The 72089-nt window shown below is 31.5% G+C and overlaps 1 protein-coding gene and 1 long non-coding RNA gene across 3 annotated transcripts; one reads left to right on the top strand and one right to left on the bottom strand.

Moving 5' to 3' along the window:
- Positions 1-3288: 3288 nt before the first annotated feature.
- LOC134715408 (uncharacterized) lies at positions 3289-35453 on the bottom strand. 2 transcript variants are annotated; one of them, XR_010106701.1, is made up of 3 exons: positions 35191-35453; positions 5081-5159; positions 3289-4515 (listed from the first exon to the last, which is right to left on the bottom strand). It is a non-coding gene; the product is annotated as an uncharacterized LOC134715408 (long non-coding RNA). The 2 variants fall into 2 exon arrangements; XR_010106702.1 differs by lacking the exon at positions 35191-35453 and adding an exon at positions 5511-6622.
- Positions 35454-35568: 115 nt separating this feature from the next.
- LOC134715409 (uncharacterized) lies at positions 35569-53013 on the top strand. The gene is made up of 14 exons (XM_063577569.1): positions 35569-35613; positions 39680-39811; positions 40187-40261; positions 41176-41234; positions 42049-42200; positions 45706-45780; positions 47143-47217; positions 48213-48290; positions 49271-49363; positions 50039-50213; positions 50695-50825; positions 51201-51475; positions 52198-52309; positions 52886-53013. Exons 6-13 carry the CDS (start codon positions 45738-45740, stop codon positions 52297-52299), a joined length of 972 nt encoding a protein of 323 aa, XP_063433639.1. The 5' UTR covers positions 35569-35613; positions 39680-39811; positions 40187-40261; positions 41176-41234; positions 42049-42200; positions 45706-45737; the 3' UTR covers positions 52300-52309; positions 52886-53013.
- The last annotated feature ends 19076 nt before the right edge of the window (positions 53014-72089 follow it).

Raw genomic sequence — 72089 nt, forward strand, 5'->3', positions numbered from 1 at the left:
GTTTAAATGAGGTAAATATTTACATTGGCAACAATGATAGCCTTTTTGGGTTCTGCGTTTTTACTATAAAAGATTTCTTGAAATATCTGTCAAATTCTGAATTTTTAACACTTTTGAGTGTAAATAATACTGCAAAACACATATGGAACACAGAATAATTTTGCTCATCATCGAGAGTCTCCTCCAGTGTTCTGGCTATTTTTAGTTTACAGGGCACAAAAAAAATAACTTCTACCTATTATCTTGGATGTAAAAATATGTGGCACCAGTCATTTTAATTACTTGCTTTTAACATATAAGGATGACATGTTGTCAGGTTTACTATTGAAAACTGATAAATTTATTCACATGGCATAATTATGCTTTTAAAAGATCAAACTTTTTGTGGATATTTTTTTAATGGAGTTTATGTTTAGGCATCTTCAAGATCCAGAAGTATTTTCACTTAATATATTATATAAAAAGACTATGTGGTTTGATTTTGAGACATCTCTCCACAAGAAACCAAATAACACAGAAATTAACAACTTTAGGTCAATGTTTAGCCTTTAACAATGAGCAAAGCCTATACTATAGTCTGCTATAAAATGCCTAAGTGTACATGGTGTAAAACAATTCGCTTTTAATTTGTGAAAATTGTTCTCAATTAAAAAGTTTCCAGTATATCTAAAGCTGCATACTATAATTCTAGTACAAACATGTAAACAAGATGCAAAAAAATCATAAATTTGTGTTTGCATTTGTTAAAAGTAGTTTACGTGAATTCAAGTCACTGGGGAATTGTCAATAAAAGAACAAATTTACGCCATCTTTAATTAAAAAGCATTGTATTTTTGTAAGGATAATAAAAAGATAGTTCTGATGGTCAACAATATAGCAATTAAATACTCTGTTTAGTTTTGGCTTCAAAAAAGTGAGGAGAGAATATGACAATAATGTGTTGTAAAAGTGAAATATATAATGTTGTAGGGAATCTGGAAAACAGCAACTAAAGTAATTATAAAATTTGGGGTGGGGGTTGCTTATAACAAATTGTGATTTTTTTTCAACAGAATAAAAATTTGTGAAGCCATTTTGCTATAAATAATTCTTTCTTGTATTTCAATGTGCTTTAACTGGAATGAAAAGTTAAAAATAGAACATCACACAGTAATAACATGGTCCTAGGCCATGCAAGACTAAAAATAATTTGGGGTAAATTTAGGCTGTAACACATATTTACATATAAAATTGCTTATAGAAGCTATGGGAAAGAGAAATTTCTATGCTAAATTGACATGATACAAAAAGCCTGAGCGCAACAAGACCCTTACATTGGACCTTTTTGGACAACAGTATCATCATTTTTAATTAGAAAACTTGCATGTAATATTATTCTCAACAGGCATATATTTGAACCAAAAAACTATCCTACAGAAGAAGAAAAAAAGGTTTCATATGAAAGGAAACAGATACATCAATTTTTGTAAAGTGATTTTTTTACTGACTAAGTGAACTCTTTAAAATGGAATTCAACTAATTCAACTTTTATGTACAATTAGCTCCTTATCAGGGAAATTGCAGAATCTACATTTACTGATCAGGGAATTTGCAGAATCTACATTTACTGAACTCTTAGACCCCAAAACAGTTATTTCAAAGTGCATTTCTTTTAGACAATAAACACAAATACAAAAAAAATATTCTTGTTTTGACAGTTTTTTAAGGTGTAGTGCACTACTTATGGGACAAATTATATCAAAATTATAGAAAAGTCTATCGACTGTAACTCAAAATATGGACAATTATAAGTTAAGGTGGTCTATAATTCAATAATTATTATACAACATTTAACATTACATTAAGTACACATATATATATATATATATATATATATGTGTACTTAATGTAATGTATGACACAAATTATTGTTTTACAGAAACTATATTATTTTACATTCCCTGAAAGTCAGGACATTGTTTCATCAATATTCTCCTATTTTTTGGACTTGTCAAAAATTCAGCCAAAGATGCTTAGCATAACTCAATGCATGAAAAGTTTAATGGATGCTTTGTTCAACAGTTCCAATGTTCTAGTATGGCTCAAATTACAGAAGAGAATGTCTAAGTTATATTGGTAAACTGAGCACTTAAGAAACTTCTAGTATGAGGCATTAAACAGGTGCATTACCTCCCCTTGACCCTGTCAGACTTATGATCCATTACAACTGAGTCAAGTATACCTGTAGCAATAGGTTTGATATTTAGTCAAGAAATGGCTGTGACTGGTAGTAAATAAGGATTACTTTAAAAATATTGATACCTGTAATCTCTTGAATGTATCATTATACCAATTTTGACAATAATATTTTTGATTTCCAAATAAAACCATTGCAATACTAAAAATATTTACAATATTTTTGTTATTTTAAGATTCTCCATTCTTAACAAATGTAAATGTTAACTTAATAAGAACCATTTTATCTGTTGAGCCACAAGTTAAAAAAAAATCCATAGCATTTAATGGTAGAGAGGAAAAGAAAGTTAAGTGAAAATTCAAAACACATTATACACTAACCTTAATTAAAACTTCCACTTTTGTTGAAAATGGAGAATCTTTACATTTATTATTTTTGAATTTATCAACTACATTCTTTCTCTTGTTTATGCAAGATTTGTATGAACCGTTCAAATTGGAAACTGTTCCATAGAGTTAGAAAGACCCCAAAGGGAAATATGGTCACTCCTGGTCTTCTACAGACTGGCAGTAAAACCCTTGCAAATGCACAAGGCCTCTGTTTGGTAGTGCAGGATGTAGAAATTGGCAGCCATGTCCAGTGTCAGAATGAGGATGTTAAATCTGATGTCTTGTGAAGAGAGCTGTCAACATGTTAAGAACATTCACATAATCTCTAAGGAATAATTGATCACATAATTATATCCTTCAGCCACAGTAATTGTTATCTGAAAAAGAAATACACTTTTCAATTTTCTGTCATATTTGAAGAAACTGAAATAGGTAAAAAAATCAAACTGTGAATAACAATTAAAGCAGAGAAACTTTTGAAAACAGTATTTTTTTCCCTTGACAGGTCAATCCAGAAAATATTAAATTGTAAAAAGATTATTATAAAAATCACATGAATTGAAAAATTAAAATTTTATAACTCTATAAAACAGTTCTTTTTTACCTTTAAAAGTCAACTCTAATAGACATTTCCAACATCAATCTGTAAGGACAAGCTGTAATGCTAACCTGAAAAATAAAATGCTGTGTCATTCAAAATAGTAAAAAAGAAAACACTGATGGTATACATTTGTACATAATATATAGAAATGGATATAAACATTTTAAGGTAAAAGAAGATGCAGAGAAAACATCAGTGTGACAACATCCCAACAACACTAAAAAATACAACATACTTTCCAACATCATAAACCCCCAAAGAGTGAGAATCCCTCTTAGCCTTGACAGCTTAGGGGGAGATTTTAATTTTCGACTCCTAGGAGTCGAGATTAAGAATTGAATGATGGACAGTTAATGCAAGAATTTTTCTTGCTACCTGATTGGAAGATATTACGAGACCTGAATATTCAAAGTTTATTGATTGGTTAGGACAATCCAAACCTAGTAAATGTCCTTCAATCCCGTAGAGTATCTGATTTGTCCTCTTTATTTTAGGTGTAATAACACCATTGATTTTTCCCTACTAGTCCATGTTAAATTGACACTTTTAAAAAAATTGTACAGTATTTACCTTTATTTCAACCAAAAATTTGCATGTGTAAAGTTTAATCCTTTCCAGTGATACAGTGAAAAATTCACACTACATTTCATTGCATATAAGAAAATAATCATCACCGGAAGTAAACAACCCAATTTTTACACTTGTATTTACTGGTTACTTGCTTTGGTAACTATGTAACCTTAACATTCCAGAATATTTTATAAGACGACCAAATAAAAAAAGAATGATGCATTCAGACATCCAACATACATATTTACGACTCAGAAAAATTTAAGTGCATTGAAATGCAGGGTTAATTTTCTACAACTGTCAAATTCAAGGGAATATTTTTTTAGGCCTACTTTTGTATGCAACCGGATGTGGCGTACCATGATTTGGTGGTATTACACCTAAAGAACACCTAAATATCAAATAAACTTAATGTAATTTTTTTCCCTCCAATTGCAAGTTATTTCAAGCATATATAACTGTCAAGTTTTGTCTCAGTCAGAGCTATAGTTTCAGAGAAAATCACTATAATGTAAGGCCATATCCTACGGCAATTTCAGTCTAATTTCTTTGAAAAATCCTCATTTCAGTGTATCATTATAAAATGCAGTGTTGACTACTATCTGATCATAAACTCATGATCTATGAATTCAAACAATTAAATAGAATACAAAAGACAACTTTAAGATGATAAACAATTTTATTGCACCTTTTAGAGTTCATTTGAAGGTCTGTTTTGGTCTGTTTTGGTCCATTTTTCCTCCTTCCTTCCTTTTTCATCAAAACTTGATATCTTTTGTCTAAAAAATAAAACAAATGTGATTATTTACCCACAAAAATTAAATAAATATAATGTTAAATCAATAATTAAAGTGTTTTAGCTGAAAGAACTGTCTCTATAAATGTTAACAGCCTACACGGAAGTTTCTATAAGCCCTTATGTGTAACTCGAGTTTTTGGTCTGTTAGCCTAGTGTGACAAATAACGGTTCCCTTTCAGTCAATCATTTATTGTTACTGGTATCAAGGTCTTTTTATTAACTCGTAACAGTATATTTCTAATAGATTTATACAAAGAGTCAACTTTCTTGTATTTTACATTAAAAAATGGGGAAAAAGAGTAATAAAAAAATACCTCAAAATGTTTTAAAAAGGGTTATGTCCCTTGGAATGCTGGTACAAAAAATAATTGGTAAGAATTATAAAGTTTAAGTATGTGAGACTGGTATCTGATGTGTATAAATCCAGGGCAAATAACTGTTTAGATGATTTATTGTCTGTGCAAAATGTAGACGGCACAATGGCAAATTGTAAACTTTTGCGGCCAAAAAAAACAACAAAAAACATGATGATAGTTGATACTTACTTTAGTGCTGAAGTGTCATCTGCAGAACAATTCACATATAAGATTTTTCAACAGAATGCTCTCCAGAACATGGTTAACACTGAAATAAAAAATTCACATGTTGTATAAACAAAACTGTAAGGGTAATTTAAAATTTAACACAGTAAACTAAATACAGCTTTGTCTGTCCAAACATTTGACTTAGAAAACATCGGTAAACCCCCATTTCAAGGCAATTTTACCTCAAACCTGCTTTCTGTGTCTAAATCCATTCCGAATTGTCCATGTTTACAATGTATGAACTGGTTTATTTATAACTTTTAAAAATGAAAGTACAAAAAGGTCACGAGTGCACATATGGTTTCCCTAAATAGGTGTAATACCACCATTGATTTTTCCCTATTAGTCTTTGTTAAATTGACACTTTTAAAAAAAATTGTACAGTATTTACCTTTATTTCAACCAAAGAAATACTTTGCATGTGTAAAGTTTAATCCTTTCCAGTGATACAGTGAAAAATTCACACTACATTTCTTTGCATATAAGAAAATAATCATCACCAGAAGTAAACAACCCAATTTTTACACTTGTATTTACTGGTTACTTGCTTTGGTAACTATGTAACCTTAACGTTCCAGAATATTTTATAAGACGACCAAATAAAAAAAGAATGATGCATTCAGACATCCAACATACCTATTTACGATACAGAAAAATTTAAGTGCATTGAAATGCAGGGTTAATTTTCTAAAACTGTCAAATTCAAGGGAATATTTTTTAAGGCCTACTTTCGTATGCAACCGGATGTGGCGTACAATACATATGACCTACTATCAATATTATAGACATCTTCATAAAACAATTACACATGACCTACCATCAATACTATAGACGTCTTTATAAAACACAATACATATGACCTACTATCAATACTATAGACATCTTCATAAAACACAATACATATGACCTACCATCAATACTATAGATGTCTTTATAAAACACAATACATATGTCCTACCATCAATACTATAGACATCTTCATAAAACACAATACATATGACCTACCATCAATACTATAGACGTCTTTATAAAACATAATACATATGTCCTACCATCAATACTATAGAAATCTTCATAAAACACAATACATATGACCTATCATCAATACAATAGATGTCTTTATAAAACACAATACATATGTCCTACCATCAATACTATAGACATCTTCATAAAACACAATACATATGTCCTACCATCAATACTTTAGACATCTTCATAAATCACAATACTTATGAACTACTATCAATACTGTAGACATCTCCTTAAAACACAATACATATGACCTTCAATCAATTCTATGGACATCACCATAAAACACAATACATATGTCCTACCATCAATACTATAGACATCTTCATTAAACAAAATATATATGATCTTCTTTCAAAAAGGACGCCCCACTTCGGCAAGCGTTTTACTGCCGGTCGTGAGAAGACCAAGTGACCATATTTCTATACCCCAGCCACCCTTGGGGACTCAAAACTATAGACATCTTCATAAAACACGATAAATGTGTCCTACCATCAATACTATAGACATCTTTATAGAACACAATACATATGTCCTACTATCAATACTATAGACATCATCATAAAACACAATACATATGACCTACCATCAATACTATAAACATCTTCATTAAACACGATACATATGACCTACCATCAATACTATAGAGGTCTTTATAAAACACAATACATATGTTCTACCATCAATACTATAGACATCTTCATAAAACACAATACATATGTCTTACCATCAATACTATAGACATCTTCATAAAACACAATACATATGTCCTACCATGAATACTTTAGAAATCTTCATAAAACACAATACATTTGACCTACAATCAATACTATAGACATCTTCATAAAACACTATACATATGACCTACTATCAATACTATAGACATCTTTTCCTACCATCAATACTTTAGAAATCTTCATCAAACACAATACATTTGACCTACTATTAATACTATAGACATCTTCATAAAACACTATACATATGACCTACTATCAATACTATAGACATCTTTATAAAACACAATACATATGTCCTACCATCAATACTATAGACATCTTCATAAAACACAATACATATGTCCTACAATCAATACCTTAGACATCTTCATAAAACACAATACATATGTCCTACCATCAATACTATAGACATCTTCATTAAACACAATATATATGATCTTCTTTCAAAAAGGACGCCCCACTTCGGCAAGCGTTTTACTGCGGGTCGTGAGAAGACCAAGTGACCTTATTTCTATACCCCAGCCACCTTTGGGGACTCAAAACTATAGACATCTTCATAAAACACAATACATATGACCTACCATCAATACTATAGACATCTTCATAAAACACAATACATATGTCCTACTATCAATACTATAGACATCTTCATAAAACACAATACATATGTCCTACCATCAATACTATAGAAATCTTCATAAAACACAATACATATGACCTACCATCAATACTATAGACATCTTCATAAAACACAATACATATGACTTACCATCAATACTATAGACGTCTTTATAAAACACAATACATATGACCTACCATCAATACTATAGACGTCTTTATAAAACACAATACATATGAAACTACTATCAATACTATAGACATCTCCATAAAACACAATACATATGACCTACAATCAATTCTATAGACATCTTCATAAAACACAATACATATGCCCTACAATCAATACTATGGACATCTCCATAAAACACAATACATATGACCTACAATCAATTCTATAGACATCTTCATAAAACACAATAAATATGTCCTACAATCAATACTATAGACGTCTTTATAAAAAACAATACATATGTCCTACCATCAATACTATAGACATCTTCATTAAACACAATACATATGACCTACTATCAATACTTTAGACATCATCATAAAACACAATACATATGACCTACCATCAATACTATAGACGTCTTTATAAAACACAATACATATGACCTACTATCAATACTATAGACATCTTCATAAAACACAATACATATGTCCTACCATCAATACTTTAGACATCTCCATAAAACACAATACATATGACCTACAATCAATTCTATAGACATCTCCATAAAACACAATACATATGTCCTACCATCAATACTATAGACAATTTCATTAAACAGAATACATATGACCTACTTTCAAAACGACGCCCCATTTCGGCAAGCGTTTTACTGCCGGTCGGGAGAAGACCAAGTGACCATATTTCTATACCCCAGCCACCCTTGGGGACTCAAAACTATAGACATCTTCATTAAACACAATACATATGACCTTCTATCAATACTATAGACATCTTCATTAAACACAATACATATGACCTACCATCAATACTATAAACATCTTCATTAAACACGATACATATGTCCTACCATCAATACTATAGACATCTTCATAAAACACAATACATATGTAGCTACCATTTATACTATAGACATCTTCATAGAACACAATACATATGACCTACCATCAATACTATAGAGGTCTTTATAAAACACAATACATATGTCCTACCATCAATACTATAGAAATCTTCATAAAACACAATACATTTGACCTACTATCAATACTATAGACATCTTCATAAAACACTATACATATGACCTACTATCAATACTATAGACATCTTTTCCTACCATCAATACTTTAGAAATCTTCATAAAACACAATACATTTGACCTACTATCAATACTATAGACATCTTCATAAAACACTATACATATGACCTACTATCAATACTATAGACATCTTTATAAAACACAATACCTATGACCTACTATCAATACTATAGACGTCTTTATAAAACACAATACATATGTCCTACCATCAATACTATAGACATCTTCATAATACACAATACATATGTCCTACAATCAATACCTTAGACATCTTCATAAAACACAATACTTATGAAACTACTATCAATACTATAGACATCTCCATAAAACACAATACATATGACCTACAATCAATTCTATAGACATCTCCATAAAACACAATACATATGTCCTACCATCAATACTATAGACATCTTCATTAAACACAATATATATGATCTTCTTTCAAAAAGGACTCCCCACTTCGGCAAGCGTTTTACTGCCGGTCGTGAGAAGACCAAGTGACCATATTTCTATACCCCAGCCACCCTTGGGGACTCAAAACTATAGACACCTTCATAAAACACAATACATATGTCCTACCATCAATACTATAGACATCTTCATAAAACACAATACATATGTCCTACTATCAATACTATAGACATCTTCATAAAACACAATACATATGACCTACTATCAATACTATAGACATCTTCATAATACATAATACATATGACCTACCATCAATACTATAGACATCTTCATAAAACACAATACATATGACCTACCATCAATACTATAGATGTCTTTATAAAACACAATACATATGAAACTACTATCAATACTATAGACATCTCCATAAAACACAATACATATGACCTACAATCAATTCTATAGACATCTTCATTAAACACAATATATATGATCTTCTTTCAAAAAGGACGCCCCACTTCGGCAAGCGTTTTACTGCCCGTCGTAAGAAGACCAAGTGACCATATTTCTATACCCCAGCCACCCTTGGGGACTCAAAACTATAGACATCTTCATAAAACACAATACATATGTCCTACCATCAATACTATAGACATCTTCATAAAACACAATACATATGTCCTACAATCAACACCTTAGACATCTTCATAAAACACAATACTTATGAAACTACTATCAATACTATAGACATCTCCATAAAACACAATACATATGACCTACAATCAATTCTATAGACATCTCCATAAAACACAATACATATGTCCTACCATCAATACTATAGACATCTTCATTAAACACAATATATATGATCTTCTTTCAAAAAGGACGCCCCACTTCGGCAAGCGTTTTACTGCCGGTCGTGAGAAGACCAAGTGACCATATTTCTATACCCCAGCCACCCTTGGGGACTCAAAACTATAGACATCTTCATAAAACACAATACATATGTCGTACCATCAATACTATAGACATCTTCATAAAACACAATACATATGACCTACTATCAATACTATAGACATCTTCATAATACATAATACATATGACCTACCATCAATACTATAGACATCTTCATAAAACAAAATACATATGACCTATCATCAATACTATAGAAGTCTTTATAAAACACAATACATATGAAACTACTATCAATACTATAGACATCTCCATAAAACACAATACATATGACCTACAATCAATTCTATAGACATCTCCATAAAACACAATACATATGTCCTACTATCAATACTATAGATATCTTCATAAAACACAATACATTTGACCTACTATCAATACTATAGACATCTTCATAAAACACAATACATATGACCTACTACCAATACTATAGACATCTTCATAATACATAATACATATGACCTACCATCAATACTATAGACATCTTCATAAAATAAAATACATATGACCTACCATCAATACTATAGACATCTTTATAAAACACAATACATATGAAACTACTATCAATACTATAGACATCTCCATAAAACACAATACATATGACCTACAATCAATTCTATAGACATCTCCATAAAACACAATACATATGTCCTACTTTCAAAACGACGCCCCATTTCGGCAAGCATTTTACTGCCAGTCGGGAGAAGACCAAGTGACCATATTTCTATACCCCAGCAACCCTTGGGGACTCAAAACTATAGACATCTTCATAAAACACAATACATATGTCCTACCATCAATACTATAGACATCTTCATAAAACACAATACATATGTCCTACTATTAATACTATAGACATCATCATAAAACACAATACATATGACCTACCATCAATACTATAGACGTCTTTATAAAACACAATACATATGACCTACTATCAATACTATAGACATCTTCATAAAACACAATACATATGACCTACCATCAATACTATAGACATCTTCATAAAACACAATACATATGTCCTACTATCAATACTATAGACATCTTCATAAAACACAATACATATGTCCTACCATCAATACTATAGAAATCTTCATAAAACACAATACATATGACCTACCATCAATACTATAGACATCTTCATAAAACACAATACATATGACTTACCATCAATACTATAGACGTCTTTATAAAACACAATACATATGACCTACCATCAATACTATAGACGTCTTTATAAAACACAATACATATGAAACTACTATCAATACTATAGACATCTCCATAAAACACAATACATATGACCTACAATCAATTCTATAGACATCTTCATAAAACACAATACATATGACCTACAATCAATACTATGGACATCTCCATAAAACACAATACATATGACCTACAATCAATTCTATAGACATCTTCATAAAACACAATAAATATGTCCTACAATCAATACTATAGACGTCTTTATAAAAAACAATACATATGTCCTACCATCAATACTATAGACATCTTCATTAAACACAATACATATGACCTACTATCAATACTTTAGACATCATCATAAAACACAATACATATGACCTACCATCAATACTATAGACGTCTTTATAAAACACAATACATATGACCTACTATCAATACTATAGACATCTTCATAAAACACAATACATATGTCCTACCATCAATACTTTAGACATCTCCATAAAACACAATACATATGACCTACAATCAATTCTATAGACATCTCCATAAAACACAATACATATGTCCTACCATCAATACTATAGACAATTTCATTAAACAGAATACATATGACCTACTTTCAAAACGACGCCCCATTTCGGCAAGCGTTTTACTGCCGGTCGGGAGAAGACCAAGTGACCATATTTCTATACCCCAGCCACCCTTGGGGACTCAAAACTATAGACATCTTCATTAAACACAATACATATGACCTTCTATCAATACTATAGACATCTTCATTAAACACAATACATATGACCTACCATCAATACTATAAACATCTTCATTAAACACGATACATATGTCCTACCATCAATACTATAGACATCTTCATAAAACACAATACATATGTAGCTACCATTTATACTATAGACATCTTCATAGAACACAATACATATGACCTACCATCAATACTATAGAGGTCTTTATAAAACACAATACATATGTCCTACCATCAATACTATAGAAATCTTCATAAAACACAATACATTTGACCTACTATCAATACTATAGACATCTTCATAAAACACTATACATATGACCTACTATCAATACTATAGACATCTTTTCCTACCATCAATACTTTAGAAATCTTCATAAAACACAATACATTTGACCTACTATCAATACTATAGACATCTTCATAAAACACTATACATATGACCTACTATCAATACTATAGACATCTTTATAAAACACAATACCTATGACCTACTATCAATACTATAGACGTCTTTATAAAACACAATACATATGTCCTACCATCAATACTATAGACATCTTCATAATACACAATACATATGTCCTACAATCAATACCTTAGACATCTTCATAAAACACAATACTTATGAAACTACTATCAATACTATAGACATCTCCATAAAACACAATACATATGACCTACAATCAATTCTATAGACATCTCCATAAAACACAATACATATGTCCTACCATCAATACTATAGACATCTTCATTAAACACAATATATATGATCTTCTTTCAAAAAGGACTCCCCACTTCGGCAAGCGTTTTACTGCCGGTCGTGAGAAGACCAAGTGACCATATTTCTATACCCCAGCCACCCTTGGGGACTCAAAACTATAGACACCTTCATAAAACACAATACATATGTCCTACCATCAATACTATAGACATCTTCATAAAACACAATACATATGTCCTACTATCAATACTATAGACATCTTCATAAAACACAATACATATGACCTACTATCAATACTATAGACATCTTCATAATACATAATACATATGACCTACCATCAATACTATAGACATCTTCATAAAACACAATACATATGACCTACCATCAATACTATAGATGTCTTTATAAAACACAATACATATGAAACTACTATCAATACTATAGACATCTCCATAAAACACAATACATATGACCTACAATCAATTCTATAGACATCTTCATTAAACACAATATATATGATCTTCTTTCAAAAAGGACGCCCCACTTCGGCAAGCGTTTTACTGCCCGTCGTGAGAAGACCAAGTGACCATATTTCTATACCCCAGCCACCCTTGGGGACTCAAAACTATAGACATCTTCATAAAACACAATACATATGTCCTACCATCAATACTATAGACATCTTCATAAAACACAATACATATGTCCTACAATCAACACCTTAGACATCTTCATAAAACACAATACTTATGAAACTACTATCAATACTATAGACATCTCCATAAAACACAATACATATGACCTACAATCAATTCTATAGACATCTCCATAAAACACAATACATATGTCCTACCATCAATACTATAGACATCTTCATTAAACACAATATATATGATCTTCTTTCAAAAAGGACGCCCCACTTCGGCAAGCGTTTTACTGCCGGTCGTGAGAAGACCAAGTGACCATATTTCTATACCCCAGCCACCCTTGGGGACTCAAAACTATAGACATCTTCATAAAACACAATACATATGTCGTACCATCAATACTATAGACATCTTCATAAAACACAATACATATGACCTACTATCAATACTATAGACATCTTCATAATACATAATACATATGACCTACCATCAATACTATAGACATCTTCATAAAACAAAATACATATGACCTATCATCAATACTATAGAAGTCTTTATAAAACACAATACATATGAAACTACTATCAATACTATAGACATCTCCATAAAACACAATACATATGACCTACAATCAATTCTATAGACATCTCCATAAAACACAATACATATGTCCTACTATCAATACTATAGATATCTTCATAAAACACAATACATTTGACCTACTATCAATACTATAGACATCTTCATAAAACACAATACATATGACCTACTATCAATACTATAGACATCTTCATAATACATAATACATATGACCTACCATCAATACTATAGACATCTTCATAAAATAAAATACATATGACCTACCATCAATACTATAGACATCTTTATAAAACACAATACATATGAAACTACTATCAATACTATAGACATCTCCATAAAACACAATACATATGACCTACAATCAATTCTATAGACATCTCCATAAAACACAATACATATGTCCTACTTTCAAAACGACACCCCATTTCGGCAAGCATTTTACTGCCAGTCGGGAGAAGACCAAGTGACCATATTTCTATACCCCAGCAACCCTTGGGGACTCAAAACTATAGACATCTTCATAAAACACAATACATATGTCCTACCATCAATACTATAGACATCTTCATAAAACACAATACATATGTCCTACTATCAATACTATAGACATCATCATAAAACACAATACATATGACCTACCATCAATACTATAGACGTCTTTATAAAACACAATACATATGACCTACTATCAATACTATAGACATCTTCATAAAACACAATACATATGACCTACCATCAATACTATAGACTTCTTTATAAAACACAAGACATATGTCCTACAATCAATACTATAGACATCTTCATAAAACACAATACATATGTCCTACTATCAATACTATAGACGTCTTCATAAAACACAATACATATGTCCTACCATCAATACTTTAGACATCTCCATAAAACACAATACATATGACCTACAATCAATTCTATAGACATCTCCATAAAACACAATACATATGTCCTACCATCAATACTATAGACAATTTCATTAAACAGAATACATATGACCTACTTTCAAAACGACGCCCCATTTCGGCAAGCGTTTTACTGCCGGTCGGGAGAAGACCAAGTGACCATATTTCTATACCCCAGCCACCCTTGGGGACTCAAAACTATAGACATCTTCATTAAACACAATACATATGACCTACTATCAATACTATAGACATCTTCATTAAACACAATACATATGACCTACGATCAATACTATAGACATCTTCATTAAACACAATATATATGATCTTCTTTCAAAAAGGTCGCCCCACTTCGGCAAGCGTTTTACTGCCGTTCGTGAGAAGACCAAGTGACCATATTTCTATACCCCAGCCACCCTTGGGGACTCAAAACTATAGACATCTTCATAAAACACAATACATATGTCCTACCATCAATACTATAGACATCTTCATAAAACACAATACATATGTCCTACAATCAATACCTCAGACATCTTCATAAAACACAATACTTATGAAACTACTATCAATACTATAGACATCTCCATAAAACACAATACATATGACCTACAATCAATTCTATAGACATCTCCATAAAACACAATACATATGTCCTACCATCAATACTATAGACATCTTCATTAAACACAATATATATGATCTTCTTTCAAAAAGAAGGCCCCACTTCGGCAAGCGTTTTACTGCCGGTCGTGAGAAGACCAAGTGACCATATTTCTATACCCCAGCCACCCTTGGGGACTCAAAACTATAGACATCTTCATAAAACACAATACATATGTCCTACTATCAATACTATAGATATCTTCATAAAACACAATACATTTGACCTACTTTCAATACTATAGACATCTTCATAAAACACAAAACATATGACCTACTATCAATACTATAGACATCTTCATAATACATAATACATATGACCTACCATCAATACTATATACATCTTCATAAAACACAATACATATGACCTACCATCAATACTATAGACGTCTTTATAAAACACAATACATATGAAACTACTATCAATACTATAGACATCTCCATAAAACACAATACATATGACCTACAATCAATTCTATAGACATCTCCATAAAACACAATACATATGTCCTACCATCAATACTATAGACATCTTCATTAAACACAATATATATGATCTTCTTTCAAAAAGGACGCCCCACTTCGGCAAGCGTTTTACTGCCGGTCGTGAGAAGACCAAGTGACCATATTTCTATACCCCAGCCACCCTTGGGGACTCAAAACTATAGACATCTTCATAAAACACAATACATATGTCCTACCATCAATACTATAGACATCTTCATAAAACACAATACATATGTCCTACTATCAATACTATAGACATCATCATAAAACACAATACATATGACCTACCATCAATACTATAGACGTGTTTATAAAACACAATACATATGTCCTACTATCAATACTATAGACATCATCATAAAACACAATACATATGACCTACCATCAATACTATAGAAGTCTTTATAAAACACAATACATATGACCTACTATCAATACTATAGACATCTTCATAAAACACAATACATATGACCTACCATCAATACTATAGACTTCTTTATAAAACACAATACATATGTCCTACAATCAATACTATAGACATCTTCATAAAACACAATACATATGTTCTTCTATCAATACTATAGACGTCTTCATAAAACACAATACATATGTCCTACTATCAATACTATAGACATCTTCATAAAACACAATACATATGACCTACCATCAATACTATAGACATCTCCATAAAACACAATACATATGTCTTACCATCAATACTATATACATCTTCATAAAACAAAATACATATGACCTACCATCAATACTATAGACGTCTTTATAAAACACAATACATATGAAACTACTATCAATACTATAGACATCTCCATAAAACACAATACATATGACCTACAATCAATTCTATAGACATCTCCATAAAACACAATACATATGTCCTACCATCAATACTATAGACATCTTCATTAAACACAATATATATGATCTTCTTTCAAAAAGGACGCCCCACTTCGGCAAGCGTTTTACTGCCGGTCGTGAGAAGACCAAGTGACCATATTTCTATACCCCAGCCACCCTTGGGGACTCAAAACTATAGACATCTTCATAAAACACAATACATATGTCCTACCATCAATACTATAGACATCTTCATAAAACACAATACATATGTCCTACTATCAATACTATAGACATCATCATAAAACACAATACATATGACCTACCATCAATACTATAGACGTCTTTATAAAACACAATACATATGACCTACTATCAATACTATAGACATCTTCATAAAACACAATACATATGTCCTACCATCAATACTTTAGACATCTCCATAAAACACAATACATATGACCTACAATCAATTCTATAGACATCTCCATAAAACACAATACATATGTCCTACCATCAATACTATAGACAATTTCATTAAACAGAATACATATGACCTACTTTCAAAACGACGCCCCATTTCGGCAAGCGTTTTACTGCCGGTCGGGAGAAGACCAAGTGACCATATTTCTATACCCCAGCCACCCTTGGGGACTGTAAACTATAGACATCTTCATTAAACACAATACATATGACCTACTATCAATACTATAGACATCTTCATAAAACACAATACATATGTCCTACCATCAATACTATAGACATCTTCATAAAACACAATACATATGTCCTACTATCAATACTATAGATATCTTCATAAAACACAATACATATGTCCTACTATCAATACTATAGATATCTTCATAAAACACAATACATTTGACCTACTATCAATACTATAGACATCTTCATAAAACACAATACATATGACCTACTATCAATACTTTAGACATCTTCATAATACATAATACATATGACCTACCATCAATACTATAGACATCTTCATAAAACACAATACATATGACCTACCATCAATACTATAGACGTCTTTATAAAACACAATACAAATGAAACTACTATCAATACTATAGACATCTCCATAAAACACAATACATATGACCTACAATCAATTCTATAGACATCTCCATAAAACACAATACATATGTCCTACCATCAATACTATAGACATCTTCATTAAACACAATATATATGATCTTCTTTCAAAAAGGACGCCCCACTTCGGCAAGCGTTTTACTGCCGGTCGTGAGAAGACCAAGTGACCATATTTCTATACCCCAGCCACCCTTGGGGACTCAAAACTATAGACATCTTCATAAAACACAATACATATGTCCTACCATCAATACTATAGACATCTTCATAAAACACAATACATATGTCCTACTATCAATACTATAGACATCATCATAAAACACAATACATATGACCTACCATCAATACTATAGACGTCTTTATAAAACACAATACATATGACCTACTATCAATACTATAGACATCTTCATAAAACACAATACATATGACCTACCATCAATACTATAGACTTCTTTATAAAACACAATACATATGTCCTACAATCAACACTATAGACATCTTCATAAAACACAATACATATGTCCTACTATCAATACTATAGACGTCTTCATAAAACACAATACATATGTCCTACCATCAATACTTTAGACATCTCCATAAAACACAATACATATGACCTATAATCAATTCTATAGACATCTCCATAAAACACAATACATATGTCCTACCATCAATACTATAGACAATTTCATTAAACAGAATACATATGACCTACTTTCAAAATGACGCCCCATTTCGGCAAGCGTTTTACTGCCGGTCGGGAGAAGACCAAGTGACCATATTTCTATACCCCAGCCACCCTTGGGGACTGTAAACTATAGACATCTTCATTAAACACAATACATATGACCTACTATCAATACTATAGACATCTTCATTAAACACAATACATATGACCTACGATCAATACTATAGACATCTTCATTAAACACAATATATATGATCTTCTTTCAAAAAGGTCGCCCCACTTCAGCAAGCGTTTTACTGCCGGTCGTGAGAAGACCAAGTGACCATATTTCTATACCCCAGCCACCCTTGGGGACTCAAAACTATAGACATCTTCATAAAACACAATACATATGTCCTACCATCAATACTATAGACATCTTCATAAAACACAATACATATGTCCTACTATCAATACTATAGACATCATCATAAAACACAATACATATGACCTACCATCAATACTATGGACTTCTTTATAAAACACAATATATATGATCTTCTTTCAAAAAGGACGCCCCACTTCGGCAAGCGTTTTACTGCCGGTTGTGAGAAGACCAAGTGACCATATTTCTATACCCCAGCCACCCTTGGGGACTCAAAACTATAGACATCTTCATAAAACACAATACATATGTCCTACCATCAATACTATAGACATCTTCATAAAACACAATACATATGTCCTACTATCAATACTATAGACATCATCATAAAACACAATACATATGACCTACCATCAATACTATAGACGTCTTTATAAAACACAATACATATGACCTACTATCAATACTATAGACATCTCCATAAAGCACAATACATATGTCCTACCATCAATACTATAGACATCTTCATTAAACACAATATATATGATCTTCTTTCAAAAAGGACGCCCCACTTCGTCAAGCGTTTTACTGCCGGTCGTGAGAAGACCAAGTGACCATATTTCTATACCCCAGCCACCCTTGGGGACTCAAAACTATAGACATCTTCATAAAACACAATACCTTTGTCCTACCATCAATACTATAGACATCTTCATAAAACACAATACATATGTCCTACTATCAATACTATAGATATCTTCATAAAACACAATACATATGTCCTACTATCAATACTATAGATATCTTCATAAAACACAATACATTTGACCTACTATCAATACTATAGACATCTTCATAAAACAAAATACATATGACCTACTATTAATACTATAGACATCTTCATAATACATAATACATATGAAACTACTATCAATACTATAGACATCTCCATAAAACACAATACATATGACCTACAATCAATTCTATAGACATCTCCATAAAACACAATACATATGTCCTACCATCAATACTATAGACATCTTCATTAAACACAATATATATGATCTTCTTTCAAAAAGGACGCCCCACTTCGGCAAGCGTTTTACTGCCGGTCGTGAGAAGACCAAGTGACCATATTTCTATACCCCAGACACCCTTGGGGACTCAAAACTATAGACATCTTCATAAAACACAATACATATGTCCTACCATCAATACTATTGACATCTTCATAAAACACAATACATATGTCCTACTATCAATACTATAGACATCATCATAAAACACAATACATATGACCTACCATCAATACTATAGACGTCTTTATAAAACACAATACATATGACCTACTATCAATACTATAGACATCTTCATAAAACACAATACATATGACCTACCATCAATACTATAGACTTCTTTATAAAACACAATACATATGTCCTACAATCAATACTATAGACATCTTCATAAAACACAATACATATGTCCTACTATCAATACTATAGACGTCTTCATAAAACACAATACATATGTCCTACTATCAATACTATAGACATCTTCATAAAACACAATACATATGACCTACCATCAATACTATAGACGTCTTTATAAAACACATAACATATGTCCTACCATCAATATTATAGACATCTTCATAAAACACAATACATATGTCTTACCATCAATACTATAGACATCTTCATAAAACAAAATACATATGACCTACCATCAATACTATAGACGTCTTTATAAAACACAATACATATGAAACTACTATCAATACTATAGACATCTCCATAAAACACAATACATATGACCTACAATCAATTCTATAGACATCTCCATAAAACACAATACATATGTCCTACCATCAATACTATAGACATCTTCATTAAACACAATATATATGATCTTCTTTCAAAAAGGACGCCCCACTTCGGCAAGCGTTTTACTGCCGGTCGTGAGAAGACCAAGTGACCATATTTCTATACCCCAGCCACCCTTGGGGACTCAAAACTATAGACATCTTCATAAAACACAATACATATGTCCTACCATCAATACTATAGACATCTTCATAAAACACAATACATATGTCCTACTATCAATACTATAGACATCATCATAAAACACAATACATATGACCTACCATCAATACTATAGACGTCTTTATAAAACACAATACATATGACCTACTATCAATACTATAGACATCTTCATAAAACACAATACATATGACCTACCATCAATACTATAGACTTCTTTATAAAACACACAACATATGTCCTACAATCAATACTATAGACATCTTCATAAAACACAATACATATGTCCTACTATCAATACTATAGACGTCTTCATAAAACACAATACATATGTCCTACCATCAATACTTTAGACATCTCCATAAAACACAATACATATGACCTACAATCAATTCTATAGACATCTCCATAAAACACAATACATATGTCCTACCATCAATACTATAGACAATTTCATTAAACAGAATACATATGACCTACTTTCAAAACGACGCCCCATTTCGGCAAGCGTTTTACTGCCGGTCGGGAGAAGACCAAGTGACCATATTTCTATACCCCAGCCACCCTTGGGGACTCAAAACTATAGACATCTTCATTAAACACAATACATATGACCTACTATCAATACTATAGACATCTTCATAAAACACAATACATATATCCTACCATCAATACTATAGACATCTTCATAAAACACAATACATATGTCCTACTATCAATACTGTAGATATCTTCATAAAACACAATACATATGTCCTACTATCAATACTATAGATATCTTCATAAAACACAATACATTTGACCTACTATCAATACTATAGACATCTTCATAAAACACAATACATATGACCTACTATCAATACTATAGACATCTTCATAATACATAATACATATGACCTACCATCAATACTATAGACATCTTCATAAAACACAATACATATGACCTACCATCAATACTATAGACGTCTTTATAAAACACAATACATATGAAACTACTATCAATACTATAGACATCTCCATAAAACACAATACATATGACCTACAATCAATTCTATAGACATCTCCATAAAACACAATACATATGTCCTATCATCAATACTATAGACATCTTCATTAAACACAATATATATGATCTTCTTTCAAAAAGGACGCCCCACTTCGGCAAGCGTTTTACTGCCGGTCGTGAGAAGACCAAGTGACCATATTTCTATACCCCAGCCACCCTTGGGGACTCAAAACTATAGACATCTTCATAAAACACAATACATATGTCCTACCATCAATACTATAGACATCTTCATAAAACACAATACATATGTCCTACTATCAATACTATAGACATCATCATAAAACACAATACATATGACCTACCATCAATACTATAGACGTCTTTATAAAACACAATACATATGACCTACTATCAATACTATAGACATCTTCATAAAACACAATACATATGACCTACCATCAATACTATAGACTTCTTTATAAAACACAATACATATGTCCTACAATCAATACTATAGACATCTTCATAAAACACAATACATATGTCCTACTATCAATACTATAGACGTCTTCATAAAACACAATACATATGTCCTACTATCAATACTATAGACATCTTCATAAAACACAATACATATGACCTACCATCAATACTATAGACGTCTTTATAAAACACATAACATATGTCCTACCATCAATATTATAGACATCTTCATAAAACTCAATACATATGTCTTACCATCAATACTATAGACATCTTCATAAAACAAAATACATATGACCTACCATCAATACTATAGACGTCTTTATAAAACACAATACATATGAAACTACTATCAATACTATAGACATCTCCATAAAACACAATACATATGACCTACAATCAATTCTATAGACATCTCCATAAAACACAATACATATGTCCTACCATCAATACTATAGACATCTTCATTAAACACAATATATATGATCTTCTTTCAAAAAGGACGCCCCACTTCGGCAAGCGTTTTACTGCCGGTCGTGAGAAGACCAAGTGACCATATTTCTATACCCCAGCCACCCTTGGGGACTCAAAACTATAGACATCTTCATAAAACACAATACATATGTCCTACCATCAATACTATAGACATCTTCATAAAACACAATACATATGTCCTACTATCAATACTATAGACATCATCATAAAACACAATACATATGACCTACCATCAATACTATAGACGTCTTTATAAAACACAATACATATGACCTACTATCAATACTATAGACATCTTCATAAAACACAATACATATGACCTACCATCAATACTATAGACTTCTTTATAAAACACGATACATATGTCCTACAATCAATACTATAGACATCTTCATAAAACACAATACATATGTCCTACTATCAATACTATAGACATCTTCATAAAACACAATACATATGTCCTACCATCAATACTTTAGACATCTCCATAAAACACAATACATATGACCTACAATCAATTCTATAGACATCTCCATAAAACACAATACATATGTCCTACCATCAATACTATAGACAATTTCATTAAAGAGAATACATATGACCTACTTTCAAAACGACGCCCCATTTCGGCAAGCGTTTTACTGCCGGTCGGGAGAAGACCAAGTGACCATATTTCTATACCCCAGCCACCCTTGGGGACTCAAAACTAAAGACATCTTCATTAAACACAATACATATGACCTACTATCAATACTATAGACATCTTCATTAAACACAATACATATGACCTACGATCAATACTATAGACATCTTCATTAAACACAATATATATGATCTTCTTTCAAAAAGGTCGCCCCACTTCGGCAAGCGTTTTACTGCCGGTCGTGAGAAGACCAATTGACCATATTTCTATACCCCAGCCACCCCTGGGGACTCAAAACTATAGACATCTTCATAAAACACAATACATATGTCCTACCATCAATACTATAGACATCTTCATAAAACACAATACATATGTCCTACAATCAATACCTCAGACATCTTCATAAAACACAATACTTATGAAACTACTATCAATACTATAGACATCTCCATAAAACACAATACATATGTCCTACCATCAATACTATAGACATCTTCATTAAACACAATATATATGATCTTCTTTCAAAAAGGACGCCCCACTTCGGCAAGCGTTTTACTGCCGGTCGTGAGAAGACCAAGTGACCATATTTCTATACCCCAGCCACCCTTGGGGACTCAAAACTATAGACATCTTCATGAAACACAATACATGTGTCCTACCATCAATACTATAGACATCTTCATAAAACACAATACATATGTCCTACTATCAATACTATAGATATCTTCATAAAACACAATACATATGTCCTACTATCAATACTATAGATATCTTCATAAAACACAATACATTTGACCTACTATCAATACTATAGACATCTTCATAAAACACAATACATATGACCTACTATCAATACTATAGACATCTTCATAATACATAATACATATGACCTACCATCAATACTATAGACATCTTCATAAAACACAATACATATGACCTACCATCAATACTATAGATGTCTTTATAAAACACAATACATATGAAACTACTATCAATACTATAGACATCTCCATAAAACACAATACATATGACCTACAATCAATTCTATAGACATCTCCATAAAACACAATACATATGTCCTACCATCAATACTATAGACATCTTCATTAAACACAATATATATGATCTTCTTTCAAAAAGGACGCCCCACTTCGGCAAGCGTTTTACTGCCGGTCGTGAGAAGACCAAGTGACCATATTTCTATACCCCAGCCACCCTTGGGGACTCAAAACTATAGACATCTTCATAAAACACAATACATATGTCCTACCATCAATACTATAGACATCTTCATAAAACACAATACATATGTCCTACTATCAATACTATAGACATCATCATAAAACACAATACATATGACCTACCATCAATACTATAGATGTCTTTATAAAACACAATACATATGACCTACTATCAATACTATAGACATCTTCATAAAACACAATACATATGACCTACCATCAATACTATAGACTTCTTTATAAAACACAATACATATGTCCTACAATCAATACTATAGACATCTTCATAAAACACAATACATATGTCCTACTATCAATACTATAGACGTCTTCATAAAACACAATACATATGTCCTACTATCAATACTATAGACATCTTCATAAAACACAATACATATGACCTACCATCAATACTATAGACGTCTTTATAAAACACATAACATATGTCCTACCATCAATATTATAGACATCTTCATAAAACACAATACATATGTCTTACCATCAATACTATATACATCTTCATAAAACAAAATACATATGACCTACCATCAATACTATAGACGTCTTTATAAAACACAATACATATGAAACTACTATCAATACTATAAACATCTCCATAAAACACAATACATATGACCTACAATCAATTCTATAGACATCTCCATAAAACACAATACATATGTCCTACCATCAATACTATAGACATCTTCATTAAACACAATATATATGATCTTCTTTCAAAAAGGACACCCCACTTCGGCAAGCGTTTTACTGCCGGTCGTGAGAAGACCAAGTGACCATATTTCTATACCCCAGCCACCCTTGGGGACTCAAAACTATAGACATCTTCATAAAACACAATACATATGTCCTACCATCAATACTATAGACATCTTCATAAAACACAATACATATGTCCTACTATCAATACTATAGACATCATCATAAAACACAATACATATGACCTACCATCAATACTATAGACGTCTTTATAAAACACAATACATATGACCTACTATCAATACTATAGACATCTTCATAAAACACAATACATATGACCTACCATCAATACTATAGACTTCTTTATAAAACACAATACATATGTCCTACAATCAATACTATAGACATCTTCATAAAACACAATACATATGTCCTACTATCAATACTATAGACGTCTTCATAAAACACAATACATATGTCCTATAGCTACCATCAATACTTTAGACATCTCCATAAAACACAATACATATGACCTACAATCAATTCTATAGACATCTCCATAAAACACAATACATATGTCCTACCATCAATACTATAGACAATTTCATTAAACAAAATACATATGACCTACTTTCAAAACGACGCCCCATTTCGGCAAGCGTTTTACTGCCGGTCGGGAGAAGACCAAGTGACCATATTTCTATACCCCAGCCACCCTTGGGGACTCAAAACTATAGACATCTTCATTAAACACAATACATATGACCTACTATCAATACTATAGACATCTTCATAAAACACAATACATATGTCCTACCATCAATACTATAGACATCTTCATAAAACACAATACATATGTCCTACTATCAATACTATAGATATCTTCATAAAACACAATACATATGTCCTACTATCAATACTATAGATATCTTCATAAAACACAATACATTTGACCTACTATCAATACTATAGACATCTTCATAAAACACAATACATATGACCTACTATCAATACTATAGACATCTTCATAATACATAATACATATGACCTACCATCAATACTATAGACATCTTCATAAAACACAATACATATGACCTACCATCAATACTATAGACGTCTTTATAAAACACAATACATATGAAACTACTATCAATACTATAGACATCTCCATAAAACACAATACATATGACCTACAATCAATTCTATAGACATCTCCATAAAACACAATACATATGTCCTACCATCAATACTATAGACATCTTCATTAAACACAATATATATGATCTTCTTTCAAAAAGGACGCCCCACTTCGGCAAGTGTTTTACTGCCGGTCGTGAGAAGACCAAGTGACCATATTTCTATACCCCAGCCACCCTTGGGGACTCAAAACTATAGACATCTTCATAAAACACAATACATATGTCCTACCATCAATACTATAGACATCTTCATAAAACACAATACATATGTCCTACTATCAATACTATAGACATCATCATAAAACACAATACATATGACCTACCATCAATACTATAGACGTCTTTATAAAACACAATACATATGACCTACTATCAATACTAAAGACATCTTCATAAAACACAATACATATGACCTACCATCAATACTATAGACTTCTTTATAAAACACAATACATATGTCCTACAATCAATACTATAGACATCTTCATAAAACACAATACATATGTCCTACTATCAATACTAAAGACGTCTTCATAAAACACAATACATATGTCCTACTATCAATACTATAGACATCTTCATAAACCACAATACATATGACCTACCATCAATACTGTAGACGTCTTTATAAAACACATAACATATGTCCTACCATCAATATTATAGACATCTTCATAAAACACAATACATATGTCTTACCATCAATACTATATACATCTTCATAAAACAAAATACATATGACCTACCATCAATACTATAGACGTCTTTATAAAACACAATACATATGAAACTACTATCAATACTATAGACATCTCCATAAAACACAATACATATGACCTACAATCAATTCTATAGACATCTTCATAAAACACAATACATATGTCCTACCATCAATACTATAGACATCTTCATTAAACACAATATATATGATCTTCTTTCAAAAAGGACGCCCCACTTCGGCAAGCGTTTTACTGCCGGTCGTGAGAAGACCAAGTGACCATATTTCTATACCCCAGCCACCCTTGGGGACTCAAAACTATAGACATCTTCATAAAACACAATACATATGTCCTACCATCAATACTATAGACATCTTCATAAAACACAATACATATGTCCTACTATCAATACTATAGACATCATCATAAAACACAATACATATGACCTACCATCAATACTATAGACGTCTTTATAAAACACAATACATATGACCTACTATCAATACTATAGACATCTTCATAAAACACAATACATATGACCTACCATCAATACTATAGACTTCTTTATAAAACACAATACATATGTCCTACAATCAATACTATAGACATCTTCATAAAACACAATACATATGTCCTACTATCAATACTATAGACGTCTTCATAAAACACAATACATATGTCCTACCATCAATACTTTAGACATCTCCCTAAAACACAATACATATGACCTACAATCAATTCTATAGACATCTCCATAAAACACAATACATATGTCCTACCATCAATACTATAGACAATTTCATTAAACAGAATACATATGACCTACTTTCAAAACGACGCCCCATTTCGGCAAGCGTTTTACTGCCGGTCGGGAGAAGACCAAGTGACCATATTTCTATACCCCAGCCACCCTTGGGGACTCAAAACTATAGACATCTTCATTAAACACAATACATATGACCTACTATCAATACTATAGACATCTTCATAAAACACAATACATATGTCCTACCATCAATACTATAGACATCTTCATAAAACACAATACATATGTCCTACTATCAATACTATAGATATCTTCATAAAACACAATACATATGTCCTACTATCAATACTATAGATATCTTCATAAAACACAATACATTTGACCTACTATCAATACTATAGACATCTTCATAAAACACAATACATATGACCTACTATCAATACTTTAGACATCTTCATAATACATAATACATATGACCTACCATCAATACTATAGACATCTTCATAAAACACAATACATATGACCTACCATCAATACTATAGACGTCTTTATAAAACACAATACATATGAAACTACTATCAATACTATAGACATCTCCATAAAACACAATACATATGACCTACAATCAATTCTATAGACATCTCCATAAAACAAAATACATATGTCCTACCATCAATACTATAGACATCTTCATTAAACACAATATATATGATCTTCTTTCAAAAAGGACGCCCCACTTCGGCAAGCGTTTTACTGCCGGTCGTGAGAAGACCAAGTGACCATATTTCTATACCCCAGCCACCCTTGGGGACTCAAAACTATAGACATCTTCATAAAACACAATACATATGTCCTACCATCAATACTATAGACATCTTCATAAAACACAATACATATGTCCTACTATCAATACTATAGACATCATCATAAAACACAATACATATGACCTACCATCAATACTATAGACGTCTTTATAAAACACAATACATATGACCTACTATCAATACTATAGACATCTTCATAAAACACAATACATATGACCTACCATCAATACTATAGACTTCTTTATAAAACACAATACATATGTCCTACAATCAATACTATAGACATCTTCATAAAACACAATACATATGTCCTACTATCAATACTATAGACGTCTTCATAAAACACAATACATATGTCCTACCATCAATACTTTAGACATCTCCATAAAACACAATACATATGACCTATAATCAATTCTATAGACATCTCCATAAAACACAATACATATGACCTACTATCAATACTATAGACATCTTCATAAAACACAATACATATGTCCTTCCATCAATACTTAAGACATCTTCATAAAACACAATACATAAGTCCTACCATCAATACTATAAACATCTTCATAAAACACAATACATATGTCCTACCATCAATACTAAAGACATCTTCATAAAACACAATACATATGTCTACCATCAATACTATAGACATCTTCATTAAACACAATACATATGTCCTACCATCAATACTAAAGACATCTTCATAAAACACAATACATATGACCTACCATCAATACTATAAACATCTTCATAAAACACAATACATATGTCCTACCATCAATTCTATAAACATCTTCATAAAACACAATACATATGTCCTACCATCAATACTAAAGACATCTTCATAAAACACAATACATATGTCTACCATCAATACTATAGACATCTTCATTAAACACAATACATATGTCCTACCATCAATACTAAAGACATCTTCATAAAACACAATACATATGACCTACCATCAATACTATAGACATCTTCATTAAACACAATACATATGTCCTACCATCAATACTATAGACGTCTTCATAAAACACAATACATATGTCCTACCATCAATACTATAGATAATTTCATTAAACAGAATACATATGACCTACTTTCAAAACGACGCCCCATTTCGGCAAGCGTTTTACTGCCGGTCGGGAGAAGACCAAGTGACCATATTTCTATACCCCAGCCACCCTTGGGGACTTTAAACTATAGACATCTTCATTAAACACAATACATATGACCTACTATCAATACTATAGACATCTTCATTAAACACAATACATATGACCTACGATCAATACTATAGACATCTTCATTAAACACAATATATATAATCTTCTTTCAAAAAGGTCGCCCCACTTCGGCAAGCGTTTTACTGCCGGTCGTGAGAAGACCAAGTGACCATATTTCTATACCCCAGCCACCCTTGGGGACTCAAAACTATAGACATCTTCATAAAACACAATACATATGTCCTACCATCAATACTATAGACATCTTCATAAAACACAATACATATGTCCTACTATCAATACTATAGACATCATCATAAAACACAATACATATGACCTACCATCAATACTATAGACGTCTTTATAAAACACAATACATATGACCTACTATCAATACTATAGACATCTTCATAAAACACAATACATATGACCTACCATCAATACTATAGACTTCTTTATAAAACACAATATATATGATCTTCTTTCAAAAAGGACGCCCCACTTCGGCAAGCGTTTTACTGCCGGTCGGGAGAAGACCAAGTGACCATATTTCTATACCCCAGCCACCCTTGGGGACTCAAAACTATAGACATCTTCATTAAACACAATACATATGACCTACTATCAATACTATAGACATCTTCATTAAACACAATACATATGTCCTACCATCAATACTATAGACATCTTCATAAAACACAATACATATATGTCCTTCCATCAATACTATAGACATCTTCATAAAACACAAGACATATGTCCTACCATCAATACTATAGACATCTTCATAAAACACAATACATATGTCCTACCATCAATACTATAGACATCTTCATAAAACACAATACATGTGTCCTTCCATCAATACTATAGACATCTTCATAAAACACAATACATATGTCCTACCATCAATACTTTAGACATCTTCATAAAACACAAAACATATGTCCTACCATCAATACTATAGGCATCTTCATAAACCACAATACATATGATCTATCATAAATACTATAGTCATTTTCAGCAAACACAATACATATGACCTAATATCAATACTATAGACATCTTCATAAAACACAATACATATGTCCTACCATCAATTCTATAGACATCTTCATAAAATACAATACATACAACCTACCATCAATACTATAGACATCTTCATAAAACACCATACATGTGTCCTACCATTAATACTATAGACAACTTCATTAAACACAATACATATGACCTACTATCAATACTTTAGACATCTTCATAAAACACGATACATATGTCCTACCATCAATACTATAGACATCGATCTTCATAAAACACAATACATATGTCCTATGATCACTACTATAGACATCTTCATAAAACACAATCATGACAATACTTATGTCCAACCATCAATACTATAGACGTCTTCATAAAACACGATACATATGTCCTACCATCAATACTATAGACATCGATCTTCATAAAACACAATACATATGTCCTACGATCACTACTATAGACATCTTCATAAAACACAATCATGACAATACATATGTCCTACCATCAATACTACAGACATAGATATAGGAAGATGTGGTGTGAGTGACAATGAAACAACTCTCCATCCAAATAACAATTTCAAAAGTATACCATTATAGGTTATAGTACGGCCTTCAACACGGAGCCCGTGCTCACATAACAACAAGCTATACAGGGCCCCAAAATTACTAGTGTAAAACCATTCAAATGGGAAAACCAACGGTCTAATCTATATAAAAAAAATGAGAAACGAGAAACATCTTCATAAAACACAATACATGTGTCCCATTTCCATTCTCAATTTTTATCTTCATAAAACACAATACATATGACCTACCATCAATATTATAGGTTTCTTAAAAAAACACAATACATATGACCTAACATCAATACTAAAAACATCTTCATAAAACATGATAAATGTGACCTACCATCAATACTATAGACATCTTCATCAAACACAATACATATGACCTACAATCAATACTTTAGACATCTTCATAAAACACAATACATACATGTATGTCCTACCATCAATACTTTAAACATCTTCGTAAAACAATACATTTGACCTACCATCAATACTTTAGACATCTTCATAAAACACGATAAATGTGACCTACCATCAATACTATAGAATCATGAGCATGATTTTGCAACTTGCAACCTATTTCATGACCCTTATTGAGTCCTCCAAAAGTTTCAGCTTTGTCAAAGCCTGCTGCATCTCTTGAAAATGGATGTTACAACAATTCTTTTGTTGAAACATTTGTACTATTGACCATGATTGACTTTTCATTAAGAAGGTCAAGTATTAAAAAAGAACTCCATTCACCTGTGGAGTTATACTCATGATCACATGACTGCAAACTGAAACAGTAATGATGTCCATTGACAGGAGATTACAGGTAAATTTGCCAATCAAGAATTGACAAGATAACAATAGAAGAAACTCCAAATACAATTGTTGATTAAATGCAATATGTTATGTTACTTTACTAAACTAAGTAGGAATGTTTGACAAGTTTTCATACCATGATATGGTTTTAAGAAAACAATGCTCCATTTTGGTGGAATAATTTGAGACAATTAAACAAGATGTAAAAAAAGCAGCTAGAAATTCTGTTACAAAAAATGGCAACACAGATGTAATGCTGGACGTCATTATTTCAGATTTCATCCTGAAGTTAAAAATGAATTAAAAAAAGACTTCCCGTCAAAAAAAATGTACAACATAATCAACAGTTTACGAACAGGTTATTCTAAATTAAATGCATACCAATTTATAACTAGATTTGCCATTGCAAGCAATAGCGGATGGCACCCTTCCCCTATTGCCAGGGCAAGCAGCAGCAATCTAGAAGATTCCAAAGTCAAAGAGTGCATCTTCACATTCAAATTATCATTTTTGTTAAGTTTCATTAAGTTTGGAGCATTTTGAAATTTTGGACATTTTTGCTGTTTCCATGTTTACGGCGGCCATTTTGAAAATTCCAACATCAATATGCAACTCTGCTTATACCATTGACCATTACTGAAAAGTTTGCACCATTTTTATTTTTTTTTAAATTTTTGACCTTTAAGCATTGTTTCCATGGTAACAAGAGCTATTTTGGAAATTCCAACTTCAAATGCCACATCTTCCAATGTTGCTCATCGTTACTCTGAAGTTTCCTGAAGTTTAGAGCATTTTGAAAATTTTGAAATTTTTGTTTAGTTTCCATGGCAACACAGTAGTTCCAATGAGTACCAAAATCATCCAACACCTGTATATAGTGGGCACCTACATTGTATTAAAATATAATGATTCTGAGTTAAAGCATATACAAACAATTCACCAAAACAAAAAACTGGATTTTTTCACATTTGTTCCGTTTCCATGGTAACGGCAGCCATCTTGAAAGTGCCACCCCCAAAAAGCAAATCTTCATTTGGTGGTTAACATTATATTCCATCTTCTTGGGTCCATTCATATGAGAGTTCCAGACTGGACAAAAATGTGTGGAAGAAAAATAATAAAAAAATAATAAAAAAAACAAAAAGAAACGTAGAATAACAATATGTCACCCAAACTCCGTTTAGGGTGCTATAATAAACCAGCACATCAACTAGGAAACCTGTGATAACTGCAAACAAAAAGAAAATGTACAACCAAGGATTTGTATAACTATACAAATCCTTGGTACAACACTACCTTTTTGAATGTGACCTGTATTCAGATGCCAGAGACAAATTATTCCATCAAATAAACTTCATAACAGGACAAATTCCAAAAGATTTAGACAATTTATTAACAATAAATTTGCCAAATGCAGAAAATATCAATCAACTATTAGCGGAGTACATAGAGGAGACAAACCGTTGAAGTGGATAATTTAATACAAATTTTTTTAATCTTTAATATTTTTAATTTTTCATGCCATTTTAACATGTTTAATTAACCATTTTTTTCTTTTTTATCACTTAATACATTTATATAATTCCATAATATTTTAAAAGCGCCACCTACAATATCAAAGGAGAAACTACATTAGTGATTATAATTTTACAAGAGAGGATAATTCACAAGAGAGATTGCTCTATCATCAGACAAAGATTGAAGATTGAATAATTTTTTTTGGAGAACAAAGAATTATACACCAATTGGTCTATACCATTATACATTGTACGTCATTTGAGGTATAATCCACCAATTGATGGCCTGCAGAATGTTTGATACACTGCTAGTGTTATGATACCTGTTGATATGGGACAAGTTCGGACGTCCCATATCCCTAGCTTGTCTGTCTGGCAAAACCGCCATTGGACGTCAGAGTTATCTCGGACTATGCCAGTTATAACTTCAGTATATCTATATGACAACTATATACACCAAAGTTCAAAAGAATAAGTAAACAATCATACGCATCCGTAATGCCTTCAACTTTAACATGCAGCAACATAGAGTTATTCATTCAAATGAATATGTAAACAATCATACGCATCCGTAATGCCTTCAACTTTAACATATAGCAACATAGAGTTATTCAAACTATAAATTATTTGATAGTTACCAAAATTCTCCATAAGCACAGCTTGTGATTGTGGAGGTGTGATAATTCTTGTATTCTGTATATAAATAAATGTAAATAATTCTTTTTTGAAACTGGCGGGCTTGGAAAATTAGGGAACGTCCAGGTAAGGTGAGTGTAACGACGTGTACCGTATATTTAATGTTCAGAATAATCCTCCTTTAAAAGGAGCACCACCATGATACTGTATTAGCTGATTTGTAGAGATAGGCCAAATAAATTTGACGTCTTTTAAGCCTGTCTTATGTTACTTTTTTGCTGTTACTCAATTTTAGTGTACACTACATTGATAGAAATAAGAACTTGTGAAATTAACAGACCGTTGTACATTCTTTGTGGTTATTAGTTCAGAAGGGTTATCTCCCCTGTTACAAGTGAAGCTTTGGGTTCCTTTTTAAAATATGGGTATATTATTATTATTATTACAATTTTTCTATAGCGTTAAATCTAAAACAATATTACTCAAAGCGCTTTACATCACATGTTAAACGAAATATACACACAGACAGTGATAAAAATATAAAACATGAACACACAAAATGAATATTTTAAAAGTGTTAAAACTTTTCTAGATAAAAGCAGAGACATATAATACAATGTCTCTGATAAAAGGATTAATAATGTGGAAATTTTTACAAAAAAGTTGAATATATATATCAATGAATCAAAATAAAATTATACTGAATAAAGTTGGTAAAATAAAATAGCCAAAAAATTCTAAAATAAGATTACTATTAAAAATTATCAAATATAAGTTAAAAATTTGAAAACGTATTCAAAAGATAAAAAAGGAATATTACCATGTAACCAGTCATTATAAAAATCACCATAAAGTATATTAATGGTTGTCTTTTATTAAGAACATCTGTATAACTTGTATTTCTTTTAATATGCAATGCCAACCTAATTTTTGTTTGTGTTCTTTTTTCAATTGTTCATGAACATTAATAATGTGTTAACTGTTGATATTTATAGCCTTTTTTTCTTCTTTGCTGTGAATACCACTGTCACTCTAATATAATTGTAATCAATTAAACTATTGTAAGTTTATTGTCTTAATTTTGTATGCCATAACCATTTAATGTAAATGTGTTTGTGCGAATAAAATATTGTCTAAAATATTGTAAAAATATAATTACTGAAATGAAAAAATATGTGTGTTACTAAAAACATACAATGTACAATGATGTACATATTATAAATGAAACATATCTCCAGTTAAAAGAAAGGTTTGATAAATCAAAAGCAGGCTAACATCTATGGCACAATGTATCACAGAAACGAATTTAAGGGATTAAAAATGCTTGTCGAAAAAAATGAGTTTTTAAGTTCTTTTTGAATACAGGCAACAACTTTGCATTTTGAAGTTTTTTTGGTAATGCATTCCAAAGGATGGCCGCTGCTTGATCAAATCTTCTATTGCCGTAGGTTTTGGTTCGCACAATAGGAGTTACGAGTGTTAAGTTGTTTTCAGACCTTGATGATCTTGATGGCCTGTATAAATTTACAACTTCACTAAGATATAATGGCGCTTCATGTTTCACGGACTTGAATACATATAATAATATTATGTATTGCACCCTGTATTGCACAGGCAGCCAGTGAAGAGACTCAAGTGTCGAAGTAATGTGTTCGTATTTCTTTTTTTCTTGTAACCACTCGCGCAGCAGTGTTCTGAACCCTTTGTAGTCTCTGAATCATGTAAGCTGGTAGTCCATAAAGTAAAGCGTTGCCATAATCCAATCTAGAAATAATTAACGAATTGACCAGAGTTTTACATGCATCCTCGTTGATGTATGGACGTATGCGGCCTATATTTCTTATTTGATAAAAACATGATTTCGAAACTGAACTGACTTGTTGGTGCATTGGTATAACGTGTACATATCCGCAAACCACAAACAGCACAGCTTTTTAAAAAAGGTAACATTTGTTTAGTTGCTGAGAAGGTTTACTTTGTAAACTAAACCTCTTTTCCGTCAACAAATCAGAAAATTTGATCTGAACTCCCATGCAACATTGCACCCACAGGGAGTGGGTCTTTTCACCGAACACCACCGCACACCGCCGAACACACCAAAAACCACAAACCACTAAGAAAAACTGTGATATTATACAATAAAACGATAAAACAAATTAGATTACGTATAATTTAATGATTTTTCAGATTTTAAAGGACATCATTTGTGTGTTAAAATCGATAATCAATATAAGGAAAATCATCTCTGGATTCATCAATTTCCGGATTTCATTGTGTGTGTTATAAGAATAATAAAATTCAAATATATTCATAAATAGTAATCAGTTCAAGTATCCTCGATCTCTGTTCTCGGTTAGATTTTGATATTTGTCTCTTTTCATATTCATGATATTATTGGTAGAACTATTTTAAAGAAGAGATAGAAGAAGAAAAATTGGAAAAAAGATATATTTGAGGTGTCAATGGGGTTCTGCAGAGTTCGAAAAGTTGGGTTTTATAGACTCTCCCTTTCTCTTTTCTGCAGATATTTGAACTCTTCATCTTCTTGAATAAATAACTTAAATATATATTTGAGTAACATTTATAACGAAAAAAATACAAAATAATAAACTTTTGAGGTGTTCCGTGGTGTTTGGCGGTGTGCGGTTGTGTTCGGTGGTGAAAAGACCTACCGACCCACAGGCACTTGTTTCTATCCATACAATAGGAAGCTTTTATCTATATGGATAGTCGACCTTCCTATGGATAGAAACATGTGCCTGTGGGTGCACCATGTCCATTATATAGTCCATACATGGGTTATTAAAGCCCTAGTAGAGAGTAGTAAAGGGTTATTTTTCGTGCAACATATTTTGTCATTTTCATTTCATGTGCTGCTTTGAAAAACGTTTTTTATTTGCAATAAATTTTTAATTGTTAGTTCATTGTGAAATTGTAATTTTATTTCGCATTCTTCCATGCAAATACTGCCCCTTTATGCCCCTCCTAGTAAGTACCTGTTAGACTTTGGTGCATTGGCCATAATAAATTATACATGTTTGTCCTGGATCGGTTTGTTCTGATTTTTTATTTTGATTGCACGCACGTGAGTTGTCTTGTATAATATTTATTATTTGAAAAAAGTTTGCTGAAAATTTTGCTAAATATTTATGCTGTATATTGCTGCTAACAAATAACTATTTTCTTTGGTCTGCATGGCTGTGTACATTGTATCAGTAATATAATGTATTTAATATATAAAACAACTGAAGACCATGTCATCTGCATGTTTTCTTATCTTTCTTTATATTGATAAATTATAATTAATTTTAACAATTTCCAAGGAGGCACATACAAGGTGTAGAATCATTGACAGCAAAATGCAGCTCAAGCATGACAGGCACAAAATGCGCTTAAGCGGCGATATCTTGCATGATATCCATTGGTTGTATAATTTTATGGCAACTTTCAATGGGAAATCCGTCTTACTCAATACTAACCCTGTCACCTCAATTTACACAGATGCTTGCAATACAGGTGCAGGTTGGGTTTTTGGTACTGATTGGTTTTAGGTCAATTGGAAAGAGGATTTCCCTTTTGCGCATTCTTTGCATATAAATGAGCAAGAAGCACTTGCAGTGGCTTTGGCAGTCAAACGTTGAGCTAAGTGCTGGCAAAATAGGCGTGTATTTATTTATTGTGATAATGCATCAACTGTTGCCTGTATCAATAAGTGTACCTCAAGGAACAAACTTTTGATGTCCTTTTTGCATGAATTGTTTTGGCTATCTGCTGCTAATAATTTTCATCTGGTCGCAATTCATTTACCAGGGAAGCAAAATGTTTTAGCGGATGCTATTTCCAGATTGCATGAATTAAAGTTATGTCAATTTTTTATGAAGGAATGCCTATCCAGCCCTTTGTATGTGCATCACCTTGTTCCTCACATGTCCTGTCTTTCTCTCCGCTTTCTCATCTTTAGGCTTACAGGCACACAGTCATGACAGGTCAAGTTTTTTCTTCAGTTTTCTATGGGATCAGTCTTAGCATTTTCTAACGCATGTCCTACTTTCTACCTTTACACAGGTTTGGGGTTTTTACTTTGGAGTACCACAGATTTTCAACTGGAATTTGCTTTGTTTGTAATTATGTTTACATGTATTGCTTTATTGATATGCAAAAAAATATTAAACTGTGGTTCTTTGTCCCAAACCTTTTTTTGTTCAGTTTATACTTCTAACTAAGAACTGGTTAACATATCTTGGGCCCCTTACTGATCTCTGATTAGTGTGAAACAGATGCTTCATTTGCACTGTATCTTTTCAGCATTTGGTTCGGGCCCCAAAAGGGAAAGTATCTTAGTATTCACAACATAGTCCCTAAATAGATTAAGGAGCAATATATAGGGAGGATTTGGGGGGGGGGGGGGGGGACTAGTAATGTGGATTAATGAAACAATTAATAAATATTACACTTAGTCTATTATTTTAATTTTATTATGCATTTTTTCAGTACAACCTTGTGAAAGTGAGGAGTTGGAAATTCTCACTCCGAGACCTACTGTGCAGAAAAATGTAATTTTTATTTGGAATTTAGACATTTTCAAAACTTATGACAGAGTCTTCTCACGGAGATAAGGAAAAGGTAAACAAGAGTTTTAGGAAGGTTCTAATAAATTATTAATTGATTACTGATGACTTAACCTCCAGCTTCAAATTATTATATGCATGAATGTTTGCGCAAGCATGTGATAAGAATACATACCCAGCTTTGTACGAAAGGGTGGACAGCCAAATTCAGGTCAGATACTGACCATATTTCTATACCCAAGTCAACCAACTGGATCTACAGAAAAGTGCATTTAATCAACTAGCATGCAGAGACTTACATTTTTATGTGTTATTAGATAATAAAAACATATGATAAACTATTCTAATAGTGTCATGAACTTAAATGTAAATAATGAAGTTTAAGATGTATTTATATTGTAAAGAGATTTTATTTTGTTTTAAATTGTAGGAAGTTTTGTTGGAAGAAATTGATGACTTGGTACTAGATTTAGCAGAAACACATTTTAACTACAAAGATTTGCAGGTTAGTTTACATTTTCATTTATCAGAAGTGTTATCAACCTAAATTATTCAGTCATTATATTTGGCTGTTCTTTGATAGCCTTCTTAATGCCTGTCATACCTACATGAAGTCAAAGAAAAAATAGTCTATCAATCATTCAAATATAATTTGGAAAATTACCTTTCTTGATGACATGTACATTTTTACATTGGACTGCTAAATGATTACCATGATAACTGAATCAAAATCTTTGATTTGGGATAGGTTTTAATTTTATCAATTAAAGAGTACATTCTTTACTGAGTAGAATAGGTCAATTATGTTTAATGTGATTATCATTTTTTTGATGAAAAGAAAAAATGGACAAAGAAATGAACGAATGTAGAAATGAAGGTAACCACTCCCCAAATCCTCGATATGGCTTGGGGTCTTAAAAAATCCCCTCAACTTCCATTAAAAGTCAAACAAGTGTAAGAAAAATATCTTTTAATGGTTTGCAAAAAGAAGATTTAGATTTATCACAAATTCTTTTCTATTTTGGTAATTTATAAAATTCACTTTGAAAAATAAAAAAAAAATACTGAAATGAGACCTAAGGAAAATTAAAAAACTGAAAGTCCCTAAGCAAATGGCAAAATTAAAAGCTCATACATTACAGTTGTTATGATCCATTCATTTGATAAGTATACATCAAACGAATGGATAACAACTGTCATATTCCTGTCAAGTTTGGAAATCACACAGGAAGGGGAGATAACTTACTAAATATTATCTTAGCTTTTAATACATGTATTGTTATAATAAATAAAGCCGGGGAAATTACCTATGCTGATACATTGAATTTTATAATACATGTACTGCCAATTTGCTTTATGGAGAAATGATTCTTATACTTATTTTCCTTTTATTTGTTATTCTTACATTTTTATTTGCAGCATTATGAAATGAAGAATGTTTATGACAATCCTCTGATATATACTGGACAGAATGAGAAGTAATTAGTTTTCATTACTAAATTAAGTAACTTGTAAATCAAAATATTTTTCTACATAATTGTTCATCTGTAATTTTCTTCTGTAAGTTTCATGAACAGACACTGACTGACAAGATTTCTTAAAGTTTAAAAAAAATCAGAGGCAGATTAAGAGGGTTTTTCAGGGGGTCCGGGCCCCTCTTTTCTGGGAAAAAATTGATTTCATACATAGGGAATCACTGGAGCATGACGGTAGCGGGCCCCTCTTAGACAGTCAGTGGGCCCCCACTTATGAAAATTCTGGATCTACCACTGAAAATCATGTAATTATTAAAGAATATTTATTTAATATACTTGATTTTATTATTTCCTTGTTAAAATATTTTAATCTGTTCCTTAAATGAATACACATCCAACATATTTGAGGGTTACTAGTACTGAAAGTGTCCACAAACATTTTGGTATATTCTTACATAACAGTGGTCAACTGAAAACTTAATATTTAACCAGTAATTTATCATTGAATGGAACATTTATTTAACTTTTGAGTAGACCCGATGCGTTTTTTTCTATAAAAAGGTAACGAAAGCTGACACCAATCTTTCAAACAATACCTTGACTTTTAATTTTATTTATATTTGACAAAATCTTTTATACCTTGCTTTTCATATTCTAAATAATAAGTAATCAGCAACATAAAAAATTAGAAAATAAGACTGATCAAAGAATAATCTTCAACAATGTTCATTCAAACACCATTTTTGTTTTCTTTTTCTCATAAACACTTTTTTTAAATAGACATTTAAAAGTACATATATATTCATTTCTATTTCAGATAATCTAATTTTTCCGATGACCCAGAAAAATATAGTCACCAGACTAATGACACCCTGTCAGTGGAAGAAAAACAAAGATTCAACAAACTAGCTTCTTTATGTAGAAAAGTTAAGAAATCTTATTGTGAGAAATGTAGGCAGAATATTGATGGTAGGTTTGACTGATTAATCTTAGAGGCCCCTCATGGGGGTGTGCAAGTAATCAAATATCACAAATTTTTAGCCAATATAATCACATATATCATTTATTATTTTTTAAAGAAGACAATTAAATTAATCAAATGTAGTCAAAGATTATCACATACTCAAATAATCAGGAAATATTTAGATAAGTAATCAAATAATCAGTATAAAAACAGAATTGTAATCATATAATCGAAAACCCCATCAATAGGCTAATCTTAAATGTGCATTTTTGTAGTGCAAACGATAACATATTGATTTTTGTCTTACATATTATAGTATTAAGTCTTTAAGTTTTCTCATTTCAGAAATATACCCATCATCTTCTTTTATTCATAATGTACTGGATATGAATTCCTGTTCATGAATCTGGTATAAAAACTTTGGGGAACTTTTGATATCAAAATCCTTAAAGGTGTCAGACCACCAATTAAAAATCCCTATCGGTTCAACCAAATTTTGCAATTTTCACAGCTTTCTGAATATTTTACCTTAAGTTTAACTTCATAGAAACCAGGTATACCCTGAATTGTACATGTATCAGTATTCTACATGCCAATTTTCAGCATACCTTTAAAGCCTTCTAACAAATTAACTGACCATCAAACAGAGATACTCAAAAAAACAAACCTGGTTTTCTGAAAATCTAAAATTAGTATACTATGGAGCACATTAATCCTCAATTTTTAATGCAAACTCATAGACAAGTAAATTTGGGCTCAAAATGATCTAGATATATGTCTCTTTCAACATATGTGTAGGTTAGTTTAAGTAAACAAGTACCGTACATCAAAAGCACTATTTTGTGTCAGAGTAGGGCTTCTTTTACATACGTTCTAAATTGGAGGGGGTAATTGGTGGTCTGACACCTATAAACAGAAAAGATCAATGCCTAAAAAATTGGTCAGCTCGGTTCATAAAAATTAAAGTCATATGAAACGAGTGAGTGGTGAAAAATAATGTTTGTTCAATACTTGAACCAATGCATGTATACATCATAAACGTAGTCCTCTGTGCACGATTTTATCATTATTTTCGCAAATATATCTGATAAAATTAGCTCCTGCCTGTTACAGCTACAACAAGTTTTTCTCATCCATACAATTAAATTTTCCATCAAAATTTACAATGACATACATGTAATTATTAAAATCAAACTTGGACAGAAGCTTTTTAAGTCCTCTTAATACTGACAAAAGATAGTATCTAGAGGAAAATATGAAAGAAGCGAAAAACCTTAGTTACAAATTTTTATTAAAAAAATTGAGGTTGTAGCTCTGGATAATTTTTTCACCTAATAAAAACTAAATAGCAAGAATTATTTGCTTATTTAGGTTAAAATACTCAAAGTCAATTTGCTGATTTAAAAATAGTTGAAAAACACCTGCTAAAGTGACGACATGTATAAAACAAAACATAGAAAAAAAGACCTATAAGCCACACTATCTTCACATGTACAAAAGAGGTAAATTTTCCTCTTACAGAAACAATAAAAAAAAAAAGTGCTTTGAAACATAAAAAATATATATGTATCTAACTCCATAATTTTTTAATGCAATGAAATGAAGGCTTACGAATTGTTTGTATCTGTTATTTACATTTAATGTCTTGCATATTATAATTGATAGAGATAAACTGTAAACAGCAAAATTGTTCAGCAAAGTAATATCTACAAAAAAGTCAATATGACCAAAATGGTGAATTGACCCCAAAAAAGTTATTGCCCTTTTAAGACAATTTTTAAAATGTATTGTAAATCTTAATTTCTTATGAAAACCTTCCTCTTTGAAACTCCTTGGGGAGGGGAAGGCGGAGATGTAAATGCATTTTTTGGCTTATATCTCTGAAACAAAAGCATTTACAGCAATCTGAAATTTGAAAAAAAATTTCATCACTTCAAGTTCTATCTGCTCAGAATTTTAAGACAGTGTACATTATACAACCTGTTGATGGGTTGCTGTCCAAAATTGAAAATTTATGTAAACTTTACAAGTTTTTGGTTAATTTCTTGAAAATAATGTTGAGTAAAGAGACCGCATATGCCCTGCAGGGCACGGCTTTATATGACTGCAAAGGTAAAAATGATAAACCCCACCCCCTTTTTCCATTTTTATTTTTAACTCCCCTTCTAATTTCTAATGGAGTTGGCAACAATAAATACTCATTTTAATACATCATGACACTGGACGTTAAGCAACCAACAATCAATCAATCAATAATACATCATGAGTTATAAAATGTTATACAAGGGTGGAAAAGCGGGGGGTACTGAACACGGAAATACATGAAATAAAAATCATAAAAACGTAGCACGAAAAATAAAAATCAGGAGAAACGAAGCACGAGAAATAAAATTGTAAATATTAAGATTGATTGTTGGTTGCTTAACGTCCAGTGTAAATATTAAGAAAAAAAGTACCAGCATTAAAAGGCAAGAACGAGAAATTAGGAGCACCGACACAAAACACAGAAAAAAATAAGGGGAAATACGAAGCATGCACATCGAACCAAACACGGAAACATGCGAAATAAAAAGGCCGAAAACATTGCACGTAAATAACCCTTTAACACCCTCTTATACAGTCATGTTTAAAAGTAATATTAATTAATACAGAAACTTATAAAAATAAATTTACAGCTACATGTACACATCTCAAGAAAGCCTGTAAAGTAGGAAAAACATGTTGGATGACCAAGCTGTATAACAGTCAACATACATGGTTGACATGGTTAAACGATATTTAAAGAGAAAGTTATTCTATAACGCCTTATATGATTTAAATCATATTTAAACACTTTAAATCATATAGCAAATGATCAGCAAGGCAAGATCTCTTATATGCAAGTCACAATAACCTAAAAGACTAAAAGAACAGTAATACAAGATCAAGAAAATAAGATTATTGTCATGAATAAAATTGAAAATGGAAATGGGGAATGTGTCAAAGAGACAACAACCCGACAAATCAGACAAGACAGAAGGCCGCCAATGGGTCTTGGTTGCAGCAAGTAACTCCAGCATCCAGAAGCATCCTTGAGCTGACCCATAAACAAATATATATACTAGTTCAGTGATAATGGACGTCATAAGAAACTCTTAATTATACACAAAAAATAAAATTAAAAATCATACAAGACTAACAAGCTTTTGACTTGGGACAGGCACAGAAATGCTGCAGGGTTAAACGTTTTTTTTTTTAGATCTTGACCTTCCCGCTGTACCTCTTGACTATTTTTGTCTTCAATGTTAGAGAGTGTTCTTGATGTTTGATTTGCCCATAGACCAGGGTTAGCAACTTGGGTGTCTTGGCCTGCTTTTTTTTTATATTTCCTCCTTATCCACTCACCCTGGAAATTAATTGGTAGCTCCTTATTCACATACAAATGTCAAAATCAATGTAATATTTTCTTCTGCCCCTTTATGGATATATTGTATATTGATTGATGCTTTAATCTGTTCAATATTTCTTTAGATTCAGATTATGTAAATTTCACAGATACATGGATGATGGAAATGAATAGGCCTGAAGAAAGTGATAATGGTGAAGGTAATAAATTCAATAAAGGATTTTGATTGTTTAACATGATTAACTAAATCAGTGGCAGATTCAGAATTTTTCATAAGTGGGGGCCCACTGACTGCCTAAGAGGGGGTACTGCTTTATTCATGCTTCAGTGATTTCCTATATGATCAGCCAAATTTTTGCCAAAAAAAGGGGGTCTAGGGCCTCCTGGATAATCCTCTAAATCCACCTCTGTAAATTTTTGAATATGTAAAACTAATTGATTATGAACATGTTTTTTAGCCCCAAACTCAATATCACAAATTATATTTTGGTTTGAATATTCAATTACCTGATTTGACGATATTGTGATATGAATGCATAAAAAAACAAATTAAGTCGTGCACAGAAGACTTATTATATTATATGGTGATAAATTTTACTTTCTCGATGTCCAGCTTGGATGAGGCCATTTAAATATTATAAAACGTTAAGGTCATAAAAATGTGAAATCTTTAAGCTAAAGGATGTGTAACCCGACTTAAAATAAAATTTCTTATCTAATAATCTTATCTTATCTTATGTCAATTCCAGTCAAACGTTGTTAGCTTAACAGTACATAGCTACAGTTGATTTCAAAACCATACAGAAGCTGACAATGACAACATTGTTGGGTTGATGTTTTTAGACGAGTTGTATAAACATGTATATGAGGATACTCTTTATATGACCTTCCAAATACCGTTTCAATCCCTAACATCACTGAAGAGACATTTATTGTCGAAATCCTGATCTGGTGTACTAAAATATATTGACACTGTATGTTTGTGGCATAACATCGCGGCCACAAGTTTAAAAAGTGTTTCTGTTTAGTATTAAATTTATTTTAAGATCCATTTTGTTACATCTTGTGATCATTTTTATTTGGCAATTGTCAATGGCAGTCAGCAGGGTTAAGAACATCAGTTGTTTGACCTGTTAGTCAAATGCGTTTTGTTTAAATATGCTTTTTCACTTTTTTGGTCTTTTGGAAAATGTTGTTTGTGCAATTTAGACTTGTATATATATATATACAGATATAGAAGGATGTGGTATGAGTGCCAATGAGACAACTCTCCATCCAAATGAAAAATCATAAAAGTAAACCATTGTAGGTCAAGGTACAGCCTTCAACAAGGAGCCTTGGCTCACACAGAATAACAAGCTACATGTATAAAGGGCCACAAAAATTACTAGTGATAAACCATTTAAACAGGAAAACCAACGGTCTTATCACTTAAAAAAATGAGAAATGCATTTGTTCAAGATTGGATCAAGACTATTTTTTACCAGTCACTCATTTCATATAATTTATAAAATGTATGCTATAGGTATAGTTATGTTTTAATCTGTTCAATAATTCTTTAGATTCAGATTATGAAAATATCACAGATACATGGATGATGGAAATGAATAGTCCGGATGAAAGTGATAATGGTGAAGGTGATAAATTTAAGATGGCTTAGGGCGTCTTAATTAAAACTGACAGAATTTTGTCAAAATGAAGCTTTTATCATGCTTTTTTTCAAATTGTCAGATTTTGAATAGCTTATTAATGGAAAATCAAATTTTGTGTGATAAATAGAAAACGTTCTATAAGAACTTTAAGACAAAATGTGAGAATATTGCTCTTATAACATGGTTTCAAATAAGTAAAAGAAAAAATGGGGTCACTGAACTTGTTTTCTTGCTACATATTGAAAATCTATTGTAAAAACTACCTTATCGGAGTTATCTCCCCTTATTTGGCAAATTTTGAAAAAATCTAATGAAACAGAAATAAGGTGTTTTTGAAAATTACAACTGCAATTATGTTTAAACACACAATTTTCTATATTCATATCAAAAGTCTTGTACAAAAATTACATACAACTCTCAAAATTTGCACATTTCACCAAATATACAGACTAAAGATATCTGCTTATTCAAAATCCAAGATGGAGGAAGACACCTGAGCTTAATTAATTTATGATTTTGATTGTATAAGTTGCAAAAACTTAAAGTTTGTAGCTCCCAATTGTAATATTATAAGATTTATTCCAATCACAATTATCATCCCCAAATGCATGATTTCCTTGGATTATGCTTTCATGCATATTACACTTACTACTGTATAACAATTTATACTGCAACCAGTTGTTTGTTTCCTAAATATAGTAATACATCTATATTTTGTGCAATGAGAATTTTATCATGCAACACTTTTCCACAATCAGGGGTTCCTAAAGGATGAAAATAAGTTTGAATTTAGTTTTACAATTTTAATAGCTATCATTGTATTAATTTAAGTTGCAGTACAAAAACAATATAAAGTCAATTTAAAACAAATATAAATTAACTTAGAGATACTCCTGCTTGGTTACAATTTCTAAAGTAAATTTCTTAAAATTAATTTACTATTTTGAATTAAGTGAATTTATTTATTTTTCCAATTTCAGACAGCTATCAAGATACAGATGATTCTGAGCTAGAATGTAAGTCAGGAGATGAAGTTGCGGAAAATATTGAAGCTGCAGGTAAATCCTTTAAAGATGTATGTCAAAGGTTCTATGTACACAATTTAATAGAAAAACCACAAGGTGTTCGCCTTTTTACTGATTTTTTGTCAAGCCTGCAACTTTTTTTGCAGAAAGCTCAACATAGGGATAGTGATATGGCGAGGGCAGCAGTGGTGTTAGCTAACAGTCTTAAAAGCTTTATATTTTAGAAGGTGGAAGACCTGGATGCTTCATACTTTGTATATACATTTTGTAGATGCCTCATGTTACGAATTTTCTGTCAGTCACATGTCCAATGTCCTTGACCTCATTTTCATGGTTCAGTGAGACTACTTGAAAAAGAAAGAAAAAGTTAAGATTTTTTGTAATGTTAAATTCTCTCTAATTATAAGTAATAGGATAACCATATTTGGTATGTGCGTACCTTGCAAGGTCCTCATGTCCCTCAGACAGTTTTCACTTTACCTCAATTTCATTTCATGGATCAGAAAACAAGGTTAAGTTTTGGTGGTTAAATCAACATCTCAGATACTGTAAACAATAGGTCTATTATATTTGGTGTATGGAAGGACTTTAAGGTGTACATGCCAAGCTTGCAGGTGTCATATGACCTTGACTTCATTTTCATGGTTCAGTGGTTATAGTTAAGTTTTTGTGTTTTGGTCTATTTTTTTTTATACCATATGCAATAAGTCAACTATATTTGCTGTATGGAATGATTGTAAGGCATACATGTCCAGTTAACAGGTGTCATTTGACCTTGACCTCATTTTCATTGTTAAGTGGTCAAAGTAAAATTTTTGAGTTTTGGTCTATTTTTCTATTACTATATGCAAAAGGTCAACTACATTGGGTGAATGGAAATATTTTATTATCTATATGTCAGTCGCACAAGTTTAATTTGACCTTGACCTCATATTTATGGTTCATTACTTAGTGTTTAGTACATGTATTTGTGTTTTAGTCTTCATGTTATCATGGTAATGTTTGCATTTTAGCACATAGAAAAAGAGGAAGACCATTTGGGTCTTCTGTTGATTGTCATCTGAATTATCCTGGAGATGAAACAATGGAAACTCCTGTGAGAAAAAGTAAGTAGCATGTATATATAATTTTATATGTTCAACATATAATTTTATATATATAGATTATAACATGGCATTTTTCGTTTCAGACCCCTTATCAGCCCTATGTCAACTTGGATGCAGACCATTAATCACCCCCCTTTATTGCATGTCTACCCATTATCACACACAAAAATTCTTCAGTGGTTCCAAAATGGAACAGTCATTACAGCATTTTTCTCTAAAAAACAAAATTTAAAGGCCCAACAGCCCAGGCTTTTAAAATTGCTTTTAAAATTGCTTTTAAAATTACTCTTGGGCCTGTAAAAATAAGTATACATGTTATCAAATTGTTGGAGGGTACAAGGAATGTGACACCAAATTCATCTGTGTGTCCAATGTAGGACATTCTATGTTTGTGCTTATAATTGCTGGATGCTTGCCTAAGGGACATAAACCAATAACCGTTTTGCATGCATTTAAATATTCAGAATCTTTCAAAGGCAACTCATTGACCCACTCAATATATTTTGATAAAATATTATATGAAAGTAAAAGTGTATCACATGTTTGTGTGCATGAAGCGAGATGATTATTTCTGATGTTTTTAAAGGGAGATAATCTAATTTATGGGTTTTATGTTGTCACTTTGGGCTATCACTCAGTAAGCTCATTTTCATTCCATTTATTTAAATTTTGCAGAAAGAAGAAGCCTGAAAGCACTGACATCGTTCGCATATTACATGGTTTGCTGTTCAATGCTTTGCATATCAGGATTGGACATTATGACCGTAGAGACAGTTCGAAATAATTTTCAATCCCTGTCTACAAATGAAAGAAGTCAGTTCATTCTGAATTGGCTACAAAGCCATTCTAGGTATATATTCATTACTGCACAATTTTCATCTTTCGTCAAGTTTATATTTCAATATAAGAAGATGTGAAATGATTGCCATTCAAAATATCAGCAATTACAATTAGGAGATAACTGTATTGTAATTTAAGCTCCGACGGCATCTACCGTCACTGATGAGTCTTTTGTAAATGAAATGCGCCTCTGGCATATATAAATTTTAGACCGTTGGTTTTCCCGTTTGAATGGTTTTACACTAGTAATTTTGGGGCCCTTTATAGCTTGTTGTTTGGTATGAGCCAAGGCTCTGTGTTGAAAGCCGTACATTGACCTATAATTTTTTACTTATTTTTAAATTGTTATTTGGATGGAGAGTTGTCTCATTGGCACTCACACCAAATCTTCCTATATCTATTTATAATGACAAAAATATCTTTTAACTTGTGACAACATAAAAATGTAAATGAATACTGATTAAATAAAACATGTTCTTATTCTCTTTTAGGATCAATGATCTTACTTGCAAATTTGAGTTCAAGTACCTGATAGGTACATCTTCAGTGTGTCTATCAGCCTTTCAACAGGTTCTTGTAATCCCCAAATCAACGTACTATAGTATTCAGAAAAAGTTTTATGGTAAATATATAATTGCATCACACAACTAAAATTGAATATGGTTTCATTTTTCTGATTGCTAGCAGTTATATATTTAAGCCCACTTATGCTATTTCATCCATTCTAGGAACACATCTGTTTCACTGAGACAGAATTTTGTAGATTCAAACTTCTATTAAAGAAGAAGTGAAAAAAAAAATCCAAGCTGTCAATAAACAACAGTTTCAGAATCATAAACCCAAATTGTTTTTTAAAACAACATTAACCTTTCAAGATTTAAATACACACAGGTATTTTTTCTGGTAAAAAGAATGTTATGTATGAACATGTTTGAAGTTTCTTGTGTCTGGCTACATGAGTAATATAATTCTTATTGTCCATTCCATTCAATTATAGATGGATCAGTTGTCATCAATAAAATTGGTAATCATCTTGGTAGAATGAAAGCTTCTAGCCAAAGTGCAATGACATGGTTGCATATGTATGCAATCCAGTTTGGTGAGAAATTACCCAATCAGGAGAAAATACACCTACCACCATGTGTGACCAAAAAGTCAATTTACAGTGAGATGGTTGAATACCAACATGACAAAGGGGAACCAGAAGTTATTTCCATGTCACATTTATTGTTACTCTGGAGAACATGTTTGTGTCATATTGCCATCCCTAAGGTAACAAATCCATTTGGCCAAAAATAAAATATTGTTTGTTTCCCCAATCCCAACCGACCCAGCAAAAGCGGTCCTACTCAAAAAAAATTATTGTCCAAACTTAGTCAAATATTATTTTATTCATTTCTGAATTTCAGGCTTACCAGATCAACCGGCATGGTTCCAGCTTTTAGGAAAAAATAAAATTATTTCCCTACCTACCTACCCACACCTGGCTTCGCAGGGTCAGCATTGGGGAAACAAACAATATATTAATTTAGGCCTAAATTAATTACCTGAATCATTTTTTGTATATAATTCTTATAAAACTTGGAAATTGGGGAATACATCGACATTAAAAAAAAATGAAGTTATAAGATTTAAAAGGCCAAATTGTTTATTGAAGTGATAACCTAGGAAAGAAAGTCTGAATTAGAAATCACAAACAAGTACATTTTTATGTTGATATACAAACAAAATCATAACAAGAATTAACATCCCATCAACGACCTCATTTAACCCTGTGTGTCAGCAGCACTAATTTTGATGATAAACTTGTTAAATAATAAGATTTTTTTATTCTTGGATCATATATATTTTAAAACTACAACATATCAAGGTTCAGAAAATAGTAATTGCCTTTGAACTGTAAATAAAGTTTTTTTTATGTTTCCATGTGATAGATGCAGACACCGTAGAGCCTTCAATAGTGAGCCTATTTACAGAGTTGATTTATTTTTCAGGTATCAAGATTTTCCAAACGCATCAAAATAAAGACAAAACTTCTTCAACAAGAAGCAAGACAAAAAAGCAAGAACTACAAAGAAGGAGAGAAAAACACTTAAAACAACAAAAGTTAGTGTTGTAAACTTTTCATTATTTCTTAATAATATTAAAATTTTCTCTTGAAATCTTTAAGTTATTTCATAGATAAGATGGTTCATTCTCTTTGTACATTCATGATTTATACATCATGTACATATACTTGTTTTGTAAATATATAAACACACTTATTTCTCAGGTCAAATGTTTCAATCAATTTTCAAACTGATTTCATTATAACAAGGCACTTAACCCTGGCTTTAATTTTATTCATAACATAACTGGAATTATTTAGATTTAAAATCACTTCTTTCCAAATGTGAAAATAAGTTAATAATTGTCAAGAAACTTGCTGCTTTGAAAAAAACAATTGATATATTACAATTTAATTGACTTCAAAGTACGTTGTATGTTTAATATATTGATATGATGCTTTTTTTGGTTTTTTTTATGATTACACAATATGTTTTGCTATTATCAATTGAATTACTACACATGTGAACATTTACATATGAATGTCAATTACTTTAAATAGATTTTATCAAAAATCAATCAATTATGATTACAATTACCTCATCCCTTCTTCATTTCCTTTATTTATTCTTTCAGCATGGAAAGAAGGAAATATTACAAGCATATTCAGAAAGCTAAAGAACAACCGGGAAAATATTTATCTGTCATAATTGACTCAATGGACCAAAGCAAAACTCAGCTTCCACACTCCCTGTATAAATCAAAGTTTACAGGTAATATGTGGAAGCTGAGGGTCCACTTAATTGGGGTTTTGCTTCATGGAATAAGCACATATGGATTTTTTGACTTAATTAAATATCCTCACTCAGCAAATCTCACAATCTCAACATTGATAAACATATTGGCAGGTTTGGAAGACATCCCACCTGTCCTTTACCTGCAAATGGACAATTGTTACAGGGAAAATAAGAACAGGTTATTTACTTTTATTTAACTCTATGACCATTGATTGAAAGAATGTTACAAAATAACCAAATTTAAGGAAACATATACATAAAAAATCCTGAAATTTGTGCTTTGTGAATTTTATTTATGAAATCTTCAATGAAATTTATCAATTTAAAGTTTGAAATATGATCTGTCATTGAAAATACAGAAATGCTCAATAAAAAAATGCAACTTGTATTTTTAATTTAAAAGAGATAATGAACCTATCGGAAGATATTTTGTTGAGTTCAAATACTGTTCAAGTAGGAATTTATTTCTTATGTTTATTGATATCAAATATATGTATTACAGATTTGTCTTTGGATTTCTTTCATTGTTAGTGGAGCTGGGTGTATTTAAAAAAGTGAAAGTATCATTCCTTATGGTAGGATATACACATGAAGACATTGACCAGGTATTTTCAAGGTATGTTATATATAAGTCATCAACTAGTACGTTAAATCACTGAGAAGAAAATTGATATTTTGCATATTGTAAGTGTGTATATGTGATAACTTGTCAATTATCAGCAAAAGACAATTTTAAAGAAGGTAAAGAGGACACAAAACAAACAATATATGCAATTATTCATCTGTTAAACAAAGCCCACACATAGGCACGGGCTATACATTTTGTAAACACATACTGAAATTGTAATCGGAGAGACTACGACAAGTTTCCGGAAATATAACACGAAAAATATTCAGTTATGGAAAACGTTGAAATTGAAGCCACTGTACATACGGAAAATTCTAACACTCTACCAAAAAGTACCTGCAACGAATCAAGAAAGCGTAATATATCTGAGCTATCTGATATTGACTCTAATTTGGAGAAAATTAAGTATGAAAATAAAAAACAGAGAAATTGTATCGAAAACAACCGTCCTAACGTAAATGACGAATCACTCAATGAACTTGACATTAAATCACTTGTAATTGGGCTTTCGCTAGAATTGAAGTCCGCTGTCTCTACACTATCCCAACAAATGACAGATTTAGAAAATAGGCTTGAAGTAAAGATTACTGAGAAGTTAGTTTCGGTGATGGACCGGAAATTCGATAGCAAAATAGACCACTTTAAGAGGGAAATTAGAACTGAACTTGACACTATGAAAAACAAACTTAACTCGGTGGAAAAAACGTATGCATCCGTCGTGAAATCAAAAAACTTGGACACAATTGATAGAGGGAAAAATTTGATCATTAAAATGTTACCCAATGATAAAAATGAAACACCCAACAATAACTGCTTAAAAAACAATGTGATTTCCATGATCAGAGATGGACTTAAGCTAAGAGACGTAAAAGTGGAAAAGTGGAAAGAAAGCAATCAAATGGTCCCCGTCCAGGTGTAGTAGTGGTAAGATTAAATTCAAAACAAGACAAAACAACAGTTTTGGAAAAGAAAATGGAACTCAGAAAAACACAAAAATATAGAAACGTGTATATTGAGAGTGATGTTGCATACGAGACAAGGGTTCAAAACTCTAATATGCGCACTATACTTCAAGAAATTGGAAAAATGAACGACTACAAAATTTTGCAAGGAAAGCTAGTGAAAAACTTCCAAAGAAATCATAACCCATACAAAAGAACATAGGAACTAACGCTTGGTGTATGGAATGTTGGCGGTGGTCACAACACACTGTCAGTGAAAATTATAAATTTAGACATTGTGTTTTAGAACAACTGAACTTTGATATATTCTGTGTGTGTGAAACTTTTTTAGTTGGAAACAACAAATTCGATATAGACGGTTATACATTCTATGGACACAACAGACTGACTAAGCATCATAAAGCGAAGCGTGGCTCGGGTGGAGTTGGAATATTTGTAAAATGTAGTATTGAAGAGAAATATAAGGTTAAAATTTTAGATAAAACCGTTGTAGGCATTCTTTGGCTAAATTTCGATAATGAACAGGAAACTTTTTGTGTATGTGTGTGTTATTTACCACCAAAAGGCTCAAGCCGCTCAAACGACCCTGAACAGTTTTATGTAGATCTTACTAATTAGGTATATATATGTATCAGAACATTGGACAAATGTATATAGTAGGTAATTTCAACTCGAGATGCTCAGACATTTCAGATTTCATTGAAGGAGTTGATGATGTAACACCAAGAGAGGTGATTGATTATAGTTCAAATACGAATGGTGATTTATTAATAGATTTCCTAGTCGACTGTAATTTATGCGCCATGCTCAATGGAAGAAAAGGAAAACAAGATTTTACGTGTATATCGAAACGAGGTAAATCAGTGGTCGACTTCATAATAACAACCCATGAAAACATTCATATGTGCACTGACTTTGATGTTAAAATCATGTCTGATATTACCAACGAATTAGAATTACAAGACATGAACCAAATACCTGACCACTCGGTACTTACAGTTTCTATCAAGAGAGAATCGGCTAATCAACAAGATAAAACACCACTCGCGTCTTACTCCGATATTCAAAAACTTCCTAGTAAACCGAGATCTCGGACCATACCAAACGAATTTTTAAATGACGATACGGTACGAGTAAAAATAGAACAAGTCATTCAAAACATCGAAAATAATTTAACTGTGAAACAAGATGTCGATGCTGCCTACGGTTGTTTTGTTGAACTTATTTCTGATGAAGTGAAATCCAAGATAGGTGAAAAATCAGAAGGAGATAACCAATACAGGAAGTCAAAAGGAAAATCAAGATACAAACCATATTGGAACGATAATCTCAGATGACTGTGGGATAAAACCAGCGAACATGAAAAAGAATGGCTGAAATGGAAAGGATGTGGTACCAAAAAGAAACGTGTGCGAGAACAATTTCTTACATCGAGAAATGCGTTCGATAAACTTTTGAGGAAAGAAAAACGAAGTTATCAATTGCGACAACAACAAGAGTTACTGAATCTTTCGACAGAGAACAACACAAGAGACTTTTGGAAGAAAATTGGTAAATTAGGAATAGCGAATGACAGGCGTTCTTCAATACCAATGGAAGTATTAACATCAGAAGGTAATGTGTGTAAAGATATTAAAACAGTATATGACACATGGAAATGCAAGTATGAACATTTATTCAATGTAACTGATAGTAAGTACGACGAAGACCTTCTATGTACTGTCCAACATCAACTAGAAAATGAAATAATAAATCTTTCAGGAAAGGATTCAGAAATCTTAAATAATGATATTTCGTATGATGACGTTGAGAAGGCTGTTTATCGAGCAAAACTTAATAAAGCCGGCGGGCTCGACCAAATATGTGCCGAATTTCTTCGTAACAACTCGTGTGTGAATATTCTATTCAAGATCATAAAGTTTGCATTTGACAATGGAGTTGTGTCTGCGACCTGGAACAACATACTCATTAATCCAATATTAAAACCAGACAAAGATTATCGTGATCCTTTAGGTTATCGAGGGATAGCTCTGATGTCAATTCCCTGTAAGATATATGCAGATATTCTTAACACACGTTTATCATCCTGGTTAGAAGAAAATAACATCTTAGCCGATGAACAAAACGGCTTTAGAAAAGATCGTGGTTGCATTGAACATTTATACTCTCTAACAAGTATTATAACTAATAGAAAAATCGAAAGACTATCAACGTTTGCTTGTTTCATCAATGCCAAAAAAGCCTTTGATTCTGTAAATAGAGAGATGATGTGGTTTAAACTGATGTCAATTGGCATAAATGGAAAGTTTCTAAAAGGACTACAGTCGCTATATGTAGATGTTCGCTATGCTGTTAAAGTAAACGGCCATATGACCGATATGTTTGGCGTTAATATGGGCGTAAAACAAGGCTGCAAAATATCACCATCATTATTCTCTGTGTATGTAAACGATCTAGTCAATGAAATAAACAATCTGAGAATTTTAAGAACTCTTCAAACCTAGCTATACGTGGAGACATGGGATGGACTACGGTAAAAACTAAACAAAATATCGAAGTTTTGAGACTGTATTTTAAAGTTACAAATTTAGATGGAAATAGGCTAGTTAAAAAGATACACAAATCGAGTAAATCAAAACAGCGCTCGTGGAATTCCTGTGTACTGAAATTTATTGAAAAAAGTGACTTAAGTTCTTTGATAAACGCTCAAAATATGACAATCCGACAAAAAGTTAATATTGCAAAGGACAAGTTAAACTCTATGGATGCTGAAAATTAGCTACGCGATTTGCATAACGATCGAAACTGTGAAAATTAAAATAAACTTAGGACGTTCAGACAGTATAAAAGTAATCTTCAGCCAAGCAGTTATGTGAAATCGGTCAAATTTAGAGACTATCGTAGAACTTTATCAAACTTTCGTTGTGGTTCATTTCCACTCGCCATTGAAACAGGACGTTACACCAAGCTGGTTACACCTTTAAATGAAAGAATTTGTCAGTTTTGTGATGGAAATACGATTGAAACTGAACAACATTTTTTAATGAACTGTAATTTTTATTCGGACTTGAGAGAGAAACTTTTAAATTCACCCTTTTTATCAAACTATGTTTTTATAATCTTGAGTGTAGAAGAGAAATTTAATTATATTATGAGCTGTGATGAAATTCAATTTTTGTTAGCTAAAACATTGCATTTGATGTTTAAAAGGAGAAAGATAAATTTATAACTTTTAAAGAACTTAAATTTTTAATTATTATTTATTTGCATATTATTAAAGATTTTTAAATCAATTCTACCCTTTTTGTACTTTTTAGTTAAAAATTGTTGATCTACGAAGTAATTGTTTTGTATTTTTAAATTTTACTTTTGAAAAATGTATTAAACTGTGTATGCATTTAATGTGCATGAGGTAAAAGTGTCTCATATGTCTCTTGAGGCAGGAATCTAATATATTTTTATGCTGTTTTTATCTGATGTATAATATATTATGTATAATGTTAGATTGTGACACTGTAATAAACTAATTACTTACTTACTTACTTACTATATAATGAATGCTAAAATTTCCTTTTTGCTTTCCTTGACCAGCAAATAGATATAGGAAGATGTGGTGTGAGTGCCAATGAGACAACTCTCCATCCAAATAACAATTTAAAAATTAAACCATTATAGGTTAAAGTACGGCCTTCAACATGGAGCCTTGGCTCACACCGAACAACAAGCTATAAAGGGCCCCAAAATTACTAGTGTAAGACCATTCAAACGGGAAAACCAACGGTCTAATCTATATAAAGTCTTTTTTCGTAACTTGAACAAAATCTTCTTCTCTGAAACTGCATGGCCAAATTTAACAAAACTTTGCCACAATTATCATTGTGGTATATAAATTAAAAGATGTGTTCCATGACCCGTCTACCAAACAAAATGGCTGACATGACTAAAATTAGAACATAGTGGTAAAATGCAGTTTTTGATTTATATCTTTGAAACTAAGACATTTAGGGCAAAACTTTCAAGATTTAAATGTCCATCAGAATAATTTCTATCCCCTCACAAATTTTCAGATGAATCTGACATCTTGTTGTTGGGTTGCTGTCCTAAAATTGGTAATTTTTAGGAAATTTTGCAGTTTTTGGTTCATATCTTGAATACTTTTAAAGATAGTGATAAGCTGTAAACAGCAATAATGTTAGCAAAGTAAGATATACAAATAAGTCAGCATGATCAAAAATGTTAGAGGACCCCTTAAGGAGTTATTGCCCTTTATAGTCAACAACTTTTCTTCATTTTTGTAAAAGAGGGACAAAAGATACCAAAGGGACAGTCAACTTGTACAAAATCTTCTTTTCTATAACTATGGGCCAAATTTAACCAAACTTGGCCTCAATTATTACTAGGGTATCTATTTAAAAAAGTGTTTAATGACCCCACCTCCCAACCATGATGACTGACATCAGTAAATACAAGTGAGCGACACAGCCTCTTGAGAGCCTCTAGTTAAGATTAGAATATGAAAAGTAAATAAAGGCACTACAGACACCAAGTGATGGCAATAACTCGCACAAACCTTTAAGGCTAAGGTCAGAAAACACAAATGTTAACTGTTTTACACATGTCTGTCATTCTGTCCATCTGTTTTATGAATACTTTGACACATTTTTCTGAGCAACTGAATAATAAGCTTTTCTTAAATTTGATATCAATGTTTATATGAGTGAGCTAGACTGTAATGCTTTTTTCAGATTGACTAAACAGCAACTTCCTGTTTAACGAACACTAAAAATTTCTACACATGACAAAAAAAAAAAAAAACTATGTTCTGATGTATGGTAATTATGCAGTGTTTTCTTCATGCTACAATTCTGTCTTAATTTAATTGCAGATTTTCTTCCTGGTTGGCAAGACAAGCAGTTCTGATATTGCCCAAACTTATGAGAGCTTTTGAATTCTGCACTACTCCAAATCCAGTGTCTGTTCAAACATCAAAAGTGTGGGATATAGCTGGCTGGATAACTCAGTATCTGAACAAAATGTGTAACCATTCGTACCCCCCACATATTTAAGATAATCAAGAAAGATGAGAAATAAGACTGTTTTACAAAAAATGGTCAACTGACAAGGTATAATTAAATACTTGCAAATACTAACAAATTATGTAATAAATGAATTAGTTATTTATTTTGTTTGAATGTTATGAATCAGTTATTTATTTTGTTTGAATGTAATGATTTGATTTAAAGTACTTTCATGGAATCCATCAGTGTAGAATCTTTTGCTGTTTGTCAACCACAGCATTTTCATTTCAACATGTATCTTCAGTGATGGAGGATCCAAGACTTGAAAAGGGGTGCCCACTACTTTTATTTATCCTGTAAGCAGTAAGGGGAATAAATAGGGGCATCCCGTACAAACTTTGTATAACACTATTTATGAACTTTAAGAAAATACACTTTCATCATTTTATTTATTTGGACCAACATATGTGAAAGATCTGTAATATTTAAAAATATTCTGTCAAGACAGAATGCCTTAATTTTCAGGAAACCTGGAGCACTTTTAATCTTATAATTGTAGAAGTTACATATCAATACATTCAGTAATTTAAAAACGTCTGCTTCCTTATATTATGGTAACTGTCATCCAAATAGAACCCTTGATACACAAATTGCTTTAAAATTATTTACATTGTAACAAAATGTGGTTAAAAATGTCAAATATATTTCAGACTTGGCAAGAACTAGAGGAGCAGCTTCTACTTAGTGTTCCCACAGACTCTCCAAGAATAATAATTCCTGACTACAACAAAATAGACCTGGCCAAGCTAAAAAATGATATCACTGGTTCATTTTCATATTTCAAGAGAGAGGAAGATAAAAAGTGGTGGACGGATTTTTTCACAGATCTTTCTAGTAATAATGGTCAGTACCAATTTAAGTTTATTTGATTAATTAACAACAAAAAAAGTTATTTCTTTATAGATATTAAAAATTTCGAAAAATCCTACAGACAAAATAATTTTGGAAAATAAATTTTCATTAGGGCCAAATTGTATGATGTATTCCTTCAATACTACTGTATGCTCTCCCAACGTGGCAGGTATTTATATTTATACTGTGGATTTTTCCTTGTGCAAATACAGTGGTTAAACAAAACTATCTGCCAAAAAAAGTATCATGTAGCAGAGATTTTAAGATTGTAAACATGTGCTACAACACAACTCAGCATTATCAAGCCTTAATGATATATATAGAATTATAAATTTTTCCATGTTAGATTGTTAATATCCGTTGATGTCAGCTCCCTTTAGATTTTAATAAATTTTCGATTTTACAGTAATTTTTCTTTTTCATTAATAAAAGGGGGGATTTTTCAGTTTGCGACAATAATAGAAAATGCTTTCAGCAATTCTCAAGAATTGTTTGTGAATTGTTTATATCTGTTGATGTCATCTCCCTTTTGATTTTCATAAATTTCAAATATGACATTGATAAGTAAAAGAACTTTGTTGTTTGAAAATGTGAGGGTGTATCATATGCTAATGGCGCAGCTGTTAATTCTATTTTAAACATGTAAAGAAAGAATACATATGCTGTGGATTCATTAATATTCGTTGGATACCAATTTTCGTGGATTTCGTGGGTACAGAGGAACCACGAATTCAAATGTTCAAAGAAATACAAATTTTGTAAAGGAATGAGTGTAGACTTTGCCAAAACCACGAAATTAAATATCCACAAATATGTAAGTTTTCCTCAAACCACGAAAATTGGTACCCACGAAAATAAATGAATTCACAGTATTTATTTTTTTTGGGTCAAAGAATCTCCCGAAGAAGCAGTGTGGCCATTAAGTGATTTAATTGAGAAAGCCAAGGAAAGAGATATGAAAGAAACTTCTGACACAAGACAATTAAGTGACTCAGAGTTGAGTGATGTGTCAGATGAAGATGAACCAATTCCTCATGCAGGTAATTCATTTTGTATACTAGTATATAAAATTTTAAATTTATAAACTTCTACCAATATTTATAAGAAGACATACGTGACAAGGAGACAAATCTGTATCTAAGACACAATGTAGTATAAAGTATTAAAGCAATTATAGGTTACAGTACTATCTTCAACGTTGAGTCTTTGTTCACATTGAGCCACAAGCTATAAAATTTAACTGACCAGTGTAAAACTATACAAACAGGAAACCCAACAGTCTAATTTACATACAAAAGGAGGAACCAAAAAACACCTACATAAACTACCGATTTTTTTTTTACAAGAAATGGAAAGACTCCCTTATGAAAAATATTAATTTAAACAAGAATAATGCGAACATATGTTCTTTTTTCTTAACAAAAAATGCATTTCAGGAAGTATGCTAGAACAGATAAGACCTGGTCAGATACAAACTATATTTGGTTTATATTAAACCTCTCAGTTCCACAACCAAATGTATTCTTAAATATAGATTTAAACAACAATAATGCTTATCAGGGAATACGTTGATATAATTGGTGGTGTTGGAGAGGACTTATGGAAGTCATTTTTGGGGTTGTTTATTTTTCCATAGACGACATTGATTGAACTTCTTTTTGTAACCAATGTAAACAAAATGGTGGCGATAATAACACAATTAGGCTCAATCAAGCTCCATGTTACAATATTTATTTTAACTTTGCAATAATCGTTAAACAAATAAACACAAAACATTCAGTTGAATGATAAAATAGAGGTTTTGTAGTTGATATAAATCAGAGAGCAAATTTCACAAGGTACATATTTCTGTAATAACCAATGTATATATTCATGCACCAGGCCAATACAATGACATGAATACACAATTTGTGTGTGATAGAGGTAACAAGTCTGTAAAAATTAATTCTTTATCTCTTATGTTAAGAATTTAAAAAATAAAATACATTTTAAAGAAATTCATTTATGTATAAAGTTTATTAAACTAGACCAATTCAGACTTTAAGTTGTTGGCATGTGAATTGGTTGAGTTTATTTAAGGAATGACTGTAATATTTTTTCTGTCTATGAAGAAATAACATGAAAAATTTGGTGCACACTGAATAAGGCATGTAGCGTGTTATTTAACAGTGTGCACCACATTTTTTATGTTATTTCGAATAGACAGAAAAAATATTACAGCCATTTCTTCTAATTTAATTCTAAATTCCATTTTAAAGTGTAGAAAACCATCCAAAAATGTTGATGATGTCACGGTCATATGACTAAATTATGTCTATGGGCTCATAACAAAATTACGTCAGCCAATCAGAAGACGTGTTACATCCAAAATTAAATTATATACTAATAAATTCCCTTGAAAGGGCGTTTAGTCCTATAATAATTTTATTCTAAATTTATGGAAGTTTATAATGTTCTAAATTTTGTTTTAGCTTGTTGTTGGAAAGAAGAAATCTGGTAGCCAAGGGGATAACAGTACAATTAATGTAAGTGTTGGGGAGATGGTTCTTCTAAACTTAGCAGAATATGAAAAGGAGTGGCCTCAAGTTGCCCAAGTGATCAATTTTGATGAGGAGACCTGCATGATCCATTGGTTCAGAGGATCCAAAACCAAACCATGGAAGCCATGTAGTAGAGCGATACAAGGGAAAAAAGGAAAACGTGAAGCCTGGACACAGACAATCAATATAACAGAAATCATAAGGAACAGTTTTTGTTTAACAAAGGGGGGTTTCTTACCTAAAAATGTTAAAAGAGTTTTGTAAAAGTCATGAACTTCAAGCCAAGATTTAAGAATTATCAATGCTTAAATTATAATTTAATATGCATATTTATTGGAAAAACAGTTATTTAAAATTTTGGAAGTTTAACAATATTATCAAAAAATAAATACTTGCAAATAACATGAACATTAACTTTAGAAACCACATACCTTATAAAATAATTTTAGAGTAAGCTTATATATTATGTGTCCTGCATTTTACCTTCCCAATTGTTTAGGGAGTTCTTGTCTGTTGAAGATCCATTCGTGGCCTTAAGTTGTTTATACCTTTCGGTTGGGTAGCTGTCCCCAATTTCCATTCCTATTTGATTATTCTTGAATTAAAAAAATTTGTAGCACAGAACTTTAAATTAACTCGTATCATATTTATTTCAATAATTTTCTTACCATGTTTTGAAAACAATCTTTTCTATATCAGTCAATGTGGGGAGACAAATTGTTTTTGTCAGGTTCATCTGCTTATTTTCCAAATGATTATCTCCTATATTGATATGGAAAAATCTATGAATTTTATACTGTTACAATGCAAATATGTAGGCTATACTGACCCAATCATTTTTGGAGTTTCCCACTTCATATTTATATAACTTTTTTTGTCAGATATCATTTTCAACATGGAAAAACAGCAAAACTTCCTGCTTTTTTATTTTAATTTGCATTTGTCATTTGTCAAGAGTATGAGTGCAATCAATTTTTTAATAAGAATTAATTGCTAACACGTTTTGATGATGCCAAAAAAACAGGTCTTTTGTATGATGATATCAAGTTGGTAGGCATGAAAAATCAAAAATCTGACAGTATGAAGTACAAAATGCATTTAATATTAAATTTCTGTAAGGGATTTCATCTAGGTGATTTTTTTTATAATTTGAAGAAAAAAAAAATTGTTCATTACTTCACTAGTGTTAAAAAATACTAAAATGAATTTTCCTATGCCCAAACAAGGATGTTACTGGTAGAGGGGCAATAGATTTTTGGACTGTGTGTAAGCCTGTCTTTTCCCTTTCATGGTTACAATTTTTGGGCAAGGTAGTTTAAGAGAAAGTTGAATTTCAATCAACTGCAAAATGAGTACACAATTTGATCTTGATAAGTCTTTCTAATCTTTATAATCCCAGTAGAAAACGATAATGAGAGTGGGATATCTGTGTACTATGAACAGATTATTGTTAATATGCTACATGTTAATGAATTTGTTGTTTAATCCTGATATATATGTGGGTAAATATTTTTGGCATAAATGAATTGACTGCTGGAATAATGTTCATATAATTAAATGAAAGCGATATTATGTAAATGTATATTATGTTAAGAACAGTGTTAAGGGGAGAAAAGTTTAGGTAATTTTTATTAGATTAAAATTGTTACCCTTGTCAATTTTGATATAACTTGTAAACAAAATGCGCTTCATGTTTATGCACAATATTTAGCCTGTGTATTATTGTCATCATTTTCATATAATTATTGAGAGAAAAAAATATGTTATCAAACTACAACTGCATATGGTTTATTTGTTGGCTATTATCATGTTCCAAGAAAAACTTCACATAACATGTAAGAGAATGTCAACAATAAAGATTTGAATACATCATCAAGCATGAATCATTAAAAATACAACCATAACACTTTTTGAACAAAGATCTAGCAAGTAAATTAGGTAGATGTAGAAAATTCTAATAAGACAACAAAGCAAAGCTGCAGACTTAGTACAAACTTACATTTTAGTACACAAAAGAAAGGGCTAGTAAATCAGGAATATGTTCAAATCCCAATGAGTCTACAATGCAAGCTCGTAACTTTTAAATGTGCATCATTATCACTGTAGTACAAATAACTGGCAAGTGATTACAAGGAAGTCAGGGATATGTGGTAAAATTCCAATGAGAAAACATAGAAAAGCTTTTTAATTTTTAAAAGAACAACTAATTCAGTTAAGTTAACAAAAACCTGGCAAATAAATCAACTTATCTAGATATATGTGTTACCAGTTTAGAAAATTCAAAATGGACAATAAGAAGAGCTTCTAATTGCAAATCAAGTACAACCACGTGCTTTAACAGGATTTGTTTCAACATTTTTTGATTTTGTAGTTGTTATTTGTGTGCTACACAGCATTTATTACCATTTGACACTTCTGTGAATTTGCTGACATCTTCTAATTTAATCTATAAGGAGCACAATATATGTAGTCTTCACTGGCTCTATGGGACACAATATGTAACTTTACCCTGGTCTGTGCACAGCACATGATTTATAGAGGGGGGGCAAGGGGGGTCCCAATAACAGCAAAACAATGAATTGATTTGGTGAAAAACAGATAACAAAGAATTGAAAAGGGACAATAACAGATAACAGTAAATGAAATATGAAAATAAATCTGTCCACGACCAATCCAGTAGATTAGTCGGAGATTACTCTGACAAAACAGCAGTCGGACGTCAGAGTAATCTCGGACTACAGTACATGACTCGTAGATCTTAGCATGTAACTTGTGGTATGGACCTAGAAAATTGTAATTTGTGTAAACAAGACGTTTCGGTCATTGAGGCAGCTCTGCCTTGGTTGATTTTTTTTCTGTAACTTGTACAATAAGTTTTAGTATGGATGTTGATTTTTTCTGAACGAAATCACTAGTTTCTGTTTTTGAAATAGGGATATTTTTAATCTAGGGCATTTGAGGGATCAATTTTTAATGATTTAGGTTTTTTTAATTAATTTTTGAAAGTAGTGCAGCCAGTGACACTTTATTATCACGATTATATTTTTATATTTTTTATTTCTGAAAAGCAATATTTATACTTTACAAGTAATACAAAAAACATTGATGCACAATATATTTTTTTTTATTTAATGACCTCATGATGAAACTAACTGATAAAATACAAAAATACCCAGATCAGATAAGACAGGACAAGTAACTGACACACGAATGCCAGTTATGGTTATTCTGATAATAGAAATTGACTCAAGTGACAATGCTGGTGGACTATCAGTCCCCGAGGGTATCATCAGCTCAGTAGTCAGTATTTCGGTCCTGACATGATTTAACTTGGCAAACTTTACTAAAATTTGTCCGTTTATAAATTTATAAATTATTAAGAAACTAAGGTTTCAACTCCCTCAGGCAAAGTTGGCTTTAGATGAATTTGGCTATTTATTTTAGGTATTTTTGACATACAGCTCTTCAACGGTTTCGGTACTTATACATCTTTGGATTTCAAATGTTTGGCATTGAGCGTTCCTGATGAAGGTAAATCCAGAAAAGCGCTTCGGACGCAAGAAATTAATAACGTGTTGTTTTCAATATTCTGATAGTATAATAGAGATTGGACCTATTGAAACACCAATCATGCATCTTACGTGAAATTATAGAATATGGAAAATTTGGGTACAGCATTAGAGAAGCTGTAGGATTTTAAATAGGGTATTTGTCGAAAAATTAAACTGAAGGCACATCTTTATTTGTATCAATGGTTTCTGAGCTTCAATTTTCGCCATGTGAAGCAGTTAAAAAGCTTTTTAAAATATGGTGAGTGAAAAGAGAGCTAGGGAATAGCACTGATAATATAAATGCTAAAAGAAAAAGATGTTGTATAGTTTCCAAAGCCTTAATTCAGCCCATACCACTTAGGAATGTAAAACAATTCAAAGGAGTAAACTAACTGCCTAATTTATCCACAAAATAGTGAACGGGAAATTTAGTAACACAGTAACAAACTACAACCACTGAATCCAGGCTCCCTCCTGACTTGGAAATAGTCACATACAGAGTGTGCCTGCGTCAACTTAATCATGCTAGTTGGTGTCTCATCCTCCCCTAATCAGGGACAGTGGTGTAATAGTACAACATAAAGATTATTATGTGGTCATTGAATAAGAAATATCTATTGGGTGTACCAATGCTTTTTTTATAACAAAATCCATACTATAAGTTATTGTACAAGTAATGAGTGAATTATAATTTGTACAAAATGCTACATGTTCACAGACAACGGAATTTATTACAAAGGACAATAACAATATATACTGGAATGGTCCTTGGTCCAATTGATTTTAATATGTTTATGTGATGTATGTTACTGATATTCTTCTGCACATACAGGGTCACCCAATACTACCAGTAGAAAGACATTAATGATATACATTGTAAGAAGATGTGGTAAGCTTGCCAATGAGACTATTATCCATTCAAATCACAATTTTCAATTATCTTCAATTTCTACGGAAGATTGGCTTTCAAATGATGCTAACATTCCAATTTTCAATAACAGGTAACAGCAAATAGGTTCTCACAATAACAGATAACAAAAAAGATAAAAGTCCTATAACAGCTAACAAAGAATAAGATAATAACAGCTAACAGTAAATATATTTTCAGAATAACAGATAACAAAGAATTAAAATGCCTCATACCAGTTAAACCCCTTGCCCCCCCTCATTAATGATCAAAGAAAGCTACTGTTTTTTGAAATAATTGTGTGTTGAACATGTTTTTGTCATATTTTTTTTCAATCAAAATGTTTGATATTCAACTATCCTGTGACGTCTTGTTTTATTAAAGTCTCATCTCTCAACAAGTACAATCAATCTTTATACAATAGTAACATTGTAAAATAACACTAAATAAAATGAGAGCCATTCTATACAGAATTATAAGAGACTATTAAAATGCATAGATAATAATAATACATAATATGAAATAAAATACTATGTACAATATATAAAATTTCTACGTCTTTTTAAAATTAAATGACAGGTTTTGGCACACACACGAATCATATTTACATCTGAGAATAAAACACTAACTTTTGATTATCATCTAAAGTAGTAAAATTATCATTAAAAGTTTCAGCAACATGATATAAATGGTTTCTAAAATCGTCATAAAGAGGACATCTTAATAAAACATGCGCTTCATCTTCAATAAAAACGTCACATATATGGCACACTCTATTTTCTAAAACAATATTTTCATATCTCCCTGTTTCAATTCTAAGGGGAGCAACACCACATCTAAATTTGGCGAAAGCACTTCTGTGACTGAAGGGTAAAGCTATTTTGCAGTATTCCTCTGGTTCAAAATTTTCCTTAAACAGTCTGTAAGTTCGTAGCTTATTGCCACCTCTACCCGATATAGATGTATCAGAATGCAAAACAGCATGCCAATTATCGACATGTTTTCTATGTAATTTTGACATAAAAAAATTTATAACATAGTTAGTGTCCATATTTTCAGGACACGATAAATGACTTAAATTTAGTTCACAGAAGGTTTTCTTTACTAAAAAATTCCAGTTTTTAACACACTTATGCTTAATACTCATACTATCAGCCCACTTGTGAACTTTTGCATTTAACCGGTTTGAGCTCATGTTATTTAATCTACACCACAAACGAATAATACTTTTCCACTGCTTATCAAAAATAGGTGTTATACCTAAGTCTCCAGTAACTGCAGCATTTTGTGCATATTTTCCTACACCGAGAAAAAATCTACAAGCCCTATTATGAATGGAGTTAATACAAGAATATGATTTTACACCCCATATACCTGCTCCCTATTCTATTATAGGACAAACCAAACTTTCATATAATTTTACAAATACATCGAAACAAACACCACCTAAAAGTTTACACTTGGCTATTACCAACCCTAAAGCCCTATTTGCTGAAGATGCAACGCAGTAACATTATAGTCTAAATGCTCGTTTAAAACGAGACCAAGATAAGTATAATTACTAGAAAACTTAATAGTATGACCATTACAATTAAAAATTACATCAGATCTAGGTATAGATGGCGGTCTAAAATGTACAACGTTACTCTTGTTTGCATTAATTTTCATACAATTGTCTTTACACCAAGTAGATAAAGCATTTAACAGAAGTTGAAGCTCTTTTTCGTCGTTTGCTATAATTACAACGTCATCAGCATATAATAAAATACACAGTTTTTCATCACCTATTTCTATTCCGCAGTCAAAGGACTTAAGAAATGTTACTAAATCATTAATATACAAGTTGAACAAAATGGGCGACAAGGGACATCCTTGTTTCAAGCCACAGTTAACATCAAACCAGTCTGTGAAATGACCGTTTATTCTTACAGAACATAAAACATTTGTATAAATTGACTTAATAGCAGAACAAAAAGTCTGTGCAACATCCATTTTATTTAATTTATACCACAAAATATCCCCTTGTATAGTGTCGTAAGCCTTTTTAAAATCAATAAAGGCGCAAAAGGTTGATTTCCGAAGTTTTTTTCTTACATCAATCAAATTGGTAAGACTAGACAATTGGTCAGTTGTACTACGTTGTTGCCGGAAACCATTCTGCTCGTCCGCCAGTACATTGTTATCATCTACCCAATGAGCTAATCTATCGCTCAGTATATTACAGTACAATTTGTAAGACACTGCTGCAAGGGCGATCCCTCTTAGTCTATAACAAAGGGGGTCTCTCGCGTCTGACATGTTAGATTTAGGAATAGGATTAATAATAATTCTATTCCATAAATCAGGAACATTACCATAACTAAAACAAATATCAAATAAATGGTATAGAAATAGAGCTGAATTTTGGTTAAGAAAAACCTCCCCCGGTAAGTTATCGATGCCAGCAGATTTACCCCTTTTTGTCTTTTCAATAACATGTACTGTTTCTTGAAACGAAATGCATGTGAAGTCTGGGGATTTTATAAAGGTGATGATGTCGAAAAAGTCCATTTGCATTTTTGTAAAAGATGACTTGGTGTTAAACAGTCTACAAATTCTGCAATGATATTCATGGAACTAGGAAGACTTCCAATGATCGTTAAAAGGAAAACCAAATTTTTAAAATATTGATTCAAAATTATGTCAACAAATAACTGTATTTTACGCTCCGTGTACAAAGACATGTGAATTGATATTGACAGAAAACGTTCAAAATTTGTAAATTGGGCAAAGTTAATCAGAGATGACTTAAACAACATTGGACTTGGAGATATGTGGATTAAGCAAGATTCAGATTCAGATTCAATAGTTTATTAAAGTCTCACCACATACAACATGATTAAAACAAGATACAATTATAAAATTAATTATACAGTAAACATAGTTAAAACAATTTAAAATACAAATAATACTTATTCATTTTATAAAATACTACAAATACAGTAGTAAATGATATAAAATACTGTTTCTCCATGTTAAAATGTTATTGCAGGTTTTGGCAACAATATTACAAATATTGGTATTTTTAAACATATATATAAATTTTTCTTCATCAGACAAGTTTAAAAACATCATTATGACACAATATATCAATAAAAAGAGCATGTCTTAGATCTTCACACAAGGGACAATTTAAAAGTACATGTTTTTCATCCTCTAAAATATTGCTGTTAAAACAGACTCTTTCGTCTAGATTTTTTCTTTCATATCGACCAGTTTCAATTTTTAATGGTGCTACACCACATCTAAATTTTGAAAAAGCGACGATGGCGCAGTGGCATTTTTTGTAGCAAATATTGCTCAGTGTTATAAGTATGTTTAAAAAGTTTATTGTTCTCAATTTACAACCGGTACTATATGAAAAAATTCTGGTACACCAGTCTTTTTTATATTTATCAAACATTTTCTCTTCTAACTGAGATATACTATGACTATCAAGAAAATTTTCATTTATTTTACAATATCTTTCAAAATCAAATGATTTCAACATCTCCATAACTTTGTAGCACCAATTTTTTAATTTACAACTACCTTTCATCACTGACCATTAAAAAACTTTATAATTAATTCTATTATTGTCCATATTTGTACATTTGGACCAGTGTCTAAAAATATTTATCAACTGTTTAACACATGGTGGTTTCCAGCCCATGTCACCTGACACAGCATCATTTGGGGTATATTTACCCACACCCATGTAGAAACGCATGGCGCGATTCTGTACTGCAGTGATGCACGAGAAATCTCTCGTGCCGAAAATTGACGAGCCATAATTTATGACTGACCAAACCATCGTATCAAATAGCTTTGTGTAGATATTGTGCCGAAAACCACCATGTGCTTTACATTTAACAATAAGTAAACCTAATGCCCTACTTGCTGACGTGGCTACAGCTTTTGCCATTAATTGGTAGTCTTAAAACTCTGTTAACAATAAACCTAAGTATTGGTAATTTGAAGCATACTCAATATTGTCATCATTTAAACTAAAATGAAAATCTGATCTGGCTACAGAAGGATTTCTGAAATGTATAACATTTGATTTTCTCAAATTTACTTTTAAACTATTATGATTACACCATACATTTAAAACATCTAATATTTTTTGTAAATCCTCAGCATTTTCTGCTAATAAAACTATGTCATCGGCATACAGCAAGATAGATAATTTTTCACCATCAATATTAATACCAATGTCTAACAACTTTATATCATCAATTAAATCATTAATAAATATATTAAACATTACTGTTGACAATACACAGCCTTGTTTTAAACCAGTATTTACATTGAACCATTCAGTCATGTTGCCATTTAATCTGACACTGCATTCTACATTAGAATAAATAGCCTTTAAAGCATACATAAACTTTGTACTAACACCCAATTTTCCTAATTTATTAAATAACAAAACTCTATCAATAGAATCATAAGCTTTCTTAAAATCAATGAAAGATACAAAAGTTGACAGCTTACATTTTTTTCT

Source organism: Mytilus trossulus, chromosome 4 (assembly GCF_036588685.1).
Source record: "Mytilus trossulus isolate FHL-02 chromosome 4, PNRI_Mtr1.1.1.hap1, whole genome shotgun sequence".
Lineage (NCBI taxonomy): Eukaryota > Metazoa > Mollusca > Bivalvia > Mytilida > Mytilidae > Mytilus > Mytilus trossulus.

Bases quoted from the DNA above. Each gene is read 5' to 3' on its own strand.
- LOC134715409 (XM_063577569.1), top strand. From the start codon at position 45,738: ATGATGGAAATGAATAGGCCTGAAGAAAGTGATAATGGTGAAG. The intron at 47,218-48,212 runs GTGATAAATTTA...TTCCAATTTCAG, and splicing joins TGAAAGTGATAATGGTGAAG to ACAGCTATCAAGATACAGAT. The intron at 51,476-52,197 runs GTAACAAATCCA...TTTATTTTTCAG, and splicing joins GTCATATTGCCATCCCTAAG to GTATCAAGATTTTCCAAACG.